The sequence below is a fragment of the Rhinoderma darwinii genome, chromosome 1 (genome assembly GCF_050947455.1).
Source record: "Rhinoderma darwinii isolate aRhiDar2 chromosome 1, aRhiDar2.hap1, whole genome shotgun sequence".
Lineage (NCBI taxonomy): Eukaryota > Metazoa > Chordata > Amphibia > Anura > Rhinodermatidae > Rhinoderma > Rhinoderma darwinii.
Window position 1 is genome coordinate 3,338,944 of NC_134687.1, and position 72,089 is coordinate 3,411,032.

The 72,089-nt window shown below is 43.4% G+C and overlaps 2 protein-coding genes and 1 long non-coding RNA gene across 3 annotated transcripts; 1 reads left to right on the forward strand and 2 right to left on the reverse strand.

Moving 5' to 3' along the window:
* Nucleotides 1-11,172: 11,172 nt before the first annotated feature.
* On the forward strand, nucleotides 11,173-11,983 carry LOC142748326 (putative N-acetyltransferase camello). The gene has a single exon (XM_075855422.1). It carries the CDS (start codon nucleotides 11,198-11,200, stop codon nucleotides 11,849-11,851), a length of 654 nt encoding a protein of 217 aa, XP_075711537.1. The 5' UTR covers nucleotides 11,173-11,197; the 3' UTR covers nucleotides 11,852-11,983.
* A 1,209-nt stretch (nucleotides 11,984-13,192) lies between these two features.
* LOC142665262 (uncharacterized) lies at nucleotides 13,193-27,554 on the reverse strand. The gene is made up of 4 exons (XM_075844902.1): nucleotides 27,380-27,554; nucleotides 17,031-17,318; nucleotides 15,806-16,081; nucleotides 13,193-13,702 (listed from the first exon to the last, which is right to left on the reverse strand). The coding sequence occupies exons 1-4, from the start codon at nucleotides 27,552-27,554 to the stop codon at nucleotides 13,314-13,316; spliced, it is 1,128 nt and encodes a 375-aa protein (XP_075701017.1). The 3' UTR covers nucleotides 13,193-13,313.
* Nucleotides 27,555-43,073: 15,519 nt separating this feature from the next.
* Nucleotides 43,074-57,438, reverse strand: LOC142748339 (uncharacterized). The gene is made up of 3 exons (XR_012882236.1): nucleotides 57,372-57,438; nucleotides 51,675-51,867; nucleotides 43,074-45,699 (listed from the first exon to the last, which is right to left on the reverse strand). It is a non-coding gene; the product is annotated as an uncharacterized LOC142748339 (long non-coding RNA).
* Between the last annotated feature and the right edge of the window lie 14,651 nt (nucleotides 57,439-72,089).

Below are 72,089 nucleotides of genomic sequence, written 5' to 3' on the forward strand. Positions count from 1 at the left end.
ATATATCTATATCCTCCATAGTAATGATGTGTGACGGGGTCGCTGTATATATATATACTGGTCATGTAATGGGGAGATGTCAGGACTGTGGATAATGAGTGACCGGAGACTACACTGTGTATACATATATATCTATATCCTCCATAGTAATGATGTGTGACGGGGTCGCTGTATATATATATACTGGTCATGTAATGGAGAGATGTCAGGACTGTGGATAATGAGTGACCGGAGACTACACTGTGTATACATATATATCTATATCCTCCATAGTAATGATGTGTGACGGGGTCGCTGTATATATATATATACTGGTCATGTAATGGAGAGATGTCAGGACTGTGGATAATGAGTGACCGGAGACTACACTGTGTATACATATATATCTATATCCTCCATAGTAATGATGTGTGACGGGGTCGCTGTATATATATATATACTGGTCATGTAATGGGGAGATGTCAGGACTGTGGATAATGAGTGACCGGAGGCTACACTGTGTATACATATATATCTATATCCTCCATAGTAATGATGTGTGACGGGGTCGCTGTATATATATATACTGGTCATGTAATGGAGAGATGTCAGGACTGTGGATAATGAGGGACCGGAGGCTACACTGTGTATACATATATATCTATATCCTCCATAGTAATGATGTGTGACGGGGTCGCTGTGTATATATATATACTGGTCATGTAATGGAGAGATGTCAGGACTGTGGATAATGAGTGACCGGAGGCTACACTGTGTATACATATATATCTATATCCTCCATAGTAATGATGTGTGACGGGGTCGCTGTATATATATATACTGGTCATGTAATGGGGAGATGTCAGGACTGTGGATAATGAGTGACCGGAGGCTACACTGTGTATACATATATATCTATATCCTCCATAGTAATGATGTGTGACGGGGTCGCTGTATATATATATATACTGGTCATGTAATGGAGAGATGTCAGGACTGTGGATAATGAGTGACCGGAGGCTACACTGTGTATACATATATATCTATATCCTCCATAGTAATGATGTGTGACGGGGTCGCTGTATATATATATACTGGTCATGTAATGGGGAGATGTCAGGACTGTGGATAATGAGTGACCGGAGGCTACACTGTGTATACATATATATCTATATCCTCCATAGTAATGATGTGTGACGGGGTCGCTGTGTATATATATATACTGGTCATGTAATGGAGAGATGTCAGGACTGTGGATAATGAGGGACCGGAGACTACACTGTGTATACATATATATCTATATCCTCCATAGTAATGATGTGTGACGGGGTCGCTGTATATATATATATACTGGTCATGTAATGGAGAGATGTCAGGACTGTGGATAATGAGTGACCGGAGGCTACACTGTGTATACATATATATCTATATCCTCCATAGTAATGATGTGTGACGGGGTCGCTGTATATATATATATATACTGGTCATGTAATGGGGAGATGTCAGGACTGTGGATAATGAGTGACCGGAGACTACACTGTGTATACATATATATCTATATCCTCCATAGTAATGATGTGTGACGGGGTCGCTGTATATATATACTGGTCATGTAATGGAGAGATGTCAGGACTGTGGATAATGAGTGACCGGAGGCTACACTGTGTATACATATATATCTATATCCTCCATAGTAATGATGTGTGACGGGGTCGCTGTATATATATATACTGGTCATGTAATGGAGAGATGTCAGGACTGTGGATAATGAGTGACCGGAGACTACACTGTGTATACATATATATCTATATCCTCCATAGTAATGATGTGTGACGGGGTCGCTGTGTATATATATATACTGGTCATGTAATGGGGAGATGTCAGGACTGTGGATAATGAGTGACCGGAGACTACACTGTGTATACATATATATCTATATCCTCCATAGTAATGATGTGTGACGGGGTCGCTGTATATATATATATACTGGTCATGTAATGGAGAGATGTCAGGACTGTGGATAATGAGTGACCGGAGACTACACTGTGTATACATATATATCTATATCCTCCATAGTAATGATGTGTGACGGGGTCGCTGTATATATATATATACTGGTCATGTAATGGAGAGATGTCAGGACTGTGGATAATGAGTGACCGGAGACTACACTGTGTATACATATATATCTATATCCTCCATAGTAATGATATGTGACGGGGTCGCTGTATATATATATACTGGTCATGTAATGGAGAGATGTCAGGACTGTGGATAATGAGTGACCGGAGGCTACACTGTGTATACATATATATCTATATCCTCCATAGTAATGATATGTGACGGGGTCGCTGTATATATATATACTGGTCATGTAATGGAGAGATGTCAGGACTGTGGATAATGAGTGACCGGAGGCTACACTGTGTATACATATATATCTATATCCTCCATAGTAATGATGTGTGACGGGGTCGCTGTATATATATATACTGGTCATGTAATGGGGAGATGTCAGGACTGTGGATAATGAGTGACCGGAGGCTACACTGTGTATACATATATATCTATATCCTCCATAGTAATGATGTGTGACGGGGTCGCTGTATATATATATACTGGTCATGTAATGGAGAGCTGTCAGGACTGTGGATAATGAGTGACCGGAGACTACACTGTGTATACATATATATCTATATCCTCCATAGTAATGATGTGTGACGGGGTCGCTGTGTATATATATATACTGGTCATGTAATGGGGAGATGTCAGGACTGTGGATAATGAGTGACCGGAGGCTACACTGTGTATACATATATATCTATATCCTCCATAGTAATGATGTGTGACGGGGTCGCTGTATATATATATACTGGTCATGTAATGGAGAGATGTCAGGACTGTGGATAATGAGTGACCGGAGGCTACACTGTGTATACATATATATCTATATCCTCCATAGTAATGATGTGTGACGGGGTCGCTGTATATATATATATACTGGTCATGTAATGGAGAGATGTCAGGACTGTGGATAATGAGTGACCGGAGGCTACACTGTGTATACATATATATCTATATCCTCCATAGTAATGATGTGTGACGGGGTCGCTGTATATATATATACTGGTCATGTAATGGAGAGATGTCAGGACTGTGGATAATGAGTGACCGGAGACTACACTGTGTATACATATATATCTATATCCTCCATAGTAATGATGTGTGACGGGGTCGCTGTATATATATATACTGGTCATGTAATGGAGAGATGTCAGGACTGTGGATAATGAGTGACCGGAGACTACACTGTGTATACATATATATCTATATCCTCCATAGTAATGATGTGTGACGGGGTCGCTGTGTATATATATATACTGGTCATGTAATGGGGAGATGTCAGGACTGTGGATAATGAGTGACCGGAGACTACACTGTGTATACATATATATCTATATCCTCCATAGTAATGATGTGTGACGGGGTCGCTGTATATATATATACTGGTCATGTAATGGAGAGATGTCAGGACTGTGGATAATGAGTGACCGGAGACTACACTGTGTATACATATATATCTATATCCTCCATAGTAATGATGTGTGACGGGGTCGCTGTGTATATATATATACTGGTCATGTAATGGGGAGATGTCAGGACTGTGGATAATGAGTGACCGGAGACTACACTGTGTATACATATATATCTATATCCTCCATAGTAATGATGTGTGACGGGGTCGCTGTATATATATATACTGGTCATGTAATGGGGAGATGTCAGGACTGTGGATAATGAGTGACCGGAGACTACACTGTGTATACATATATATCTATATCCTCCATAGTAATGATGTGTGACGGGGTCGCTGTATATATATACTGGTCATGTAATGGAGAGATGTCAGGACTGTGGATAATGAGTGACCGGAGGCTACACTGTGTATACATATATATCTATATCCTCCATAGTAATGATGTGTGACGGGGTCGCTGTATATATATATACTGGTCATGTAATGGGGAGATGTCAGGACTGTGGATAATGAGTGACCGGAGGCTACACTGTGTATACATATATATCTATATCCTCCATAGTAATGATGTGTGACGGGGTCGCTGTGTATATATATATACTGGTCATGTAATGGAGAGATGTCAGGACTGTGGATAATGAGTGACCGGAGGCTACACTGTGTATACATATATATCTATATCCTCCATAGTAATGATGTGTGACGGGGTCGCTGTGTATATATATATACTGGTCATGTAATGGGGAGATGTCAGGACTGTGGATAATGAGTGACCGGAGGCTACACTGTGTATACATATATATCTATATCCTCCATAGTAATGATGTGTGACGGGGTCGCTGTGTATATATATATACTGGTCATGTAATGGAGAGATGTCAGGACTGTGGATAATGAGTGACCGGAGACTACACTGTGTATACATATATATCTATATCCTCCATAGTAATGATGTGTGACGGGGTCGCTGTGTATATATATACTGGTCATGTAATGGAGAGATGTCAGGACTGTGGATAATGAGTGACCGGAGGCTACACTGTGTATACATATATATCTATATCCTCCATAGTAATGATGTGTGACGGGGTCGCTGTATATATATATATACTGGTCATGTAATGGGGAGATGTCAGGACTGTGGATAATGAGTGACCGGAGGCTACACTGTGTATACATATATATCTATATCCTCCATAGTAATGATGTGTGACGGGGTCGCTGTATATATATATACTGGTCATGTAATGGAGAGATGTCAGGACTGTGGATAATGAGTGACCGGAGACTACACTGTGTATACATATATATCTATATCCTCCATAGTAATGATGTGTGACGGGGTCGCTGTGTATATATATATACTGGTCATGTAATGGGGAAATGTCAGGACTGTGGATAATGAGTGACCGGAGGCTACACTGTGTATACATATATATCTATATCCTCCATAGTAATGATGTGTGACGGGGTCGCTGTGTATATATATATATACTGGTCATGTAATGGGGAGATGTCAGGACTGTGGATAATGAGTGACCGGAGGCTACACTGTGTATACATATATATCTATATCCTCCATAGTAATGATGTGTGACGGGGTCGCTGTATATATATATACTGGTCATGTAATGGAGAGATGTCAGGACTGTGGATAATGAGTGACCGGAGACTACACTGTGTATACATATATATCTATATCCTCCATAGTAATGATGTGTGACGGGGTCGCTGTGTATATATATATACTGGTCATGTAATGGGGAGATGTCAGGACTGTGGATAATGAGTGACCGGAGGCTACACTGTGTATACATATATATCTATATCCTCCATAGTAATGATGTGTGACGGGGTCGCTGTGTATATATATATATACTGGTCATGTAATGGAGAGATGTCAGGACTGTGGATAATGAGTGACCGGAGGCTACACTGTGTATACATATATATCTATATCCTCCATAGTAATGATGTGTGACGGGGTCGCTGTATATATATATACTGGTCATGTAATGGAGAGATGTCAGGACTGTGGATAATGAGTGACCGGAGGCTACACTGTGTATACATATATATCTATATCCTCCATAGTAATGATGTGTGACGGGGTCGCTGTATATATATATACTGGTCATGTAATGGAGAGATGTCAGGACTGTGGATAATGAGTGACCGGAGACTACACTGTGTATACATATATATCTATATCCTCCATAGTAATGATGTGTGACGGGGTCGCTGTGTATATATATACTGGTCATGTAATGGAGAGATGTCAGGACTGTGGATAATGAGTGACAGGAGACTACACTGTGTATACATATATATCTATATCCTCCATAGTAATGATGTGTGACGGGGTCGCTGTATATATATATACTGGTCATGTAATGGAGAGATGTCAGGACTGTGGATAATGAGTGACCGGAGGCTACACTGTGTATACATATATATCTATATCCTCCATAGTAATGATGTGTGACGGGGTCGCTGTATATATATATATACTGGTCATGTAATGGGGAGATGTCAGGACTGTGGATAATGAGTGACCGGAGACTACACTGTGTATACATATATATCTATATCCTCCATAGTAATGATGTGTGACGGGGTCGCTGTGTATATATATATACTGGTCATGTAATGGAGAGATGTCAGGACTGTGGATAATGAGTGACCGGAGACTACACTGTGTATACATATATATCTATATCCTCCATAGTAATGATGTGTGACGGGGTCGCTGTATATATATATACTGGTCATGTAATGGGGAGATGTCAGGACTGTGGATAATGAGTGACCGGAGGCTACACTGTGTATACATATATATCTATATCCTCCATAGTAATGATGTGTGACGGGGTCGCTGTGTATATATATATACTGGTCATGTAATGGAGAGATGTCAGGACTGTGGATAATGAGTGACCGGAGACTACACTGTGTATACATATATATCTATATCCTCCATAGTAATGATGTGTGACGGGGTCGCTGTATATATATATACTGGTCATGTAATGGAGAGATGTCAGGACTGTGGATAATGAGTGACCGGAGGCTACACTGTGTATACATATATATCTATATCCTCCATAGTAATGATGTGTGACGGGGTCGCTGTGTATATATATATACTGGTCATGTAATGGAGAGATGTCAGGACTGTGGATAATGAGTGACCGGAGACTACACTGTGTATACATATATATCTATATCCTCCATAGTAATGATGTGTGACGGGGTCGCTGTGTATATATATACTGGTCATGTAATGGGGAGATGTCAGGACTGTGGATAATGAGTGACCGGAGACTACACTGTGTATACATATATATCTATATCCTCCATAGTAATGATGTGTGACGGGGTCGCTGTGTATATATATACTGGTCATGTAATGGAGAGATGTCAGGACTGTGGATAATGAGTGACCGGAGACTACACTGTGTATACATATATATCTATATCCTCCATAGTAATGATGTGTGACGGGGTCGCTGTGTATATATATACTGGTCATGTAATGGAGAGATGTCAGGACTGTGGATAATGAGTGACCGGAGACTACACTGTGTATACATATATATCTATATCCTCCATAGTAATGATGTGTGACGGGGTCGCTGTATATATATATACTGGTCATGTAATGGGGAGATGTCAGGACTGTGGATAATGAGTGACCGGAGACTACACTGTGTATACATATATATCTATATCCTCCATAGTAATGATATGTGACGGGGTCGCTGTATATATATATACTGGTCATGTAATGGGGAGATGTCAGGACTGTGGATAATGAGTGACCGGAGGCTACACTGTGTATACATATATATCTATATCCTCCATAGTAATGATGTGTGACGGGGTCGCTGTATATATATATACTGGTCATGTAATGGAGAGATGTCAGGACTGTGGATAATGAGTGACCGGAGACTACACTGTGTATACATATATATCTATATCCTCCATAGTAATGATGTGTGACGGGGTCGCTGTGTATATATATATACTGGTCATGTAATGGGGAGATGTCAGGACTGTGGATAATGAGTGACCGGAGACTACACTGTGTATACATATATATCTATATCCTCCATAGTAATGATGTGTGACGGGGTCGCTGTATATATATATACTGGTCATGTAATGGGGAGATGTCAGGACTGTGGATAATGAGTGACCGGAGACTACACTGTGTATACATATATATCTATATCCTCCATAGTAATGATGTGTGACGGGGTCGCTGTATATATATATACTGGTCATGTAATGGAGAGATGTCAGGACTGTGGATAATGAGTGACCGGAGGCTACACTGTGTATACATATATATCTATATCCTCCATAGTAATGATGTGTGACGGGGTCGCTGTGTATATATATACTGGTCATGTAATGGGGAGATGTCAGGACTGTGGATAATGAGTGACCGGAGGCTACACTGTGTATACATATATATCTATATCCTCCATAGTAATGATGTGTGACGGGGTCGCTGTGTATATATATATATACTGGTCATGTAATGGGGAGATGTCAGGACTGTGGATAATGAGTGACCGGAGACTACACTGTGTATACATATATATCTATATCCTCCATAGTAATGATGTGTGACGGGGTCGCTGTGTGTATATATATATACTGGTCATGTAATGGAGAGATGTCAGGACTGTGGATAATGAGTGACCGGAGACTACACTGTGTATACATATATATCTATATCCTCCATAGTAATGATATGTGACGGGGTCGCTGTGTATATATATATACTGGTCATGTAATGGGGAGATGTCAGGACTGTGGATAATGAGTGACCGGAGACTACACTGTGTATACATATATATCTATATCCTCCATAGTAATGATATGTGACGGGGTCGCTGTGTATATATATATACTGGTCATGTAATGGGGAGATGTCAGGACTGTGGATAATGAGTGACCGGAGGCTACACTGTGTATACATATATATCTATATCCTCCATAGTAATGATGTGTGACGGGGTCGCTGTATATATATATATACTGGTCATGTAATGGAGAGATGTCAGGACTGTGGATAATGAGTGACCGGAGACTACACTGTGTATACATATATATCTATATCCTCCATAGTAATGATGTGTGACGGGGTCGCTGTATATATATATACTGGTCATGTAATGGGGAGATGTCAGGACTGTGGATAATGAGTGACCGGAGACTACACTGTGTATACATATATATCTATATCCTCCATAGTAATGATGTGTGACGGGGTCGCTGTATATATATATACTGGTCATGTAATGTAGAGATGTCAGGACTGTGGATAATGAGTGACCGGAGGCTACACTGTGTATACATATATATCTATATCCTCCATAGTAATGATGTGTGACGGGGTCGCTGTATATATATATACTGGTCATGTAATGGAGAGATGTCAGGACTGTGGATAATGAGTGACCGGAGGCTACACTGTGTATACATATATATCTATATCCTCCATAGTAATGATGTGTGACGGGGTCGCTGTGTATATATATATATATACTGGTCATGTAATGGGGAGATGTCAGGACTGTGGATAATGAGTGACCGGAGGCTACACTGTGTATACATATATATCTATATCCTCCATAGTAATGATGTGTGACGGGGTCGCTGTATATATATATATATACTGGTCATGTAATGGGGAGATGTCAGGACTGTGGATAATGAGTGACCGGAGGCTACACTGTGTATACATATATATCTATATCCTGCATAGTAATGATGTGTGACGGGGTCGCTGTATATATATATATACTGGTCATGTAATGGAGAGATGTCAGGACTGTGGATAATGAGTGACCGGAGACTACACTGTGTATACATATATATCTATATCCTCCATAGTAATGATGTGTGACGGGGTCGCTGTATATATATATATACTGGTCATGTAATGGACAGAGGTCAGGACTGTGGATAATGAGTGACCGGAGGCTACACTGTGTATACATATATATCTATATCCTCCATAGTAATGATGTGTGACGGGGTCGCTGTATATATATATACTGGTCATGTAATGGAGAGATGTCAGGACTGTGGATAATGAGTGACCGGAGACTACACTGTGTATACATATATATCTATATCCTCCATAGTAATGATGTGTGACGGGGTCGCTGTATATATATATACTGGTCATGTAATGGAGAGATGTCAGGACTGTGGATAATGAGTGACCGGAGGCTACACTGTGTATACATATATATCTATATCCTGCATAGTAATGATGTGTGACGGGGTCGCTGTATATATATATATACTGGTCATGTAATGGAGAGATGTCAGGACTGTGGATAATGAGTGACCGGAGACTACACTGTGTATACATATATATCTATATCCTCCATAGTAATGATGTGTGACGGGGTCGCTGTATATATATATATACTGGTCATGTAATGGACAGAGGTCAGGACTGTGGATAATGAGTGACCGGAGGCTACACTGTGTATACATATATATCTATATCCTCCATAGTAATGATGTGTGACGGGGTCGCTGTATATATATATACTGGTCATTTTCTGTAATCATTTTCCTCTTCATGTCTGAATATTGTTAAACAAAAACCAGAGGCCATGATGTGTCCTCTTTATCATGTTCATTCTTATACAAATCTAGTTTCATCTGAAGGTTGACGTTGACTTAAGACGTTCTAGACCTAAAGATAATGAGTTCTGTTAAAACACGGAGACGCGCTGCCGACATGATAGAAATTTATGGGTGCGAGTGATCGGAATAATGAGCTCGTCCCGAAACATTGCTCCTCGTGAAAGGAGCAAACGAGCACCGATCAACAAGCGATGTTGGGTCCTTTAAGAGGATGAGCGCCAATCTTTGCGTCAGCTCGGTAATCGGCACTCGTTTTCTCCTGTTACATGATCAGCAATGTGTGGGGACGAGCGTTGTTCCTCCGATCCCTCGTCCCCGTACATTACCATCATGTCGGCAGCGCATCTCGCTGTTTACACAGAGATTTGCTGCCGACAACAAAAATATTTTTGGCTGCATAAATGATACGATCAGCCGATCAATGGGGGTTTGCTCATTCTTCGGCAGAGCATCACCCTGTTAACACAGGGCAATGATCGGAAACAAGCGATCATATGAAAGCTCGTCTGCCCAATAATTGGCCCCGTGTAAATGGTCCTTTAGCTAGGGACAATCTTCCGTGCATTGCCAGTGAACTGCTGGTGGACAGTCTATCCCAGCAGCCTCTCTGTCAGGCCAGAGCTACGTTGACAGCAGAGATGGAGGTCCGCGGCCGGGCACTGGTTACCCCATAGATGTAAGTCCTATTTGCTCCATGTGATGAGTTTTGACAGTTCCAAGGTCAATAATACCTAAATAACCGGTTCTGATTGATGGAGTTTAGATCCAGTGGTCTGAACATTCAGAAGAATTCCTGCCCCACATGTCCAGTCCTGAGACCTTCCAGGATCATTCACATCTGATATCACCAGCTCCACTTTTATAAGTTTTGTATTTTAGGTTTTAATGCTCCTTTAACCCCTTCCTTGTAACTCTTGAATCATCTCGTGTTCCTGTATTAACTGTTCTCTACGTCTTCTATGTTGTTCCAGCTTTAGCATCCCGAGAAGCTGGTCGAGGATGGTGGACTTCTTCATAAGAACTTACGAGAGCCGAGACTACGATGTTGTTCGTGCGTTATTTGTCCAAGGGATGATGGACTATCTTCCCAGCACCGGCCTGTATCTATTGAGGCTTCCTCGAGTGCATATAACAATCCTTGTGTTGTTCATCACCTTCTACTTGGCTTTCAGATCCTTCCTAGCGTCCTTGTTGGGTGTTGTGGTTCTTTTGGCTGGAGGTCATCTGCTCATCAAATTTGTCTTTCAAAAGATTATAGACAAAAAGAAGGACTTACAGAACATAGAAGAGTCCTACATGATGAGGCATAACTCCTGCTTTTGGGTGGCAGAATCCAATGGTAGGGTTGTTGGCATGGTGGGTGTCCAACCTGTCCAAGGTTCCCACCAGGAGGTAGTGCTGAGACGTTTGTCTGTGGCCAAGGACCGGCGGCGCGGGGGGATTGCTAGAAGTCTCTGCATGCAAGTTATTGACTTTGCTCGTCAACGGGGATATAAACATGTGACTTTAGATACGTCGACCATACAACACGCTGCTCATAAACTCTATCTGGACATGGGCTTCAGAAAAACAAAGTCCAAGCCGGCCTCAGGTCCAATAGGAAGACTGGCAAATGTTTCGGTCACCTATTACTCGTATGATATACAGACATAACTTGTCACAGGAAAGTCCTAGGATCATTTATCATCACTGGTGGATCCACAAATGGTATATACTGTATCTCCTGCCCTGCACCATAAAACCACCAGGTTCTGTATGTCCTAATTAAATGTTTATGGAAACTTGTATTGGACCTTGACTGTTCTGTAGACTAGGGATTGCCCCGTAACTATAACTCACACCCTAAGTTCTAAGACTGAGGCTACATTCAGATATCCAAGGTGGACGCGTTATCACGGATCCCTCGTAGGCTACAGTCTATGGGGGGGATGTGTGAAAATGCAAGAAAATAGGATATGTCCTATTTTTCTACGAACCCTTCACACGCTCTGTTGAAAAAACGGCCGTGTGAACGGCCCCATTGAAATACATGAATCCGTGTCCTGGCCGTTGTTTTGACGGCCGTCACACAGATGAGTTACACGCTCATCTAAATGAACCCTTAAAGGTAGAAAGTAATGACTGGTATAGGTAAGTATACCTTCCCGGGCTCCCAACTCGCTGCTTCCCCTATATAGGAGTGAATGGTGGATTCCATGCTCCTGGTCAGGCAGAAGACCTTCCCAATGTAGGATCGGCTTAAATGAAGAGTTTTTAGAAAACACAAATCATTCCAATGCTTCATCCGATAACACGAGACGCGCACATTACAGTATGAGATGAAGTTTATTATGTTACTGCGAATTATAATAGAACATAAATCATGTAATAGAAATCCGGTGAATATAATGTTAATCCGGTGAATATAATAGAAATCCGGTGAATATAATGGAAATCTGGTCAATATAATGTTAATCCGGTGAATATAATATTATTCAGGTGAATATAATAGAAATCCGGTGAATATAATGGAAATCTGGTCAATATCCGGTGAATATAGGATCCATTATAACAGGAGGGATATTATATTCTGAGGATTATTATACAGGGAAGGATTACAGGCAATAAAATATACTTCTCTGGCGCGGTCACTGACCGATCAGTCGGCACCACATCATACTGGACTGGCTGTGAATGTGGATTATCTCTTCCTGACATGTCTGATGTTTGGGGTAATCTCTCCGCAGATTCATATATTCTATTCTATAGTGAAGCAAGAAAAGAGAACTCAACGTACAATGTACAACTGTAACTAAATACTTTCTTTCCGTCAGGAAACCTGACAGAACCCTTATATGAGAAGTCCAGATAGAAAACTGCCCCGAGCATCGTCCCATATTACTTGTCGACACCCTATGGGATCATTCTCTGATTGTGGTCAATGAGCGCCAGGTATCTCTACATACCAATGATCTTTCTTCTTCCTACCTGAGCTCCCTGTGTCGGGACTCTTAGTTTTGACCATCATCTTCCTCCCAGTATATTCCCTATAAGTTCTGTTTTCCTGCCAATATAGACATTATCCAGATACAACATAAGATTAAAATGTGCTAGCTAAGAAACATATATACAAGCGTCATCCATTTGATACTCGACCACAGTCGGAGGCCATTCCATGCACTTTTAGTTCCTTAGTGGATGGTCCTTCTTGTGAACCATGACCTGGGTCTGGACTGTTTGGGATGTCCTCTGTCGTAGACCACCTCTGATCATTACCCAGGGTTGTCTTCTCTCCAGGTTCTTCCATTTCAGTCATAAAAACCGAACAGTTGGACTCTCTTTCTTCTACCTCTTTACGTGGATTTTCACCAAGTTGTAATAACCGCACACCTTCCGATGTCTCCTCTTGTGTTATACCTCCAGACTCCATGCCTCCAGACTCCATGCCTCCAGACTCCATGCCTCCAGACTCCATGTCTCGAGACTCCATGATTCCAGACTCCATGCCTCTGGGCTTCTTTAGACCTGTTAGAAGAAGAAAAGTTTTTTTTTTGTCTTACATGAAGGTCGAAGAGATGACAGATCCAGTTACTGAAGCATAAATAGTAGTTGGTTTTTGTCCATCTCTGGTTTGTGCTGCCGAAATGTGCAATGAGGGTAAGACCAAGTATTTACATGAAACAGAAGCCAAGGAGGCTATCTGGAGATGATTACCTAACACCGAAGGCTACAGTAGGGCTGTCTCCTCTAATCTTCTACTGAGGTATATGAAGGGTTTTTTAGCTGGATTTATCTCCCTATATAACGGAGCCTATATGGCAGAACATGGAAGCCGGAGCCCACAACATACACAACAACCATCTACCCAGGACACTACCCTGTCCTGACCCTGGTACAGAACATGCTAATCCTGACTGCTTTCCTAGTAAATCCAGCCATAAACATGGGATCATTTTATAGGTTTCACCTGATTACCATCCATTATTAGGCCTCATATTATGACCCTTACATCCTTTGAGTTGTGTTACCTATAGAAGTGTATGAGGTCTTACTGCACCTCTGCATGCCTCCAATTTCATAAGTCGGTGTATTGTAAGGGTTAATTTTAGGAGTTCTTACAGTCCATAAACTATCTTGTCAGGACAAAGAGATTCCTGAGAGCCGGAGCTCATGACACAGTCTTTGATACAGGCGGCTAATTGAGACTATTTCTATGGGATTCTGTATTAAAAAAAAAAAAATGGCGGCATGCTCCATCTGATGCCATATTACAAATCTATTCTCCACCATAAGCATGTGAATACCTCCTTTACATGGTGCCATATGGAGGCAGAGCGGCAGGGACCCTGGGTTCCTCCATCCGGACCTCACACAACTTCTAATAGGACGTGGTCATTTGTGCCAATGGCTGGTTACAGAAAATCGGGATGTGCTTTTTACTACAGACTTTTGAGTTGGTTCTGAAGGCCTTGTAGATTGTGGCTCCTTCTTTCCGGGTCGCTAGGTTCATCTGGAACATTTTTGGATTCAGTCCAGTGAATGTGTCTGGAGTACGCCACTAGACTGCGGGCAATGTCCCGGCCCCATGTGGACTGTTCTCTGTCGCCAGGAAAACTAGGAATCTGGGATCACGTGAATTTTTGGGTTCACAGGCGAAAATAATGCCCAGAACTTGACAAGATCACAATTCAATCACTGGCCAAAGAAGACGCAATTATTGTGCACCAGTGAGGAAAGATCTACAATAATCCAGATCTGAGAGTGAGGCGGCCACCACCTCCACCCCAAGCTCATGCCTTCACTAGTGCTAAACCCAAGCTCATGCCTTCACTAGTGCCACCATCAATTATCGGCAACAAGTTCCAACACCAACATGTTCTACAGCTCTTACAGGAAGGCAACAAGAGGTTCTGCCTCCATGACAGATCCATGATGCTGCCACCGCCACCGCTGCTCTTCTTACCTCTTGTTAAAGCTAAACAATAGGGGGAAGGAAGGGTGTGTCGGGAATGGGGCGATGGGTCAAGGTTGCTTTTACTGATTTGAAATATACAACTACCCCACTATTCTGAGTTCCTTTTACCAAGGGACGGACTTTTATAACTTTTTAGGTGTTTTCTTCACGGTAAACCTAAAATGTGGACAGATGTGCGCTAAAGACAATACTTTCCAATTAACCATCTATCAGAAGAGGTCTACTTACAATTCTTGTACGATATGATAGAAAAAACTATGATGATAATGAAGATAGAGATGATGAGGATGATGAGGATGATTCCCCGCTTCTGACGGTGCCATGTTGCATTCGTACAGTTACTGTTGTCTGAAAGACAGAGACCAGACGTCATCGGTGCGGTATTATTATTATCAAATGGTCGCAACGCCCCAAGATATGTCCTAAGGCGATGTGAATTGGTGGATCTATTTCTAGGACTGTTTTGCGAATTCAGTCCTATATGATTATAAGAGTTGGCACCAAGTATATTCACAATTTCCTATTCATTGAAAGGTGCGTTGTTCAGCTACATTCATTTAAACCATAAAATATGGGGATAGAAAATGCACCAAAACCTGCACATGTGAATGGAGCACACGGTTATTGTTTTAATTATGGTATATATGACATACCTGATGTTTGTAATTTCATCTCTGAAGATGTGATGGCGCCTAAAGGGTTACTCAATTTACAGGTATATGTCCCAGGAAAAGCAGGATCCCAGGCGTCGAGAGACAAGCAGCTGGAATGGTCCATCCTGGTGATGTTCTTGGTGATGTCTTCTCCATCTTTCAGAAATGTCACATTCGGTGGATGTGGTCCCAGGACTCTGCACTCCAGGAGGACGAGACATTGACGGCCATGGACTGTCTCATTCACCTTCCGCAGGGTCGGCTTATTCACTGGCTCTGTAAGAAGACAAAGTTGTACGATCAGAAGGTCTACCCTTCCTTAGATGGGGCGACGCATTTCTACATGCATTGTCTTTCCGGTAACTCCTCTACATATCCCTTACACTTATCCTCACTAGCTTGTTATTCGGCTCCCTGTGGTCCAGGGTTTTGCTCCTGCTCCCCGTCAAGAGCTCCTTCTTCTACTATTTTCCAGAGCAGCTCGGTGACCCTACAGCTTCAGCAGCGTTTTGTCACCCTGTCAATTGGCGTTGCCCAATGACCTCACCATTTAATAGCACATTAAACGAGCCGTCACCCTTCAGACCACACTTAAACCCAAGATTAGACTGTTCTTGTCCCGTGCTAGTCTGTGAGTTTTATGTCCTGACCCTGGTACAGAACATGCTAATCCTGACTGCTCTCCTGCCTTGCCCATTTGGATCTACGCCTGGTACTTTGGTTCTCCTCATGTTGACCTCAGCTCTATTTTCTGACTATTGCTCACTCATGAGCACCCCACTTTTTGGCCTGCCATCCCATCACCGACCCTTGGCTATCCAGACCTCCATACACTTTATATCACGTCTATGTTACGTCTCTGCCAAATGTCCAGTGCAGAGTACGTGCCGCCAGTCTGACTACTCCAGTGGGCCGTAACCTAGGGATCCAACCAAAAAAGTCCATACATGGACTGGGTGAAGGGTGGAGGGTTCCTTAAACACCGCTGTGCCCTGGTGTAGCGAATACCAAACTGGTTGCAGTATAAAGGCCCCACTGTCACGGTGATTACCCTAAAATAAATATTTCATAGAATAAACCCAATGCCAGCACCTTCATCTCCATATTAAAATGACATTAGAAGCAAATCACCAACCACATCAATGTTTACACACTGCAGACACACAACTGCTGCACGCTGTACACTAATGTAACTTTAATCTGTGATGTCATCAATAGGACTCACCAATCACGGAGAGACGTATGTAAGCCACGGATTTCATGCTCACCACTTGCTCGTAGGTCCCACTGTCGCCTTTTGTCAGGTTTCTCATAATAATTGTCCCATTGCTCGAGTAGAAGTCGACACGTTGAGTATATGGTGCCCTCACTTTACCATAGACATGATATGAAACTATTATTGTTCCGTAGATTTTGAAATCATATAAAGTGACTCGCGAGATGTTTACTGCTGGGAAGGTCACCGATGACCCAACCGCCTGGTATATCTCATATCTCCTGATATCGGCGTTCCCTAGAGAGCAAAAAAGAAAGAACAAAACATCTGAAAACATAAGTGGAAGCTTTAATGTGCTGCAAGTTTGTTTTAAGGGAACACTATACACAGCAGGCAAGGATAGCCTACTATAGAGAGCCCGGCTATGGTAACCTATGGAAGGAGAACTGCAGATCATGTTAGGCCGATCCACCTATATTATTAGTGATGTCAACTTAAATAAAACTGGCACTCACCAGGCTCTACAATGTTATCAAACAAGTGAGAGACCGATCCAAGGGTAAGACCAGCCTACTATAAGAATGGAAAGTACTAGGCAAAAAATGTCACTGCTGTCCTGTCACTGGATCGAGAACCAATAAGTCACAACCAATGGGTAACAAGAATGGGAGGTACTAGGCAAAAAGTCTCAGGGCTATCCTGTTCATGGATCAACAAGCAGTATGGAAACAACCCAAGGGTAACTCCAGCCTACTACAAGAATGGAAAGTACTAGGCAAAAAAGAGCAGAGCTATCCTGTCCATGGATGGAGACACTGGCGTATAGGGGTCGCAGAATTTGCAATTACGACCGGGCCCCGAAGCCAGGGGGCCCACAGCCCCCCGCACCACATCAATAAAAAGTTACTATAGTAACTCGGGCCGCGGGCCCCTGTTACTATAGTAACAGACTGTACTTACCTTCCTGGTTCCGGATCGCAGCGGAGGTCCTGACGTCAAGCGCTATGCGCCGCTCACAACATCGAGAAGACAGAACTACCGCCGCAGCTGAAGAGGAAGGTAAGATTAGCTCTGACTGGCGGGGTCCGACTCCCGGGACCCGCCAATCAGCTGTTTTGAAGGGGCCGCAGCACTCGTACGAGAGCTGCTCCCCTTCATTCCGGTCACTTCATTCCGGTCACACTGTGAATCGGGGTCGGCAATTCACAGTGTGGGCGAGTAGTGAAATGAAGGGGAAGCAGCTCTCGTACGAGTGCTGCGGCCCCTTCAAAACAGCCGATTTGCGGGTCCCGGGAGACACATCAGCTATTGATAACCTATCCTGAGGACAGGCCATCAATGTTTAGGGACTGCACAATCCCTAAGCCTACGATGTAGCAGGCTGGGAGGGCCCATGAGACAGGATCACAGATTGTGTGATGCTGTCTGCTGGGCCCTGTATCTAAGCCAATCACATGGTATGCTTAGATACATGGCCCATGTGTCATACTGTCTGCTGGGCCCTGTATCTAAGCCAATCACATGGTAGGCTTAGATACATGGCCCATGTGTGATCCTGTCTGTGGGATCCTGTATCTAAGCCTACCACACTGTAGGTTTAGATACAGGGCCCCAGCACACAGTAATCTTATACTGTATAAGATTACTGTCTGCTGGACCCTGTGTCTAAGCCTACCTTGTGGTACGCTTAGATACAGGATCCCACAGACAGTATCACACATGGGCCCTGTATCTAAGCCTAACACATGTGTTACTAATAGTTTTTTTTGTGTGTTTTCTTACAGGTTCGGTCGTTGGACCACGTCGGATTCCAGGACTACTTCAATGACGGCTTTTTTTTATTATCAATAAAATGGTTAATGAGGGCTGTGTGGGTTTTTTTTTTATTTCAATAAAATATTTTTTCTATGTCTTTGTGTTTTTTTTTTAAACTATATTACTACCGCCTTAGTAATGGCCGCTGGCTGATTGACAGCATCCATTGCTAAGGCGGGGCTTAGTGTTAGCCGGTGCAGTGGCGAACACTAACCCCCATTATTACCCCGGTACCCACCACCACCAGGGGTGCCGGGAAGAGCCGGGTACGATACAGTACTCGACCATCTGTAGTGATGGTCGGCCACTGGGGCGGCCGCAGGCTGGTATTATCAGGAGGGGAAAGGCCAGATACAGTGGCCCATCCTACCCTGGTGATGCTAGGCTGCTGCTGCTTTATTGTATCTGGCTGGTTATGAAAAATGGGGGGGACCCCACGTCATTTAAAAAAATAAATAAATAAATAAATAATTGTAAAGATCGACGTCGGGTCCCCCCCAATTTTCATAACCAGCCAGATACAACACAGCAGCAGCAGGCAACATTACCAGGGTGGTAGGGGCCACTGTTTTTGGCCTTCCCCAGCCTAATACTACCAGCCTGCGGCCGCCCTGGTGCCTGACCGTCACTACAGATGGACGGGTACTGGTTCGTACCCGGCTTTCCCAGTACCCCTGGTGGTGGTGGGTACCGGGGTAATAATGGGGGTTAGTGCTGGCCTATGCACCGGCTAACAATAAGCCCCGCCTTAGTAATGGAGGTTGCCCATCGGCCGGCGGCCATTACTAAGGCGGTGATAATAAAGCTGAAAAAGATACAAGCACATAGAAAAAATATTTTACTGAAATAAAAAAACGCAACCCTCATTAACCATTTTGAGAATAACAAAACGCCGTCATTGAAGTCCTCGAATCCGAAGTCCAACAACCGAACCTGTAAAAAAACGCAAACACAAAAATAATCAGTAATACAAAGAAGCAAAATTATTATTATTCTTACCTTTCCTTGGTCCGGCGCTGGAGCCGCAATGTCAGCGAGCTGAGCCCTGTATCTAATCCAATCATGTGTGATACTGTCTGCTGAGTCCTGTATCTAATCCGATCATGTGTGATACTGTCTGCTGGGCCCTATATCTAATCCAATCATGTGTGATACTGTCTGCTGAGCCAATGTATCTAATCCTATCATGTGTGATACTGCCTTCTGAGCCACTGTATCTAATCCTATCATGTGTGATACTGTCTGCTGAGCCCTGTATCTAATCCAATCATGTGTGATACTGTCTGCTGAGCCAATGTATCTAATCCTATCATGTGTGATACTGCCTTCTGAGCCACTGTATCTAATCCTATCAAGTGTGATACTGTCTGCTGAGCCATTGTATCTAATCCTATCATGTGTGATACTGTTTGCTGAGCCAATGTATCTAATCCTATCCATAGTTGATAGGGTCGTAGTGCTATAGATTTGCTGTCTCCTATACACACATTTTTTTTTGGGCAGACACATATGTATTGGGGCTATTTCCCCTGACATTTTAAGCCCTTAGTGACGCCCCGGCTGCTGGTGCTGCATTGTTGGGTCACTTAGGAGACCCAGCGATGCAGCTGAAAGCTGCGGACCGTCGGCCATGAGAAGTTTGCGGGGGGGACGACCAATAAGAACTTCTGCATCGGGGCCCATGAGCCTTTAGCTACGCCCCTGGATGGAGAACCTGTATTGAACCAACCCAAGGGTAACTCCAGCCTACTACAAGAATGGAAGGTACTAGGCAAAACCGTCAGGGCTATCCTGTCCATGGATGGAGAGCCAGTATGGCACAACCAATGGGTAACACCAGCCTACTACAAGAATGGGAGGTGCAAGAAAAAAAACTTCAGGGCTATCCAGTCCATTGATGAAGGAACCAGTATTGATCCAACCCAAGGGTAACTCCAGCTACAAGAATGGAAGGTACTAGGCAAAAAGCTCAGGGCTATCCTTTCCATGGATGGAGAGCCAGTATGGCACAACCAATGGGTAAAACCTGCCTACTACAAGAATGGGAGGTGCTAGGCAAAAAAGAGCAGAGCTATCCTGTCCATGGACGGAGAACCAGTATGGCACAACCCAAGGGTAACACCCGTATACTACAAGAATAGGAGGTAATAGGAAAAAAAAAAGCTCAGGGCTATCCTGTTAGTGGATGAAGAACCAGTATGGCAGCAATCCGTGGGTGATAGCAGCCTTCACAAGATTAAGGACCGGGCTGTTCATGGATGGAGGAATTACTGTAATGGCTTCTGTTGTGTTTCAGGTACGGATTTTGGATCCTTTATACTTTGAACCTGGACTTTTATTATTAGAAACACATTTAAAGGCAGGAAGATGAAGGCTACCAAGTCTCGGGTATCGCAGCAGTCCTGCTTTCACCTATCCTCGGGTCTTACCAGAGTTTTCCAGTCTTACCTAGCTAAAAATAAAAGGTGCTGTCCAGTTGAAAAACAATTTAAAGAAAACCCAGATTTCCTGCTATTGGGCACATGGCTGAGAATCTCTCCTGACCTAGTTCTGCCATACGGCTGATGACCTTGTTACAGTGTATCAGTGTATGTAATGTTGTGTGGACTATGCTCAGCAGCAGATATCTCTTACCTACACTGATACAATGTAACAATCTTTAAGCTGTGTGAGCAGGATAAGTCCATGAGGGATTTTCTGGCTCTGAATGTAAATAGGTCCTTGTAGCTGATTTTATGGTCCCGCTTTCTTCCCGGGGAGTTTACCGTAGATTGTAGCATTCATCTAAGTGCTAATGGATTCCATGAGGCAGCTAAGAAAATTGTGATTGCAACTTCTTATGAAACTTCAGTGTAAGACGTGTAAGTTTAAAATTATGAATGTAGCTCCGGTTGTCACATATATAAGACACAATATAACAGCAGAATTGTGAATGCAGCTTTGGATGTGATTGGAGTATACGACATGATGTAACAACAGAACTGTGACTGCAGCTCTGAAGGTTATAACCGGTTTTATGACGTCTGTGTTTGCTGCTCCACAGACAGAATACAGGGTCTGATGAATGGCCCCTCCACACCAATGATCAGGGGATCGCAGATTGTGAGGCTCTGGTTGGGCAGAGTCCATATTATATTTTCACTTTCACTTTTCTGATTTACAGTGACACAGTTTCTCATTTACACATCGAGGCGAGGCTTCATCTCATATAAGTTTTGTCAGCCTGGAACTTTCCACAGAACAACCAAGAGGAAACAGATTAGAGGACGATTCATCAGACGATCAACAAGCTGAGCTGCTCCTATGACTCGAGGTAAGACACAACTTAGAATTACTACCAGCAACCAGGAGGATTACTTATAGACAGAACCAGAACTCTAACTTCAGAATCAGACACCAAGTGAGATCAAGGCTGAGGATGGCAGAAGCCCTGGAGACAATCTTCTTCTCAGAGGCTCCAATGTCCAACTGGAGATTCCTCAGGAACCTTCTTCTTGGGCTCTTATATAAAGCACCTTATGGGATTGCAAGGACTAAAATGGAAGAAATTTTATGTCTAGGGTCAAATATTAATTCTTGTCCAGTAGGAACTTGTACCATTCAGTTGGTCTGGAAACACTGGCTCGTATCCTCGTAAAGGGGTAACAAGATCCTACAGAATGTCTACAGCTAGGGAGAATTAGGGGTTCATGAATGAGACCAGAAGATCATATCCTCCAATGGACGAAATCCTCAGATGTTTCTGAAATCTGAAGACACAAGGAACCTACAGAAATCCTTCTCTGAGATCAAACGGAAGCCTTGGAATGAGGACGGGTCAGGAGTTTCATACATTATACTGAGAAGCCACCACTGATCCTGGATATGACTTCATCTGGAAATGTATACAGCCCCTCAAGACTACGCCATAATGGATTCAGTTAGTTATTCACAACCGTTTAATATCAGTTTGTTGTATGACCGGATTCAGACAAGATGATAGTCCCACCAGGGACATTCTATGAAGGTAAGTCACTGGGTGGGATGGAGACCTTACAAGTTGTGGGTGAATTAGAGACACTTGGTATAAAGTTAATTGAGTTTAGATATTGTACAAGAAGTGGCGATATATACGGGATGATTGTGAGTGGTCCATGTACAATAAGGGAGTGCAGATATTGATTATGGGATGGTTGTGGGTGGTCTTCATATGACATTAGGTAGAGTGTAGATATTGACTATGGGATGGTTGTGGGTGGTCTTCATATGACAGGCAGAGTGTAGCTATTGACTATGGGATGGTTGTGGGTGGTCTTTATATAACATCAGATGGAGTGTAGATATTGACTATGGGATGGTTGTGGGTGGTCTTTATATAACATCAGATGGAGTGTAGATATTGACTATGGGATGGTTGTGGCGGTCTTCATATGACATTAGGTGGAGTGTAGATATTGACTATGGGATGGTTGTGGGTGGTCTTCATATGACATTAGGCAGAGTGTAGATATTGACTATGGGATGGTTATGATGGTCTTCATATGACATTAGGTAGAGTGTAGATATTAACTATGGGATGGATGTGGGTGGTCTTCATATGACATTAGGCAGAGTGTAGATATTGACTGTGGGATGGTTGTGGGTGGTCTTCATATAACATCAGATGGAGTGTAGATATTGACTATGGGATGGTTGTGGTGGTCTTCATATAACATTAGGCGGAGTGTAGATATTGACTATGGGATCGTTGTGGATGGTCTTCATATGACATTAGGCAGAGTGTAGATATTGACTGTGGGATGGTTATGATGGTCTTCATATGACATTAGGTAGAGTGTAGATATTGACTATGGGATGGTTGTGGGTGGTCTTCATATGACATTAGGCAGAGTGTAGATATTGACTGTGGGATGGTTATGATGGTCTTCATATGACATTAGGTAGAGTGTAGATATTGACTATGGGATGGTTGTGGGTGGTCTTCATATGACAGGCAGAGTGTAGCTATTGACTATGGGATGGTTGTGGGTGGTCTTTATATAACATCAGATGGAGTGTAGATATTGACTATGGGATGGTTGTGGCGGTCTTCATATGACATTAGGTGGAGTGTAGATATTGACTATGGGATGGTTGTGGGTGGTCCTCATATGACATTAGGTGGAGTGTAGATATTCACTATGGGATGATTGTGGGTAGTTTTCACATGACATAAGGCGGAGTGTAGATTTTGTTTATAGGATGGTTGTCGGTGGTCTTCATATGATATTAGGCGGAGTGTAGATATTCATTATGGGATGATTGTGGGTAGTCTTCACATGACATAAGGCGGAGTGTAGATTTTGTTTATAGCATGGTTGTCGGTGGTCTTCATATGATATTAGGCGGAGTGTAGATACTGACTATGGGATGGTTGTGGATGGTCTTCATATGATATTAGGCAGAGTGTAGATATTGACTATGGGATGGTTTGGGGTGGTCTTCTTTTGACATAGGGTACAGTGGGGGCACATTACATGAGCCTTTTTATGACCATGCTCAGACAATATCTATAGAATGCAGAAAACCTATTGTGAGACAACACGACCTTTTGGTATAAAGATTAAAAGTATAAAAAAATAAAATACAGTAGAGCGAACAACCTCCCCAAAAAGAGGGAGAAAGAAAAAAGCACGGTGGGTGAGATGGGTATAGAGACCGTGTCAAGGTCCTTCATAGAGGACATACAGTGATATAACTTGTTAATGCGTCCCAACAGGGACGAGGCCTCGGGGAATCGCGTGTTGGGTGCGCGCGGTGTACGTGAGTCCGGTCCTTCTCTGCTGTCACCTTTTCATTGCATTATGTATGTATTTCCCATTCAGGGCTAACTCTATGTACTTATTTATTGCACTGTGCATTTGTACCTGTGTACCATGGGACTAGGTTACTATCCTGATTGTCTGTACTTACTGTGACTTACCTCTATTGGGACGAATTAACAAATTGTATCACTGTATGTCCTCTATGAAGGACCTTGACACGGTCTCTATATTCATCTCACCCACCACACTTTTTTTCTTCCTCCCTCTTTTTGTGGAGGTTGTTCGCTCTTTTTATACTTTTAATCATGTTCTGTAATGGCATTTATTTTTAATCTTTATGCCAATAGGTCGTGTCGTCTCACATTAGGTTTTCTTGGATTTGTTTCACACGAACCATTTATATATATATGTTTCATCTACTAGGAGAAATATCTATAGAATGACTTTATACTGCAGATCATTTATATTATTATCCTTTATTTATATAGCACCAATATATTATGCAGCGCTGTACATTATCTGTAGAGGGCATGAATACAGCTTCTAATACAATACATACAGATAAAAGGCCAAGAATGTAAAGATAAAGGAAGGAAAAACTGGCTGCCCTGCCCGAGACACTCTAGACTATGACCAGCGTAAGGGCCCTCTCTTTTCAGTTTGCCTTTCCATTGAGGGGTTAACCCGATGTAAACCTCCGACGGTACCCCTCAGCGGAAAGGAACGCTGATGTGAACACAGCCTAAGACTACTGCCGGCATACACTGCTATCATTATCTCAAAATGTATTTGTTAATATTGACTTGAATGAAGACATGGGTAGTTGTGGACCCCATGGCAGTCCCCTGACATATGAGATCTTAGAGACAAAACATTTTCAGGTTTCATGTATTACAGCCATATCCATGGGACCCCACCCGACCCACGTACAGGAGCCATAAACACACAATACTGTGCAGCCCCCATACTATGTGCTATGTCAGGGAAGAATGATACTTGACATCGTATGATCTCAGGCATTTGCAGTATGAATCCTTATGTCATTTCACACATTCTATAAAGAAATGTCATGAAATAGTTAATTAAGATACAAAAACGGAAACTAACATTATTCCCCCGTGGCTCGGTATTCCCATTGGAACCTGAAATCAATGATGCATAAAGTTTTCCCCTCAAGCTCACACTCAGAGTGCATAGTAATCCCCACCCCACACCCACTATATTTACAAGCATGCAGCCCCCCATACATACAGGACTATATATAACGTGGTTCTCACCTGTAACTGCACAGATTATGAGTATAGGCAGGAACATGGGGGTCTTCATGGTGGAAGTAGTGAGGGAGGGATGTAAGGTCAGAGGAAACATATAGTATAATGACACTGAATTAAAACCTCTCTGTAGAATTCCGCTATCACGTGGTTATCAGGCCATACAAATGACGTAAACGTCAATGAATGAGTTTATTAATAACATTCCCATAAATGGGCACAGGCGACACGATCACGCCACTATACCGCACCCTCCTGACGTCAATATATGTACTTTTGGTTTTCTTTCATTTTTTTTAACCCCTTGTGTCACTATCTGAGAATAACTCGCCCATGTTTATCACATCTAAGTAATTCTGACATTGTTTTTTTCGGCACATACTGCACTTTCTTTTAATGAAAAATTTCGATTGATGCGGTTTACATTTATGTATTAAAAACCGGCAAAAGCGTGAAAACTGTAAAAAAAAAATTCTACTTTTAACTCCAACATGGAACATGTACATGCAGAATATTGTATGGATATTATATGTTATGTATTATACGGTATGAATATGTATTAAACTTGTATTACCTTTGTCTACTAGTTTTTGACTAGTTTTTAAACCCTTTTTTTCCTCACTTTTTGGGTATATCACAAAACTTTAGAAAATGATGCCACTTTGGAAGAGGACTGGAGGTGCCGGAATGATGGAAAACCCTAGAAATGACCCCCATTTTGAAAACTACCCCCCGGAAAGAATTTGTCTAGGGATCTTTGCAGATCGTCCCACACGCCACCGTCTTTTGCTCATCCAGGCACTTGAACAGGGGTACCTGTACTCATGTACCAATTATCAAAGTGCAGGGGGTACCCGTGATCAAACAGTGGGTGCAGGAGGTCCCACACAATCCTCCCGATTGTGGTCAGGACAAGGGGACAGTTTAAAGTCTATCACGCCCCTCATAAATTTTAAAAGTGTACTGGTAGCCCGACTCCAACTCAACCAACTTATACATTTTTGTGCCGTACCTGGCACGCTTGTTGAGCAAATTCTGCCTAAATTTCACCCTCCCCTTAAAATGCACCTGGGACTTGTCAATGGCAATTTGTTGTCTAGGGGTAAATGTGGGTCTAATTTTGTAGAGTCAGTCGAAATTGGGGTCATCCTGTGGGGGCGCTGGGAAATATCGTTATAAAAACACATTTTTTAATTGCCTCAAGACAAGCCCTGGGCATTGTAGTGCGGTATAAGGGGCAGTGGTGGAGAACATCTGTGGACCAATAGGCCGTATTCAAGTCTTTTTTAATACGGCCCATATTTAGGATAGATCCCCAGTATTGCAGTATTTCTGCTCTACTAGGAGAGTTCCACCTGTATGGTCGGGCATAAAAATAACTTTGCTTCGTAGCAATAAATTGTTGAGCACATAAATTCGTCTGCGCAAATATAATTTCAACGAGGTTTGTCAGAAAAGAACAGCTGGAAAAATTATATTTCTGACAAACCTGGTGTCTGTACTTGGTCCCCTGCAGCGGTGAAGTGCGGTTCTTCGGGGTGCAGGAGATTGGGGCAACCTAATAGGTTCAGGTGCTGGCATAACCTGAACGCTAACCCTCCTGTGACGGCGAGGAGGTTCCTCAGAATCAGTTGAGGAGGACAAAGCAAAAGCGGATCCTTCATCATTCGCAGTACCTATGTCCGATGCGAGACTCTCATCCGCCTCTCCTGCAGTGCATGTTCTGTGGCCATTTTAATTATATGTATATATTTGTATATACTTTAACGGTGTGTGTGTGTGTGTGTGTGTGTGTGTGTGTGTGTATATATATATATATATATATATATATATATATATCAATTTATTTGGGGAGTATTTCTTTCGCACATACAAACATACAAGTAATTATGACATTGTTTTTGGTGACACATTGTAGCTTCTTCTTGTGTTAAGAGTTGGTTGATATGGTTTACACTTACATGTTGAAAAACACAAAATTTACTGAATTTAAAAACATTATTTTCTTCTAAATTTACTTATATCATATCTCAAATAACTAGACATACAACACAGAGGTAGAACATGCACTGCTATCATTATCTTAAAACAACATTTGTTGATTTTGGCTTGAATTGAGACAGGGGTAGTTGTGGACCCCATGGCAGTCCCCTGGTATAGAATCTTACCCTGACATATAAGGTCTTAGAAAGTTATACAGAAAAAATATTTTGCGCCTTAGACAAGTCACTTATACTGTAGAGAGGTTTCATATATTACACCCATATCCCTGGGACCCCACCCAAGTAACCTACAAGAGCCATAAACACACAATACTGTGCTGCCTCCATATTATGTACTTTGTCAGGGATGAATGATACTTGTTACTCCTAAGATCTCAGGCATTTTCAGTATGAATCCTTATGTCTTACACACATCCTTTAATGAGAGGTCATGAAACAGTTAATTAAGATACAAAAACTAAAACTAACATTGTTCCGCTTTGGCTCCAGTATTTCCATTGAAATAAACAAAACTATGAATATATTATTGCAGCAGAATAAGGAGAACAGGAGGGTTTCCCCAGCGAACTCACATCTAGAGTGCACTGTCACCCCCACTACATACACTACCGTTCAAAAGTTTGGGGCCACCCATACAATTTTGTGTTTTCCATGAAAACTCACACTTATATTTATCAAATAAGTTGCAAAATGACTAGAAAATATAGTCAAGACATTGACAAGGTTAGAAATAATGATTTTTATTTGAAATAATAATTTTCTCCTTCAAACTTTGCTTTGGTCTTGGAATGCTCCATTTGCAGCAATTCCAGCATTGCAGACCTTTGGCATTCTAGCTGTTAATTTGCTGAGATAATGGGGAGCAATTTCACCCCATGCTTCCAGAAGCCCCTCCCACAAGTTGGATTGGCTTGATGGGCACTTCTTGCGTACCATACGGTCAAGCTGCTCCCACAACAGCTCTATGGGGGTGAGATCTGGTGACTGTGCTGGCCACTCCATTACAGATAGAATACCAGCTGCCTGCTTCTTCCCTAAATAGTTCTTGCATAATTTGGAGGTGTGCTTTGGGTCATTGTCCTGTTGTAGGATGAAATTGGCTCCAATCAAGCGCTGTCCACAGGGTATGGCATGGCGTTGCAAAATGGAGTGATAGCCTTCCTTATTCAAAATCCCTTTTACCTTGTACAAATCTCACACTTTACCAGCACCAAAGCAACCCCAGACCATCACATGACCTCCACCATGCTTGACAGATGGCGTCCGGCGCTCTTCCAGCATCTTTTCAGTTGTTCTGCGTCTCACAAATGTTCTTCTGTGTGATCCAAACACCTCAAACTTCCATTCGTCTGTCCATAACACTTTTTACCAATCTTCCTCTGTCCAATGTCTGAGCTTTTGCCAATATTAATCTTTTCCTTTTATTAGCCAGTCTCAGATATGGCTTTTTCTTTGCCACTCTGCCCTGAAGGCCAGCATCCCGGAGTCGCCTCTTCACTGTAGACGTTGACACTGGCGTTTTGCGGGTACTATTTAAAGAGGCTCTGTCACCAGATTTTGCAGCCCCTATCTGCTATTGCCTGTGATCGGTGCTGCAATGTAGATTACAGTAACGTTTTTATTTTTAAAAAACGAGCATTTTTGGCCAAGTTATGACCATTTTCGTATTTATGCAAATGAGGCTTGCAAAAGTACAACTGGGCGTGTTGAAAAGTAAAAGTCCAACTGGGCGTGTATTATGTGCGTACATCGGGGCGTGTTTACTACTTTTACTAGCTGGCCGTTCTGATGAGAAGTATCATCCACTTCTCTTCACAACGCCCAGCTTCTGGCAGTGCAGACACAGCGTGTTCTCCAGAGATCACGCTGTGTCGTCACTCACAGGTCCTGCATCGTGTCAGACGAGCGAGGACACATCGACACCAGAGGCTACAGATGATTCTGCAGCAGCATCGGCGTTTGCAGGTAAGTCGATGTAGCTACTTACCTGCAAATGCTGATGCTGCTGCAGAATCATCTGTAGCCTCTGGTGCCGACACGATGCAGGACCTGTGAGTGACGTCACAGATCTTCACTGCCAGAAGCTGGGCGTTCTGAAGAGAAGTGGATGATACTTCTCATCAGAAAGCCCAGCTAGTAAAAGTAGTAAACACGCCCCGATGTACGCACATAATACACGCCCAGTTGTACTTTTACTTTTCAACACGCCCAGTTGTACTTTTACTTTTCAACACGCCCAGTTGTACTTTTGCAAGCCTCATTTTCATAAATACGAAAATGGTCATAACTTGGCCAAAAATGCTCGTTTTTTAAAAATAAAAACGTTACTGTAATCTACATTGCAGCGCCGATCACAGGCAATAGCAGATAGGGGCTGCACAATCTGGTGACAGAGCCTCTTTAATGAAGCTGCCAGTTGAGGACCTGTGAGGCGTCTATTTCTCAAGCTAGAGACTCTAATGTACTTGTCTTGTTGCTCAGTTGTGCAGCGGGGCCTCCCACATCTCTTTCTACTCTGGTTAGAGCCTGTGTGTGCTGTCCTCTGAAGGGAGTAGTACACACCGTTGTAGGAAATCTTCAGTTTCTTGGCAATTTCTCGCATTGGAATAGCCCTCATTTCTAAGAACAAGAATAGACTGTCGAGTTTCACATGAAAGCTCTCCTTTTCTAGCCATTTTGAGAGTTTAATCGAACCCACAAATGTAATGCTCCAGATTCTCAACTAGCTCAAAGGAAGGTCAGTTTTATAGCTCCTCTAAATAGCAAAACTGTTTACAGCGGTGCTAACATAATTGCACAAGGGTTTTCAAGTGTTTTCTAATCATCCATTAGCCTTCTAACACAGTTAGCAAACACAATGTACCATTAGAACACTGGAGTGATGGTTGCTGGAAATGGGCCTCTATACACCTATGTAGATATTGCATTAAAAACCAGACGTTTGCAGCTAGAATAGTCATTTAGCACATTAACAATGTATAGAGTGGATTTCTGATTCATTTCATGTTATCTTCATTGAAAAAAACTGGGCTCTTCTTTAAAAAATAAGGAAATTTCTAAGTGACCCTAAACTTTTGAACGGTAGTGTATATAAGTGCATGCAGCATCCCATACATTCAGGACTATATATAACATGTGGTTCTCACCTGTAGCTGCACAGATTATGAGTAATATTCTAGTCAGGAACATGGGGGTCTTCATGGTGGAAACAGTCAGTGAGTGGTGTACTTCAATGATACTTCCAGCAGCTAAAAGATTTGACAAGCTGCCTTGATTCTTAAAAGTCATGTGACTACCTATAGGCGACTTCCCGTAGGCTTCAACTCTGTTTGCAAAAAAGTTCAAAAGTTTCAGAAAGTGTCAATGTGTACAAGCAATGTCTCCGTCACCATAGAAATAAAAACACCATACCTTTACTGCACCCTCCTGACTTTAATATTCTGAAACTTCGCAGTTTTTCCTTAGATTTTCTTAATGGGTAAAATGTTTTACTTGTAATTTTTTTTTAATTATTATTATTTTTTACATGATAGGTTCTCCTAATAAATCATGAATAACGGCTGAGGCGACATTAAGGCTTTCTTTTTCTATTTTACTATGTGGTTTTCCTCTGTAACTGGGGCATCTAAAGGAACTTAAGTTATGATATTCTGATATCTTTTACAAAATAGAATTGTGGCAGGCTGCAGACATCACTACGTGCAGATATATTACTGACTTCAATATGAGCTGTATAAACCTGCATGCAGTGAGCTCCCCCTAATGGTGGCTGCAGGCAGCAGAATATTATCATGTAACTCTATGGGAGCTGTATATATGTGTATGTAGTGAGCTCCCCCTAATGGTGGCTGCAGGCAGCAGAATGTTATCATGTAACTCTATGGAATCTGTATATCTGTATATAGTGAGCTCCCCCTAATGGTGGCTGCAGGCAGCAGAATGTTATCATGCAACTCTATGGAATCTGTATATCTGTATATAGTGAGCTCTCCCTAGTGGTGGCTGCAGGCAGCAGAATGTTATCATGTAACTCTATGGAATCTGTATATCTGTATATAGTGAGCTCTCCCTAGTGGTGGCTGCAGGCAGCAGAATGTTATCATGTAACTCTATGGAATCTGTATATCTGTATATAGTGAGCTCCCCCTAATGGTGGCTGCAGGCAGCAGAATGTTATCATGCAACTCTATGGAATCTGTATATCTGTATATAGTGAGCTCTCCCTAGTGGTGGCTGCAGGCAGCAGAATGTTATCATGTAACTCTATGGAATCTGTATATCTGTATATAGTGAGCTCTCCCTAGTGGTGGCTGCAGGCAGCAGAATGTTATCATGTAACTCTATGGAATCTGTATATCTGTATATAGTGAGCTCACCCTAATGGTGGCTGCAGGCATACAGATTCCATAGAGTTACATGATAAAATTCTGCTGCCTGCAGCCACCACTAGGGAGAGCTCACTATATACAGATATACAGATTCCATAGCGTTACATGATAACATTCTGCTGCCTGCAGCCACCACTAGGGAGAGCTCACTATATACAGATATACAGATTCCATAGAGTTACATGATAACATTCTGCTACCTGCAGCCACCACTAGGGAGAGCTCACTACATACAGATATACAGATTCCATAGAGTTACATGATAAAATTCTGCTATCTGTATATAGTGAGCTCCCCCTAATGGTGGCTGCAGGCAGCAGAATGTTATCATGTAACGCTATGGAATCTGTATATCTGTATATAGTGAGCTCTCCCTAGTGGTGGCTGCAGGCAGCAGAATGTTATCATGTAACTCTATGGAATCTGTATATCTGTATATAGTGAGCTCTCCCTAGTGGTGGCTGCAGGCAGCAGAATGTTATCATGTAACGCTATGGAATCTGTATATCTGTATATAGTGAGCTCTCCCTAGTGGTGGCTGCAGGCAGCAGAATGTTATCATGTAACTCTATGGAATCTGTATATCTGTATATAGTGAGCTCTCCCTAGTGGTGGCTGCAGGCAGCAGAATTTTATTATGTAACTCTATGGAATCTGTATATAGTGAGCTCCCCCTCGTGGTGGCTGCAGAGAGAATAGGGGAGAGAATAGACATGGACCGCACATCCACTGTATACTATGATCAATGCGGCTAGGCAAAATATTTAAATATGAACGAGAGGTTCTTTGTAACATTTTGATCAAATTGTATGCAAGCCCACTTGCCACTTCACGGCGACCTCTAAAAGTGGGTCCCTACTCTAGCGGTTGCAGCACCGCATGGAACAGATGGAATGAGCTCACCTTGCCATGCGCCCCCAGTGGCCGACTGAGAGTACAAGCAGGAGCAGGAACACTTATGAGGTCATTCCTAAATTAAAATCAGCTGGGCCAAAAGTGTGGAGTGCTGGTACCAAGTAAAACAAAACAACAGAGGGGATAGACTCTGTATAATATCAAAGGGGAGAGAATAGACATGGCACGGTCTGAAGGCATGGGTGCTTTTGGGCCTCTGGGTTGCTCCCTCTGCAGGAGCGGTGCTGCGGTGGTGGTAGCCGCCATGCGGTGCTGCAACCGCTAGAGTAGGGACCCACTTTTAGAGGTCGCCGTGAAGTGGCAAGTGGGCTTGCATACAATTTGATCAAAATGTTACAAAAAACCTCTCGTTCATATTTAAATATTTTGCCTAGCCGCATTGATCATAGTATACAGTGGATGTGCGGTCCATGTCTTTTCTCTCCCCTTTGAGAATGTTATCATGTAACTCTATGGGAGCTGTATATATCTGTATGTAGTGAGCTCCCCCTAGTGGTGGCTGCAGGCAGCAGAATGTTATCATGTAACTCTATGGGAGCTGTATATATCTGTATGTAGTGAGCTCCCTCTAGTGGTGACTGCAGGCAGCAGAATGTTATCATGTAACTCTATGGGAGCTGTATATATCTGTATGTAGTGAGCTCCCTCTAGTGGTGACTGCAGGCAGCAGAATATTATCATGTAACTCTATGGGAGCTGTATATATCTGTATGTAGTGAGCTCCCTCTAGTGGTGACTGCAGGCAGCAGAATGTTATCATGTAACTCTATGGGAGCTGTATATATCTGTATGTAGTGAGCTCCCCCTAGTGGTGGCTGCAGGCAGCAGAATGTTATCATGTAACTCTATGGGAGCTGTATATATCTGTATGTAGTGAGCTCCCTCTAGTGGTGACTGCAGGCAGCAGAATATTATCATGTAACTCTACATCTATGCAGAAGATTTGGAGCTCTGTATCAGTAGAACGAATCCCCCGCCCTTTTAAGATATATATTGTCATTAATCGGTAAAGAATGTTAAATCCAAAATGTATATAGTGTTCGGAGAAGATGGAGTCACACTTGAAGACGTCATTTCTTTACTGTTTCCCTGCAGTGTGTACGGGGTCTGTATAATGATGCTTTTCTTTCTTACCTGATGTCTCTCTAATAAAACACAATCATGTTACAAAGAATTCTTGTGTTTGGGTTTTTGAAAAATTGATTAACTGAAAAGGTCCACATGGGGGCGCTGTGTGTTGTGTGGCTGCAGGTGGGAGTTTCAGGTGATGTCATCAGCGGTATATAACTGTATGATACGCAATATAACCAGCCAGTAATATTATACACCAGAATATAACCGGATATGCTGCAATAATAGAGAAAAATCTGACATCAACTGAAAATGTAACGTCATAGAGGAAAATGCTGCAAGAGTAGCAATGTGCTGGGTAAGATCTCCTGCAGTCCTATGTAACACCACAGATAACACAGTGATAACTCTCTGAGTACAGATAATGTAGTATATTTTGCCTGCAGTCCTATGTAACACCACAGATAACACAGTGATTACTCTCTGATTACAGATAATGTAGTAGATGTTACCTGCAGTCCTATGTAACACCACAGATAACACAGTGATAACTCTGAGTACAGATAATGTAGTAGTGTTACCTGCAGTCCTATGTAACACCACAGATAACACAGTGATAACTTTCTGAGTACAGATAATGTAGTAGATGTTACCTGCAGTCCTATGTAACACCACAGATAACATAGTGATAACTCTCTGAGTACAGATAATGTAGTAGATGTTACCTGCAGTCCTATGTAACACCACAGATAACACAGTGATAACTCTCTGAGTACAGATAATGTAGTAGTGTTACCTGCAGTCCTATGTAACACCACAGATAACACAGTGATAACTCTCTGATTACAGATAATGTAGTAGATGTTACCTGCAGTCCTATGTAACACCACAGAGAACACAGTGATAACTCTCTGAGTACAGATAATGTAGTAGATGTTACCTGCAGTCCTGTGTAACACCACAGATAACACACTGATAACTCTGAGTACAGATAATGTAGTAGATGTTACCTGCAGTCCTATGTAACACCACAGATAACACAGTGATAACTCTCTGATTACAGATAATGTAGTAGATGTTACCTGCAGTCCTATGTAACACAGCAGATAACACAGTGATAACTCTCTGAGTACAGATAATGTAGTAGTGTTACCTGCAGTCCTATGTAACACCACAGATAACACAGTGATAACTCTCTGAGTACAGATAATGTAGTAGATGTTACCTGCAGTCCTATGTAACACCACAGATGACACAGTGATAACTCTCTGAGTACAGATAATGTAGTAGTGTTACCTGCAGTCCTATGTAACACCACAGATAACACAGTGATAACTCTGTGAGTACAGATAATGTAGTAGATGTTACCTGCAGTCCTATGTAACACCACAGATAACACAGTGATAACTCCCTGAGTACAGATAATGTAGCAGTGTTACCTGCAGTCCTATGTAATATCACAGGATACACATGGTAATAACTCTCTGTACCGTTGTCCCAGGAGTCCCTTCCCCCATATAGACGTAGACTTTTTGGAATACACAATAAATAAGCTCTAGAAAGGACGTGATCATTGTTGCCAGCAGGTGGCAGCATCACACAGGCGGGAGGAGAGCGGTGCTTGGCGCAGGTGAGTGTTCTACTTGGGCAGGTTACTTGGCACACTGGGTTGGGTAGTCTTGAATTAAAGGGGCTATCCTTATATTTTACACCCTCTTAAAAGGGGTAGTTACAACTTAGACATTTGTGGCATATCTACACTGGCTCCACATTCTGTTCAATGACAGTTTTCACATCTGTTTCCGTAATTATCAGAAATTTACGGTATATACTGTGGATATGCTATACATGTCTTATTTGGGAATACCCCTTTTATTACCCTCTTTAGGGTATTTCTCATCCACAGCTCTTGAGTATTAACCAGAGGACATGTGTTGTCTCCCGCTGTTGTGAACTGTATAATCTCCGGGTTATTTGGATGCTACAGTCTTGTGATATTACAATATGACTGCTTCCTCCGAGAGATGATCCCACATCTAAATATTTACACCAGATTGTCTCCATACAATACAGTAACACTCCCATACAATACCCTAATACAATGCCCTGATACAATGCCCTAATATTTCTGCCAATCCATGCCTAAATATTGGCGCCATATAGTGTCCAGATAATACCACCATTTAGGGCCCACATTACACCACGTAAGAGGAATGGGGACTCCTGAATATCACAGCCCAGGTCTAAATCCCATCGAGATGTTGTGGGGCAGAAGTGAAACGCGTTGTGCATGGAAGAAACCCCGTTCTCCATGGTGGAGGCAAAACGTCTCCAGGTCAATGTCTTAGATTTGTGGACAGTTCAGCGGAGGCCGTTACCAGGTATTACAGTCAAGTCTCTGGGTAACTGGGGATCCTTCATGGATAGGTCAATGTATGGTAAAAATAAGGACTGTAGGGACAGGGGACCTTTCCATATTATACAATATAACTCTTATACTGAAATCCTCCACCCATTAATGACACAAAACTCCACTGGTGGTATAAGAGGGGTGACCACGGCTTTATAGTCTAATTATAAGAATCATCCACCTTGTCCTGACCCTTTGGTTGATCGCTTGATCCTTCTTTCCGCCATGGTGATGCCTACCAGCGCTAGAGCAGAGGACGTGTCCATCCAGACCAACTATTTCCATCTTCAGGACAATAACCGGTCCGCCAGTGCCGGGTAAGAGACGGTTTCTGACCTATTAAATTGTCTGCTACAACCCACCCCCTTCTTAGCTTCACCCAATCAATGGGCTTCCTTCTCTTCCTAACGCCCCCTCCCTTCCCCCTGCCTCATTCTTTTCTTATTTCTTCATTGCCTCCTAAATTGGGAGCATCAGCATAGGATGAAAGAACTTATGACAGCAGATCGTTGTTATTTTAGATGGATCTGACCATCATTGGAGGTGGGAGATCTTTCCATGTCTTTAACCCCTTAGTGACCAGGCCTGAAAAAGCATTAATGACAGCTACATTTTTCAGTTTTTGCCTCTCTGCCTTTCAGCAGCCATAGCTTTTTATTTTTTTTCATTTGCATGGCTGTATGAGGCCTTGTTTTATCTGGGAGAAATTGTATTATGTTTTTTTCGCCGTTTACAGCGTGAATATGGTTCTGGTGTTGTATATATGTACTGAGCTTGATTCTGGTGTTGTATTTACATACAGAGCTTTGTTCTGGTGCTGTATATATGTAATGTTCTTGGTTCTGGTGCTGTATTTATGTACTGAGCTTTGTTCTCGAGCTGTATATATGGACTGAGCTTTGGTCTGGTGTTGTATTTATGTATTGAGCTTTGTTCTGGAGCTGTATATATGGACTGAGATTTGGTCTGGAGCTGTATATATGGACTGAGCTTTGTTCTGGGGATGTATATATGTACTGAGCTTTGTTCTGGTGCTGTATTGATGTACTGAGCTTTGTTCTGGGGATGTATATATGTACTGAGCTTGGTTCTGATGCTGTATATATGTACTGAGCTTTGTTCTGGTGTTGTATATATGTACTGAGCTTGATTCTGGTGTTGTATATATGTACTGAGCTTGTATCCAAAAAAGAGAGATAGAAGCAGCACTCAAAAAAACTCTGCTTTATTCATCCAGCATCCACTGCAACGTTTCACCTTCTCTATGAAGGCTTTTTCAAAAGCCTTCATAGAGAAGGTGAAACGTTGCAGTGGATGCTGGATGAATAAACCAGAGTTTTTTTGAGTGCTGCTTCTATCTCTCTTTTTTGGATACACGTTTGTGCAGGGAGAGGTCACTCCCTGTTTGAAAGCTGAGCACCAGCCTTAACAGGCAAGGAGTCACAGTGCTGCTCCTACCCTTGATTTGTCTATGTACTGAGCTTGGTGCTGTATTTATGTACTGAGCTTGGTTCTGGTGCTTTATATATGTACTGAGCTTAGTTCTGGTGCTGTATATATGTATTGAGCTTAGTTCTGGTGCTGTATATATGTTACATAGTTACATAGTTTGTACGGTTGAAAAAAGACACATGTCCATCAAGTTCAACCAAGGGACAGGAAAGGGGAAGTAAAAAATTTCTACACACAGGAGCTAATATTTTTTTCTTCTAGGAAATTATCTTTTTTGCAGTATCTCCTGTCCCTGCTGTGACGGCTCCTGCGGTGACTATTCCATAGATTCACCGTTCTCACAGTAAAGAAGACTTGTCGCCTCTGCAGCTTGAACCCTTCTTTTTCCAAACGGAGGGAGTGCCCCCTTGTTTTTTTGAGGGGGTTTTACATGGAACAGTGGCCAGCACAGTCACCAGATCTCACCCCATAGAGCTGTTGTGGGAGCAGCTTGACCGTATGGTACGCAAGAAGTGCCCATCAAGCCAATCCAACTTGTGGGAGGGGCTTCTGGAAGCATGGGGGGGGAAATGTCTCCCGATTACCTCAGCAAATTAACAGCTCGAATGCCAAAGGTCTGCAATGCTGGAATTGCTGCAAATGCAGCGACCAAAGCAAAGTCTGAAGGAGAAAATTATTATTTGAAATAAAAATCATTATTTCTAACCTTGTCAATGTCTGGACTATATTTTCTAGTCATTTTGCAACTCATTTGATAAATATAAGTGTAAGTTTTCATGGAAAACACAAAATTGTCTGGGTGACCCCAAACTTTTGAACGGTAGTGTATATTTATATAAGTTAATCATGTCCCCCCTTAGTCGTCTTTTCTCAAGGTTAAATAGGTTTAGTTCTTTTAATCTTTCCTCATAACTTAGACTCTCCGCGCCCCTTATTAGCTTCCTTGCTCTTCTTTGTATTTTTCCTCCTTTCTATGAACTGGAGCCCAGAACTGAACTGCATATTCTAGATGAGGCCTCACTAATGCTTTGTAAAGTGGTAATATTACATCCCTGTCCCGCGAGTCCATGCCTCTTTTAATACACGACATGTACTGGGCTTTGTTCTGGTGCTGTATATAAGTACTGAGCTTTGTTCTGGTGCTGTATATATGTACTGAGCTTTGTTCTGATGTTGTATATATGTACTGAGCTTTGTTCTGGTGTTGTATATATGTACTGAGCTTTGTTCTGGTGCTGTATATATGTACTGAGCTTTGTTCTGATGTTTTATATATGTACTGAGCTTTGTTCTGGTGTTGTATATATGTACTGAGCTTTGTTCTGGTGCTGTATATAAGTGCTGAGCTTTGTTCTGGTGCTGTATATATGTACTGAGCTTTGTTCTGATGTTGTATATATGTACTGAGCTTGGTTCTGGTGCTGTATATATGTATTGAGCTTTGTTCTGGTGCTGTATATATGTACTGATCTTGATTCTGGTGTTTGTATATATGTACTGAACTTGGTTCTGGGGCTGTATATATGTATTGAGCTTGGTTCTGGGTCTGTATATTTGTACTGAGCTTGGTTCTGGGGATGTATATATGTAGTGAGCTTGGTACTGGGGATGTGTATATGTACATAGCTTGGATCTGGAGTTGTATTTATGTACTGAGCTTGGTTCTCGTGTTGTATATATGTACTGAGCTTGGTTCTGGTGCTGTATATATGTATGAGGTTGGTTCTGGAGCTGTAATTATATAGGATAACAAAAATGCAAGGCAGATGGAGTAGACCTGACAATATTTCCAAAAATTTCTCTGTATGTTGTTTTCAGATGCAGAAAAATCTATAAAATCCACTTTTAAAATGGCGCAGGCTATATGCTAATTACTCATTAAAGGGTCATGGGGCGGAGCCGCTATCCTGAAGAGTCACACAGCCCTGCCTCCAAACCCAACTTCCCATGCCTGATTGACATCCCCCTGGCTTTTATTCATCACTACCAGAGCACTAAAACTTTCTCGGATGCGCCATTGCCTTGTACTACTTGGGCACACACCATGCAGCGAGGTGTACTCTGCCCGTCTGCCCCGCGCATGACAGTACAAGGCAACGGCGCATCTGCAGGAGTTGGAGGAGGCTGCTAGTGATGTAGAATAGCCAGGGGGATGTCAATAAAAATCTGTGGGGCGCAATTTAAATTTTTGCCTCCGGCAGCAGAAAAGCTGGAATCGTCCCTGGTTTCACACCTAAATCCCTTTCAAATCCACTAACATTCTGCATCCATTATAAGTGATTGGGCTATTTTATTCTCCATTCACATGCAGCGGAAATAAGTCTGCTTGAAATTTTTTTACGCTCCGCAAAAAATAATCCTCTAGAATAATGAGCAAGTTCGTTATTCTCGTGAAAGAGCAGTGGATTTGTTGGAGTTGGAGCGATCAGGACTCTTCCTCTTTTTATTTACACCTGTTTTGATAAATCTCCCCATGTCTTGTAAAGCTGAAAGGTGGTCCCATGTACTCCAGCCCAACACTGGCGGCTGCGTATATGGCCTGCGGTTTGGCCTGTGTTCTTAAAAATGCCAGGGCTGATTTCAAGTCCCAGTCCGGCCCTGGTCTAAGGGGTTAAGCAGCTGGGATCTGAGTAATCTCTGATCCCAGCAGTTAGGGCAGGGTGTTGGCTGTAATATACAGTTGACACCCGCAGCGTATGGAGTGTGCTCTGCCCATGAGCCCGCTTCATACACACTGGCGGATCATCATATGGGCAGTTCGGGCGGCCGCCCAGGGCAAGAGGCTTCCAGGGAGCACATGGCCGGCCGAACCGCACATGATCTTAAAAAACGATGCGAGTGGCTCGGCGCAGGCAGGTGCGATGTTATTTTTCTATTAGGTACGTACATATGGGAGCATTATAAAGTATAGTACAGCTAAGGGGGGCATTATACTGTATGGGGCAGCTAAGGGGGGCATTATACTGTATACTATATGGGAGCATTATAGTGTATGGGCCAGCTATAAGGGGCATTATACTGTATGGGGCAGCTATAGGGGGAATTATACTGTAAGGGGCAGCTATAGGGGTCATTATGCTGGATTAGACAGCTATGGGGGCATTATACTGTATGGGGCATTATAGTGTATGTGGCAGCTATGGGGCATTATAGTATATAGGGGCATTATACTGTATGGGGCAGTTATGGGGGGCATCATACTGTATGGGGCATTATACTGTATGTGGCAGCTATGGGGGCATTATACTGTATGTGGCAGCTATGGGGGCATTATACTGTATGTGGCAGCTATGGGGGCATTATACTGTATGTGGCAGCTATGGGGGCATTATACTGTATGTGGCAGCTATGGCTTTGGCTTTTCTAGGCCCCTGTGGCTCTTCTTCGGGCTCCCGCCTTCAAATCAAACTCTGTGTTAAGCCTCCCCTGAAAACCGCCGCCCGTATTTACCCTGGTTGGTATTTTATGGTAAAAAGTCGGCAATCCTTGGCTGAATATTGTAAACTGCAGGACGTGGTGGATGTTGGAGTGAGGACTGGCCGGGTTCTGCTCCAGATGTTCCTATAATATGGGGGTTACCAATGATCCTGGGGGAATTTATCAGTGGAATGACGTCAGCTTTCTGGTGTAGAAATGACGCAATGTTGGCGCGCGCCCTATATGTGATAAAATCTGCAGCTTTTCTGGTCTCACTACTTTTGAACATTAGACGGGGTTAATTGTAAAGGGCCGGGGCCGCCGTAGGTCTGACAGATTTACTAATTCTCACCACAGAAGATGCTGCAGATTGTAGAGTAAATCTTCACTTTCTGTCCTGACTCTAAGACAGACCAAAATGCCCCAAATTTATTCCGAGACCTGGACCTTCTAGAAATGTGGCCGCGCTTTACTCCGAGACACTTGTGTTTCAGACTGGTCTATGGAACGCTGGTCTACATAAATCTGCCCCCTCCTCTATTATATTACACCCGTGTTATGGAAGAATCCCGCAGAATAACGACACCAGAGACGATGGTTTTTAGCAATAAGCAGAAGTGTCATAAAAAGAATGACTTCCTCTATTTTATTAAATGATGAGAGTTGTGGCTCTTAATTCAGGACCTGGGGAGTGTAAACTCCGGGTGACCGTCAATCTGACCGTCCAGAAATTGTCACAAAGGACAATTCTCATTATAAGGTCCTGAGGTAAGAGCCACAACCCAGTGATCCAGAGGAAGGCGAAGAAAACCCCCGGAGATCTGTCTCTAAGGGGGAAAATAATTCCTTCCTGACCCCATATGTGGCGATCGGAGATCACCCTGGATCAGATCGATCGTCTGCCTACTGCATCTGGACATAAAGCAGAGTCTGCTTATAACATCCAATACAATGTGACACGTCTACATTACAATGTAACTAAAGGAATCCTCTCCGACAGTTCACAATCAATTATTACCAGGATGCCTAACGCTAAAGACAGGATCCCGCCATTTCCTAAGGGTTCCACCAAATGTTAAGCCCTGCTCCTAGGAGCTTACAATCTAAAAGAATGAACTCTCCAAATCTAAAAAGTGTTTTCCCACAAACAAAATAGTGTGATGTCTGATGGCTGGAGGTGCGAGCGCTAGGACCCCAGCGTTTACAGGAACGCAGGTCCCCGAGTCCCCAGTGTGAATGGAGCGATAGTTCACAGGAGTGACCGCTGCTCCATTCACTGCCCAGAAAATGGACGAAGCTAAAACTGTCTCACAAGTCCAGTACGGACATTCCAAATGGAGACATAGCCCTGCTCCCTGTCCTCTCACTGCAGAGTACGCCTTCCAGGCTATACTAATGTTAGGACAGACAATGGAGCAACTCGGAGGTCTCCGTCCGGTAGACAGTGAGTGGAGCGGTGGTCACGCATGTGCACTGACGCTCCATGTACAAGGGGAAACATAGACCTACGTTCTAGTGATCACTGGGGTCCCAGCGCTCGCACTTCCAGCCATCAGATATCTATCACCCGTCCTGTAGGATAAGGGATGAATGTTGATTATGGGAAAACACCTTTATTCTAACCTGATCTCTGTCTAGTGACGACGTCTTAATCTTCCCATGATTTCTTCACTGTGTCTTAGTCTTGAGATTGTGTTTTATTCTTGAGATTGTTTCTTAGTCTTGAGATTGTGTCTTAGTCTTGAGATTGTGTCTTAGTCTTGAGATTGTGTCTTAGTCTTGAGATTGTGTCTTAGTCTTGAGATTGTGTCTTAGTCTTGAGATTGTGTCTTAATCTTGAGATTGTGTCTTAGTCTTGAGATTCTGTCTTAATCTTGAGATTATGTCGTAGTCTTGAGATTGTGTCTTAATCTTCAGATTGTGTCTTAGTCTTGAGATTGAGTCTTATTCTTGAGATTGTGTCTTATTCTTGAGATTGTGTCTTAGTCTTAACATTGTGTCTTATTCTTCAGATTGTGTCTTAGTCTTGAGATTGGGTCTTAATCTTGAGATTGGTTCTTAGTCTTGAGATTGTATCTTAGTCTTGAGATTGTGTCTTAATCTTGAGATTGTGTCTTAGTTTTGAGATTGTGTCTTAATCTTGAGATTGTGTTTTATTTCTGAGATTGTGTCGTAGTCTTGAGATTGTGTCTTAATCTTGATATTGTGTCTTAGTCTTGAGATTGTGTCTTATTCTTGACATTGTGTCTTACTCTTGAGATTGTGTTTTATTCTTGAGATTGTATCGTAGTCTTGAGATTGTCTTAAGATCTTGAGATTCTGTCTTAGTCTTGACATTGTGTCTTAATCTTGAGATTGTGTTGTAGTCTTGAGATTGTGTCTTAGTCTTGAGATTGTGTCTTAATCTTGAGATTCTGTTTTAGTCTTGAGATTTTGTCTTAATCTTGAGATTGTGTCTTAATCTTGAGATTGTGTTTTAAGCCTGAGATTGTGTCGTAGTCTTGAGATTGTGTCTTAATCTTGAGATTGTGTCGTAGTCTTGAGATTGTGTCTTAATCTTGAGATTGTGTCTTAATCTTGAGATTGTATCTTAATCCTGAGATGGTGTGTTAGTTTTGAGATTGTGTCTTAGTCTTCAGATTGAGTCTTAGTCTTGAGATTGCGTTTTATTCTTGAGATTGTTTCTTAGTCTTGAGATTGTGTCTTAGTCTTGAGATTGTGTCTTAATCTTGAGATTGTGTCTTAGTCTTGAGATTCTGTCTTAGTCTTGAGATTGTGTCTTAATCTTGAGATTGTGTCGTAGTCTTGACATTGTGTCTTAATCTTGAGATTGTGACTTCGTCTTGAGATTGTGTCTTATTCTTGAGATTGTGTCTTAATCTTGAGATTGTTTCTTAGTCTTGAGATTGTGTCTTAGTCTTGAGATTGTGTTTTTAAGATTGAGATTGTGTCTTAGTCTTGAGATTGTGTCTTATTCTTGACATTGTGTCTTAATCTTGAGATTGTGTTTTATTCTTGCGATTGTATCGTAGTCTTGAGATTGTGTTTTATTCTTGACATTGTGTCTTAATCTTGAGATTGTGTTTTAGCCTTGAGATTGTGTCTTAATCTTGAGATTCTGTTTTAGTCTTGAGATTGTGTCTTAATCTTGAGATCGTGTCTTAATCTTGAGATTGTGTTTTAAGCCTGAGATTGTGTCTTAGTTTTGAGATTGTGTCTTAGTCTTTAGATTGTGTCTTAGTCTTGAGATTGTCTTAGTCTTCAAATTGTGTCATATAATTGAGATTGTGTTTTCATCTTGAGATTGTGTCTTTATCTTGAGATTGTGTTTTAGTCTTCAGATTGTGTCTTAGTCTTCAGATTGTGTCTTAGTCTTGAGATTGTGTTTTAGTCTTGAGATTGTGTCTTAACCTTGAGATTGTGTCTTAATCTTGAGATTGTGTATTAGTCTTGAGATTGTGTCTTAGTCTTGACATTGTGTCTTAATCTTGAGATTGTGTCGTAGTCTTGAGATTGTGTCTTAATCTTGAGATTGTGTCTTAATCTTGAGATTGTGTTTTAGTCTTGAGATTGTGTCGTAGTCTTGACATTGTGTTGTAGTCTTGACATTGTGTCTTAATCTTGAGATTGTGTCTTCGTTTTGAGATTGTGTCTTAATCTTGAGATTGTGTCTTAGTCTTGATATTGTGTTTTAATCTTGAGATTGTGTCTTACTTGAGATTGTGTCATAGTCTTGAGATTGTGTCTTAATCTTGAGATTGTGTCTTAATCCTGAGATTGTGTTTTAGTTTTGAGATTGTGTCTAAATCTTGAGATTGTGTTTTATTCTTGAGATTGTGTTTTATTCTTGAGATTGTGTTTTATTCTTGAGATTGTGTCTTAGTCTTGATATTGTGTCATAGTCTTGAGATTGTGTCTTAATCTTGAGATTGTGTTTTTATCTTGAGATTGTGTTTTTATCTTGAGATTGTGTATTAGTCTTGAGATTGTCTTAGTCTTGAGATTGTGTCTTAGTCTTGAGATTGTGTCTTAGTCTTGAGATTGTGTCTTAGTCTTGAGATGCTATCTTAATCTTCTGTTGATTTCTTGATTGTGTCTTATTCTTGAGTTGATGTCTTTGTCTTTAACTTTTGATTTGATGAGAATTTCTGTTCTAGAAAAAAAAAAAAAATAACACAATTCAGTTTTATGTTCACTACAATCCCCAAGTATACATATCAACCAGTATACATATCACCCAGTATACATATCACCCAGTATACATATCACCCAGTATACATATCACCCAGAGTACATATCACCCAGTATACATATCAACCAGTGTACATATCATCCAGTATACATATCATCCAGTATACATATCATCAAGTATACATATCATCCAGTATACATATCATCAAGTATACATATCATCCAGTATACATATCAACCAGTATACATATCACCCAGTATACATATCACCCAGTATACATATCAACCAGTGTACATATCATCCAGTATACATATTACCCAGTATGCATATACCCCAGTATACACATCATCCAGTATACATATTACCCAGTGTACATATCAACCAGTATACATATCCCCCAGTATACACATCATTCAGTATACATATCCCCCAGTATACATATCATCCAGTATACATATCATCAAGTATACATATCATCCAGTATACATATCATCCAGTATACACATCATCCAGTGTACATATCCCCCAGTATACATATCATCCAGTATACATATCACCCAGCATACATATCACACAGTATACATATCACCCAGTGTACATATCACCCAGTGTACATATCACCCAGTATACATATCACCCAGTATACATATCAACCAGTGTACATATCATCCAGTATACATATTACCCAGTATACATATACCCCAGTATACACATCATCCAGTATACATATTACCCAGTGTACATATCAACCAGTATACATATCATCCAGTATACATATCAACCAGTATACATATCCCCCAGTATACACATCATCCAGTATACATATCGCCCAGTATACATATCATCCAGTATGCATATCATCCAGTATACACATCATCCAGTGTACACATCATCCAGTGTACATATCCCCCAGTATACATATCATCCAGTATACATATCACCCAGTATACATATCACCCAGTGTACATATCACCCAGTATACATATCCCCCAGTATACATATCATCCAGTATACATATATATACCTCAACCGAATGGTTTGCTGTCTCCCTGGTGCCAGGGTTCGGCATGTGGTGGAACGGGTGGACAAATTGCTGGGAGGGGCTGGTGATGATCCAGCTGTCGTGGTCCATGTCGGTACCAACGACAGAATAAATGGTAGGTGGAGGAGCCTTAAGAATAATTTTAAAGAACTAGGCTACAAGCTGAAGGGAAGGACCTCCAAAGTTGTATTCTCAGGAATACTGCCTGTGCCATGCGCATCACAGGAAAGACAGCGGGAGCTTAGGGAGTTAAATGCATGGCTGAAGTCTTGGTGTAGAGGAGAAGGATTTGGGTTCCTAGAGCACTGGGCTGACTTTTCATTGGGGTACAAACTGTATTCTGCAGATGATTTGCACCTAAATGGAAGGGGGTCCGCTGTGCTGGGGGAGAGAATTCTAGCTGGGGTGGCGGAGTATTTAAACTAGGGCTGAGGAGGGAGGCCAATGTAGAAAATAAAGGGGTAGTTAGGTTAGAGAGGGGTCAGACTATATTGGTGGGGGGAGAAACAGAATGTGGGGAGAGGACTAGACAACAAGATAAGGAGATCCTTTCGTTACAAAACATCAGTGTAAATAAAAAGGCCCGATTAATGTCAAATCACATTTCTGATAATAAAAGTGAAAAACTGACAGGCAAGTTAAAGTGTATGTTCACAAATGCCAGAAGTCTAGCAAGCAAAATGGAGCTGGAGGCCTTGATACTGGAAGAAAATATAGATATAGTTGGTGTTGCTGAAACATGGCTGGACTCTTCACATGACTGGGCTGTAAATCTACAGGGTTTTACACTTTTTCGGAAAGACAGGACAAATAGGAAAGGTGGTGGTGTATGTCTGTATGTGAGAAATGATATGAAGGCGGTGCTGTATGTCTGTATGTGAGAAGCGATATGAAGGTGGTGGTGTATATCTGTATGTGAGAAGCGATATGAAGGTGGTGGTGTATGTCTGTATGTGAGAAGTGATATGAAGGTGGTGATGTATGTCTGATGATATATCTATACATTGGTGGTTATACATCCCTTTCCCTTTTATCCCGTTTTTATATCTATAATCCGTTTATTTATTTATTGTACTGTATCTACATCATTGGATTCCAGAACTGTATATTATTACATTATTGTATTCCATAATTGTATAGTATCTCATCATAACATCAGTTTATAATGGTATCTTATTGTATCGCTATTGTTATCATTTTCCCAGTACAGTTTTTTATGCCCGTTTTTCTATCTACAAATGCGCTGTAATTTTAGCATACTTTTGGATGCTATTATTTTCAGCCTTTGTTTCAGATGTTTCAACATCATTCTGTTATCATCATTCTGTCCTTCCAAAATCATTCATATGTTTTTTAACATCCATTTGGATGCTATCATTTAAACATCCATTTGGATGCCTTCTTTTCTAAGTAATCTTATTGCCGCACATATATATATATAAGTTTTACTGTAGATTTGGATCTTTCTTTTATTCTTTTTCTTTTATAAATGTCATATTTTTTAATCTAACATTATGTGTATTTTAATCATAATTTATCCCATTTGCAATTTTATACCCTATGTACCATTATTGTTTTGTCGGCTATGTGTTTTCCTTCTATGCAGTTGCGTATGTTTGACATTGCTGCTGTCCATGGTCCTGACCGCTGATTATACCATCTATTGCCTCGTGTGAATTGTTACTTTCCTTTTCATTCGTGACGTCATCTGAGAACTTTGACCCCAGTCACATTGGCGGTTTTTTTTAATTGTTCAGTGTGTATTTAAACTGTGCAGATGTTATGTTTCTTTTATGGCCTGATGAAGATGCCGGTGCGGCATTGAAACGCGTAGCCTTGTTTCTAATAAATCACCTATACCTTACACTTCCTTTATGCTCATTGCTTCCCCGTGCAGCAGCGCCTTGGAGACTCTATTTTTTATCTGTATATCAGTATATCCCTTGCGGTTTTCCGTGGAACACCGGCACCGAGTCCTGGCAGCAGCAGCAACCATTCTCTCCACTGTTCGTTGTCCTTTGATCCTAGGTGAGCACCTTACTGGATTTCTGGATTTTGCATCTCTTTACCCTTGGTAATCTACACTATGTGGCGCTGTGTTTTGTGTCTCTTATATGTCTGTATGTGAGAAGTGATATGAAGGTGGTGATGTATGTCTGTATGTGAGCAGTGATATGAAGATGGTGATGTATGTCTGTATGTGAGCAGTGATATGAAGATGGGGGTGTATGTCTGTATGTGAGAAGTGATATGAAGGTGGTGATGTATGTCTGTATGTGAGAAGTGATATGAAGGCGAGTGTGAAAGAGGACAATAGTGGGTGAATACTGTGAGGAGGTTGAAACCTTGTGGGTGGAACTAGAAAGGGAGGTAAACACTGAAAAAATTACTTTTGGTGTAATCTATAGACCCCCCAATATAACTGAGGAGATGGAAGTTCAGCTATATAAACAGATGGAGCGGGCTGCACAGGCGGGTACTGTAGTGATAATGGGAGATTTTAATTTCCGGGATATTAATTGGTGTCATGGTTCAGCTTCAACTGCAAACGGGAGACATTTCCTCAACCTGTTGCAGGAAAACTTTATTGGCCAGTTTGTGGAAGACCCGACTAGAGGTGAAGCTCTGTTGGATCTGGTCATTTCTAATAATCCAGAGCTTGTTGGGAATGTCAATGTTCGTGAAAACCTCGGTAACAGTGATCATAATTTAGTTATATTTTACCTATACTGTAAAAAACAAACGCAGGCTGGGAGGGCAAAAACATTTAATTTTAAGAAAGCCAATTTCCCCAGGATGAGGGCGGCAATTCAGGATATAGACTGGGAAGAACTAATGTCAAATAATGGAACAAATGATAAATGGGAGATTTTCAAATCTACTTTGGGTTATTGTAGTGCAAAATTTATTCCTATAGGTAACAAGTATAAACGACTCAAATGAAACCCCACATGGCTTACACCTTCTGTGAAAGGGGCAATACACGACAAAAAAAGGGCATTTAAAAAATACAAATCTGAGGGTACAGCTGCAGCCTTTGTAAAATATAAAGAGCTTAATAAAATCTGTAAAAATGTAATAAAATCAGCAAAAATACAAAATGAAAGGCAGGTGGCCGAGGATAGTAAAACAAATCCTAAAAAATTCTTCAAGTATATAAATGCTAAAAAGCCAAGGTCTGAACATGTAGGACCCCTAGATAATGGTAATGGGGAGTTGGTCACAGGGGATCAAGAGAAGGCAGAGTTACTAAATGGGTTCTTTAGCTCTGTATATACAACAGAAGAAAGAGCAGCTGATGTAGCCACTGCCGGTGCTGTTAATATATCAGTTGATATACTGAATTGGATGAATGTAGATATGGTCCAAGCTAAATAAAATAAAATAAATGTGCACAAGGCCCCGGGACCAGATGGGTTACACCCTAGAGTCCTTAAGGAGCTTAGTTCAGTTATTTCTGTCCCCCTTTTCATAATATTCAGAGAATCTCTAGTGACTGTTATAGTGCCAAGGGACTGGCGCAGCGCAAATGTGGTGCCAATTTTCAAATAGGGCTCTAGGTCTTCCCCAGGTAATTATAGACCAGTAAGCTTAACATCCATCGTGGGGAAAATGTTTGAGGGGCTATTGAGGGACTATATACAGGATTATGTGACAATAAATAGCATTATAAGTGACAGCCAGCACGGTTTTACTAAGGACAGAAGTTGTCAAACTAACCTAATCTGTTTTTATGAAGAGGTGAGCAGAAGCCTAGACAGAGGGGCCGCTGTGGATTTAGTGTTTTTGGACTTTGCAAAGGCATTTGACACTGTCCCCCATAGACGCCTAATGGGTAAATTAAGGACTATAGGTTTAGAAAATATAGTTTATAATTGGATTGAGAATTGGCTCAAGGACCGTATCCAGAGAGTTGTGGTCAATGATTCCTACTCTGAATGGTCCCCAGTTATAAGTGGTGTACCCCAGGGTTCAGTGCTGGGACCACTATTATTCAACTTATTTATTAATGATATAGAGGATGGGATTAATAGCACTATTTCTATTTTTGCAGATGACACCAAGCTATGTAATATAGTTCAGACTATGGAAGATGTTTGTGAATTGCAGGCAGATTTAAACAAACTAAGTGTTTGGGCGTCCACTTGGCAAATGAAGTTTTATGTAGATAAATGTAAAGTTATGCATCTGGGTACCAACAACCTGCATGCATCATATGTCCTAGGGGGCGCTACACTGGGGGAGTCACTTGTAGAGAAGAATCTGGGTGTAATAATCTGCATGCATCATATGTCCTAGGGGCGCTACACTGGGAGTAATAATCTGCAGGCATCATATGTCCTAGGGGGAGCTACACTGGCGGATTCACTTGTTGAGAAGGATCTGGGTGTACTTGTAAATCATAAACTCAATAACAGCATGCAGTGTCAATCAGCTGCTTCAAAGGCCAGCAGGATATTGTCGTGTATTAAAAGAGGCATGTACTCACGGGACAGGGATGTAATAATGCCACTTTACAAAGCATTAGTGAGGCCTCATCTAGAATATGCAGTTCAGTTCTGGGCTCCAGTTCATAGAAAGGATGCCCTGGAGTTGGAAAAAATACAAAGAAGAGCAACGAAGCTAATTAGGGGCATGGAGAATTTAAGTTATGAGGAAAGATTGAAAGAATTAAACCTATTTAGCCTTGAAAAAAGACGACTAAGGGGGGACATGATTAACTTATATAAATATATGAATGGCGCATACAAAAAATATGGGGAAATCCTGTTCCTTGTAAAACCCCCTCAAAAAACAAGGGGGCACTCCCTCCGTCTGGAGAAAAAAAGGTTCAAGCTGCAGAGGCGACAAGGCTTCTTTACAGTGAGAACTGTGAATCTATGGAATAGCCTACCGCAGGAGCTGGTCACAGCAGGGACAGTAGACACCGCAGGAGCCGTCACAGCAGGGACAGTAGACACCGCAGGAGCCGTCACAGCAGGGACAGTAGACACCGCAGGAGCTGGTCACAGCAGGGACAGTAGACACCGCAGGAGCTGGTCACAGCAGGGACAGTAGATGGCTTTAAAAAAGGCTTAGATAATTTCCTAGAACAAAAAAATATTAGCTGCTATGTGTAGAAATTTTTCCTTCCCTTTTCCCTTCCCTTGGTTGAACTTGATGGACATGTGTCTTTTTTCAGCCGTACTAACTATGTAACTATGTAACTATATCATCCAGTATACATATCCCCCAGTATACACATCATCCAGTGTACATATCCCCCAGTATACATATCATCCAGTATACATATCCCCCAGTATACATATCACCCAGTATACATATCACCCAGTGTACATATCACCCAGTGTACATATCACCCAGTATACATATCACCCAGTATACATATCACCCAGTATACACATCATCCAGTGTACATATCCCCCAGTATACATATCATCCAGTATACATATCCCCCAGTATACATATCACCCAGTATACATATCCCCCAGTATACATATCACCCAGTATACATATCACCCAGTGTACATATCACCCAGTATACATATCACCCAGTATACATATCACCCAGTATACATATCCCCCAGTATACATATCACCCAGAATACATATCCCCCAGTATACATATCATCCAGTATACATATCATCCAGTATACATATCCCCCAGTATACATATCATCCAGTATACATATCATCCAGTATACATATCATCCAGTATACATATCATCCAGTATACATATCCCCCAGTATACACATCATCCAGTGTACATATCATCCAGTATACATATCATCCAGTATACATATCATCCAGTATACATATCCCCCAGTATACACATCATCCAGTGTACATATCCCCCAGTATACATATCATCCAGTATACATATCCCCCAGTATACATATCCCCCAGTATACATATCACCCAGTATACATATCCCCCAGTGTACATATCACCCAGTATACATATCACCCAGTATACATATCACCCAGTATACATATCATCCAGTATACATATCCCCCAGTATACATATCATCCTGTATACATATCATCCAGTATACATATCATCCAGTATACATATCATCCAGTATACATATCCCCCAGTATACATATCATCCAGTGTACATATCACCCAGTATACATATCACCCAGTATACATATCATCCAGTATACATATCACCCAGTATACATATCACCCATTATACATATCACCCATTATACATATCACCCAGTGTACATGTCACCCATTATACATATCACCCAGAATACATATCACCCAGAATACAAATCACCCAGAATACAAATCACCCAGAATACAAATCACCCAGAATACAAATCACCCAGAATACAAATCACCCAGTATACATATCACCCAGTATACATATCACCCAGTATACATATCCCCCAGTATACATATCCCCCAGTATACATATCCCCCAGTATACATATCATCCAGTGTACATATTACCCAGAATACATATCACCCAGTATACATATCACCCAGTGTACATATCCCCCAGAATACATATCATCCAGTATACATATGTAATTACAGATATACACAATAATAGACATGAATATTCCAGTGAGGGAAACTAATCAAATTGTAATGGCAGGGGGGTAGGGAAACAGACAGTGAGCCCTAATCTACCCACCACTCAGTCCCTGCCTACTTGCAACAACCCGCCCTAGGCGACGGGGTACAACTGGGCGACGGTCCCTATGCTCAGTAGGTGCACGACAGACAAACAGACAAGGGGACACAAGCAAAGGGAAATGGGGCAGTTGCCCACGGCAACACCGTGAACAACAAGAGAGGTGAACGAGCCGAGTCAAACCAGGAATGTACGAGGTACCAAACGCAGAGCAGGAGAGTAGTCAGTAAGCCGGGGTCAGTAGGAAGCAAGGTCAAATAGCTAGGAGCTGCAGCAAGGCCAGGAAACCACACGAGAAGAATCACAAGCAAAGGAGGAACAGGAAAGGCAGGTATAAACAGACAGAGGGCGGGAGCTAGCTCCGTCTGGCCAGGCTGTGATAGGCTCTCCCACTCCTAAGCCTGCCAATCCTGAGTGGTGGAAGATGGAGTCAGTCTCAGAGACATAGAACCAGGTGCAGACTGATTACCCATGGGCATATACACAGAAGTTTTGCCTGGCAGATCCTTTACAGTACCCCCCCTTTTATGAGGGGCCACCGAACCCTTTCTAAGTGGACCTGGTTTATTGGGGAAACGAAGGTGGAACTTCCTGACCAATACCCCAGCGTGAACATCCCGGGCGGGTACCCAAGTCCTCTCCTCAGGCCCGTATCCTCTCCAATTGACCAGGTACTGGAGGGAGCCTTGGACCATCTTGCTGTCCACAATCTTGGCCACCTCGAATTCCACCCCCTCAGGGGTGAGAACGGGAACAGGAGGTTTCCTCGAGGGAGCCCAGGACGGGGAGCAGCGTTTAAGGAGGGAGGCATGAAACACGTCGTGTATACGAAAAGATGGGGGCAACTCCAGTCGGAAGGAGACAGGATTGAGGACTTCAATGACCTTTTACGGCCCTATAAACCGGGGAGCAAACTTCTTGGACGGGACCTTAAGGCGCAAGTTCTTAGACGATAACCACACCAGATCCCCGACCATAAACAAGGGTTTAGCAGAACGTCTTCTATCTGCCTGAGTTTTTTGTATGCTCTGGGACGCCTCTAGGTTCTTCTGAACCTGGGCCCAGACTGTGCACAGTTCCCGATGAACGACCTCTACCTCGGGATTGTTGGAACTACCAGGTGAAACGGAGGAGAACCGTGGATTAAACCCAAAATTACAGAAAAAGGGGGAGACCCCTGACGAGTTACTGACCCGGTTATTAAGGGAAAATTCGGCGAGGGGAATGAATGAGACCCAATCATATTGATAGTCAGAGATAAAACACTTAAATATTGCTCTAGAGACTGATTAGTCCTCTCAGTTTGGCCATTAGTTTCAGGATGGAAGGCAGAGGAGAAGGACAGATCAATCTCCAACTTTTTACAGAAGGCTCTCCAAAACAACGAAACAAATTGTACCCCTCTGTCTGAAACAATATTGACAGGAACCCCATGGAGACGCAGGATGTGTTTGACAAACAAGGTAGCTAACGTCTTAGCATTGGGTAGTTTCTTGAGTGGCACAAAGTGGCACATCTTACTGAAGCGGTCTACTACCACCCACACCACCGACTTGCCTTGAGATGGAGGCAAATCGGTGATAAAATCCATGGAGATATGGGTCCAAGGTCTCTGGGGAATGGGCAAAGAATGTAGTAAGCCCGCTGGTCGGGACCTGGGAGTCTTGGACCTGGCACAAACCTCACAAGCGGCGACGTAGGCCTTAACGTCTTTAGGCAACCCAGGCCACCAATAGTTTCTGGCAATGAGGTGTTTGGTACCCAGGATGCCTGGATGACCAGATAGTGCGGAGTCATGATTTTCCCTAAGTACCCTTAGCCGGAATTGCAGGGGAACAAACAGCTTGTTCTCAGGAAGGTTCCCGGGAGCTGAACCTTGATCAGCCGCAATTTCAGAGACTTAATCAGAATCAATAGAAGAAACGACTATACCAGGAGGCAAAATACAAGCAGGATCTTCCTCCGAAGGAGGGCTGGCCATGAAGCTACGCGACAGTGCATCGGCCTTAATATTTTTAGACCCAGCCCTATAGGTAACCAAAAAGTTGAATCTGGTAAAAAATAGCGCCCATCGAGCTTGTCTCGGGTTAAGCCTCCGGGCAGATTCTAGGAAAACCAGATTCTTGTGGTCGGTAAGGACCGTTACCTGGTGCCTAGCCCCCTCCAGGAAGTGGCGCCACTCTTCAAATGCCCGTTTAATGGCTAAGAGTTCACGGTTGCCAATATCATAGTTACTCTCAGTGGGCGAAAACTTCCTGGAGAAGTAGGCACAGGGACGGAGATGGGTGAGGGACCTGGTACCCTGGGACAAGACAGCCCCCACTCCCACCTCGGATGCGTCAACTTCTACGATAAATGGCTCCATTTGCTTGGGCTGGACCAGCACCGGAGCCGAGATAAAGCACTTCTTAAGGACCTCAAAAGCCTGGACAGCCTCAGGAGGCCAGTGGAGGAGATCAGCACCTTTGCGAGTGAGGTTTGTAAGAGGCTTAGCGATGACCGAGAAGTTAGCAATAAATCTCCCGTAATAATTAGCGAACCCCAAGAAACACTGTAACGCCTTCAGGGAGGCAGGTTGGACCCATTCCGCCACAGCCTGGACCTTGGCGGGGTCCATGCGGAACTCATGAGGAGTGAGGATTTGACCCAAAAATGGTATCTCTTGCACCCCAAACACACATTTTTCGGTCTTAGCAAACAGTTTGTTTTCCCGAAGGACCTGGAGCACCTTCCTGACATGCTCAATGTAGGAGGACCAGTCCTTGGAAAACACCAGTATGTCATCAAGGTACACTACAAGAAATACCCCCAGGTAATCCCTTAAAATCTCATTTATGAAATTCTAGAAGACCGCGGGGGCATTACACAACCCAAAGGGCATGACGACGTATTCGAAATGACCTTCCGGCGTGTTAAACGCAGTCTTCCACTCATCCCCCTCTTTGATGCGGATAAGGTTATACGCCCCCCGTAGATCAAACTTAGAGAACCATTGGGCCCCCTGGACTTGATTAAAGAGATCAGGAATCAAAGGAAGGGGATACTGGTTCCTTACAGTGACCTTATTCAAGTTACGGTAGTCAATGCATGGCCTAAGACCAACCCGCCATAGGCGACGAGGTACAACTGGGCGACGGTCCCTACGCTCAGTAGGTGCACGACAGACAAACAGACAAGGGGACACAAGCAAAGGGAAATGGGGCAGTTGCCCACGGCAACACCGTGAGCAACAAGAGAGGTGAACGAGCCGAGTCAATCCAGGAATGTACGAGGTACCAAACGCAGAGCAGGAGAGTAGTCAGTAAGCCGGGGTCAGTATAAAGCAAGGTCAAATAGCTAGGAGCTGCAGCAAGGCCAGGAAACCACACGAGAAGAATCACAAGCAAAGGAGGAACAGGAAAGGCAGGTATAAATAGACAGAGGGCGGGAGCTAGCTCCGTCTGGTCAGGCTGCGATAGGCTCTCCCACTCCTAAGCCTGCCATCCTGAGTGGTGGAAGCTGGAGTCAGTCTCAGAGACATAGAACCAGGTGCAGACTGATTACCCATGGGCGTATACACAGAAGTTGTGCCTGGCAGATCCTTTACACAAATGCTCTATGCCACTTTTATGGCGTATAAGAAGTCACATTATGGTGCACGCCATATTTTCTCCATAGTTGCAGCTTTTCACACATTTCACCACTTTTATAAGTGACAAGAATAGTTAGCGGGGTTTCACAGGGGGAGGGGGCCCTCATGGACCAAAATATTTAGCATCGCTAATGGCAGAAATTGGCACAAAATATGGAGCAAATCTACTCATAGCAGACGTAGATATCAACCAATACTCCGGGACTGGAAGATGAAACGCCGGTCATAGAGAAAGTTCAGATCCTGGAATCTCCTCAGCACGGACATATGTCAGCTCATAAATGTCGGGTGTATAACTTCCCTACATACCTGGAGGACTTCTCTTCCTTTCTTGCTGCTGGTCACGTGGAGAACTCTCCTCAGGTCTTCAGTCTCTTCATGTAAAAATGAGCCGTCCAATAGTCTATGGTCTTCATACACCAAGTACATCATTGTGATGTCATGGAATGTTCACGTGTCATGTGATATTGTGATGTCATGGAATGTTCAGGTGTCATGTGATCTTGGGATGTCATGGAATGTTCAGGTATCATGTGATATCGTGATGTCATGGAATGTTCAGGTATCATGTTGTCTTGTAATGTCTTTTGGTGTCAAGGATGCGATTGTCAAATAACAATAAAGTTTCCAATATTAAAACGAATGTCATCCATTTTGTTGGTGGTATTGGCATTCTGTGTTATGTTATATAAATTGTTAAAGGTCAACTAAACGTCAGACAAACTTCTGACATGTCATAGTAAATTTCAGAAGTTTTGATTGGAGGGGGTCCGAGCACTGAGACCCCCATCAATCGCTAAAACGAAGCAGCAGAAGCGCTCATATAATCACTCAGCTGCTTAGTTTCTGTTCAGGTTTTTTCCGGAATTCAATGTATACAGAGAGGAGGAGACGTTATCTGGCTGGTTCCGGGTTCTGCTGCACCTGATTTCCACTCACTCTATTTTGGACTTTCTGTTACCCTCGGGCTGTCTTGTTACCTGTTCAGGTATTGCCTGCATTGCCCCCCTTATCCAAAACTGAACTCTGTTAGAACAACCTGGGTTCTGTGCAGCATAAACCATCCCGCCTTGCAGTGGGCTCTGGCGATACCTCAGAGTAGCCTTGGACTCTGTCAATCAGCGTTGTGATGGATTTGGGGTTGTGGTTTTATTTGCACGCTTACTCCCTACAGACTCCAGACACCCACCCATAGATAATGCCATAGTGCCCTCACACACACACACACACACACACACACACACACACACACACACACACACACACACACACACACACACACACACACACTCTCCTTGTAGATAGTGCTACACACACGCACACACACACACACACACACACACACACACACTCCCCAGGTGATGGCTCCATTGCGGCTCCCTCTAGGAGTGTTGCCTATGCTTTGGCCGGGGATTTCTCTGCTCGAGGAGCCTCTGACATCACTGTCCATATATGGACAATGATGTCAGGGGCTTGCTCAGAGCCGGAGTCCCGGAGCAAAGCCGCTTCTAGCACATATTAGGATGCAATGGCCCATTTACCACAAACAAGGACAGCAGGCAAAGTGAGAGCCAATCAGGAAAGCAATTCCCATCTCCAGAATTAATCTTCTGCAGCAAAAGCCAAAAGAAAAGGAGGATCAAGTACAAACCCACATCTAGAAAAGCTTAGAAAGGTTTAAAAAAAAACTTCAACCTTTCCTACATAGGGATAAAAAAATGCAGAAAACATTCCCTGACACCCCCCAACCCCACATGGTGGACCCCCAGAAGCCAACCTTAGATAACTAAACATGAGACGTTCCCTAAACAGAATGAAGCATCACCCTGTATACAGAGAAGATATAAACCCTGCAGATACATCTCCCCACCAGCAGGGTAATGATACCGGCATCTGAGAAATAAAGGAGACCTTCAGCTGCAAATCTTCACACCTGGGCCAGCTGATTACAGTTAGGGACAGAAGTATTTGGACAGTGACACAAGTTTTGGCATTTTATCTGTTTACCAGAACATATTGAATATCCAGTTATATCATCTTGGCTTAAAGTGCAGACTCTCAGCTTTAATTTGAGGAAGGGGTTAGGAATTACAGCTCTTTAATATGGAGCTGCCTCTTTTTCAAGGGGCCAAAAGTAATTGGACAATTAACCCCTTCAGGACGCAGCCTGTTTTGGCCTTGTGGCACGGCCCATTTTTTCAAATCTGACGTGTGTCCCTTTATGTAGTAATATCTCCAGAATACTTTTGCCTATCCAAGCGATTCTGAGAATGTTTTCTCATGACATATTGTACTTTATGATAGTGAAAAAATTTGGTCGACAAATGTAATATTTATTTGTGAAAAACACCAAAATTCTGAGAAAATTTGCAAAAAATAGCATTTTTTTAAATGTAAGTGTATCTGCTTGTAAAACAGACAGTAATACCACACAAAACAGTCACTAGTGAACATCCCCCATATGTCTACTTTATGTTTGCATCATTTTTTGAACATACTTTTAATTTTTTAGGACGTTAGAACGATTAGAACTTTAGCAGCAATTTCTCGCATTTTCAAGAAAATTACAAAAGGCTATTTTTTCAGGGACCAGTTCAGTTGTGAAGTAACTTTGAGGGCCTTATATATTAGAAAGTCACCATAAATCACCCCATTTTAAAAACTAGACCCCTCAAAGTATTCAAAACAGCATTCTCAAAGTCTCTTAACCCTTTAGGCGTTTCACAGGAATTAAATCAATGTAGAGGTGAAATTTTAGAATTAAATTTTTTTGGGCTGAAATTCATTTGTAATAAAAAAAATTCTGTACCACAGAAGTTTTTACCAGAGAAACGCAACTCAATATTTATTGCCCAGATTCTGCAGTTTTTAGAAATATCCCACATGTGGCCCAAGTGTCCTAATGGACTGAAACACCGGCCTCAGAAGCAAAGGAGCACCTAGAGGATTTTGGGGCCTCCTTTTTTTTTAATTATATTTTAGGCACCATGTCAGGTTTGAAGAGGTCTTGTGGTGCCAAAGCAGTGGAAACCCCCCAAAAGTGACCCCATTTTGGAAACTACACCCCTCAAGGAATTTTTGCTAGTGGTATAGTTAGCATTTTGACCCCACAGTTTTTTTTGCAGAATTTAGTGGAAATAGACTGTGAAGATGAAAATCTAAATTTTTTCTGAAAAAACATAGAATTTTTAAATTTTTACAAGTAATGACGGAGAAAAAACACCACAACATTTGTACAGCAATTTCTCCCGATTACGGCAATACCCCATATGTGGTCATAAACCGCTGTTTAGACCCTCAGCACGGCTCAGAAACGAAGGAGCGCAATTTGTAGCACAGATTTTGCTGGAATGGTCTTCAGGTGCCATGTTGCGTTTGCAGAGCTCCAGTACAGTGAAGTGACCCCATTTTGGAAACTGCACCCCTCAAAGAATTTATGTAGGGGTGTGATCACTTTTATGACCCCCATAGTTTTTCTGGCTTGCAAAATAAAATGTTACATTTTTTACAAATGCACCATTTTTTTGGGCAGATTTTTCAGACACAACATATAAGTGAAGTAAAGCGCCTCCATATTTATTGGGGTATTTCTTCTGACTTTAGAAATACCCCCAAAGTGGTCTAAATATGTTGTCTGGACACATAGCAGTGCCTGGAAGTGAAGAAGCACCACAAGGATTTTGAGGCCTTATTTTTACTTGGATGATTTTTAGCCACAAGCGTAGGCCTAAACAATTGTGCAGATCATACCCATATGTTATGGTATTAGGTGTTCATCTAGGGCTATAATGAGGGGTTTTAGTTTTGTTACACTTTTTTTTTAGAGTGTCCAATTTTATAAATGGGTAAAAGACCAGAATGATAAAGGGAGGGGTGGGGGGGGGGGGTTTCAAAAGTATAATTTTTTTTCATCCAGGGAGGTGTGGAAGATGCGGCAGAAGTTCTTCATGCAGAGTCCGGGTTTTGATGGACAGGTGTCGCACTGATATATCGTGTCCTTACGGATACCCTTTTTTGCACAGACACGGCACCTTTTTTGTGACCGCCATTTTTTTGGAGTTGCAGGCCCTTCACTTGGAAAGTGCTGCCCAGGAACGATACGGCAAGAACTACTTGAAGCAGCAGATGTTTCCCCCACCTCGTCTCCAAGCAATAACAATTTAATAATTTTTTCTTGGTACTCCAAGTAGGTACCCGGGTGGCCAGCTTTCTGGAAAATTAGAAATGAATTGTACAGTGCCATCTGTACAAGGTACACAGACAATTTTTTGTACCAAATTTTGCTTTTCCGCATGGCCCTGTACGGTTTTAACACCTGGTCATTCAGGTCAACACCCCCATGAATTTATTATATGCCTGAATGCACACAGGCTTCATTGTGGAGGTTGTGAATCCACGTGTGGGGACAGGGGTGCCGCTGGCGTCATGTATAGGTGTCCGCATTGCATACATCTTTTTTATCCCAGTATTTCAAACACAGGATCCCATCCTGCAGCAAAGCCCTGCTTTCTCCAATTTGCCGGGATTGGCCGATGAGGGTCTTGGGAGGTGCCGCTGGTTTTTTCGGACCGTCCCACATGCCACTGTTTTTTTGTCTTTTAGACATTTGAACAGGGGTACACTTGTGCACCAGTTGTCCAAGTACAAGTTGTACCCCTGATCAAGCAGTGGGTGCAGGAGGTCCCACACTTTCTTCCCTGTTGTGGACAGGACGGGGGCACAATTTGGGGGCTGTATTGTCCTGTCCTTCCCCTCATAGATCCGGAAAGCATATGTGTATCCGGTCTCAGACTCACACAGCTTGTAGACCTTGATCCCGTACCTGGCGCGCTTATTGGGCAAATATTGGCAAAACTTCAGCCTGCCCTTAAAGTGCACCAGGGATTCATCAACTGAAATCTCTTTGTCGGGGGAGTAGTTTTCAGGAAACTTTTGGGAAAAAAAAGTTTAGGAGGGGCCTAATTTTAAAAAGTCTGTCGGAATTGGGGTCATCCTGGGGGGGGGGGCATAGGGAGTTGTCACTGAAGTGCAGAAATTTTTGGAGGGCCTCAAAGCGGGGTCTGGTCATTGTATTGCGGGACAATGATATAAAATGTCCGTAGACCAGTAGGATCTCACTTTGGGCTTTTTAGTGAGACCCATGTTTCTGCACAATTAGTTGGTTGCCAACGATTGGGCTGGGCATAAAATGAGTTTGGGTGATCGGCTATAAATTGGTGGGCGTAGATGTTTTTTTGGTCCACCATAAGCTAAGCTCTATCAAATTGTCGGTAAAGAACAATTTGAAATATTCAATTACAGGCAGCCCTTCCGTCTGCACATTAATTCCTGCTGCAGCAGTCAATTCTGGGATTTGGGGGGTGTAATTGGTTGGGGGTGACCAATCACTGCTGACAGTACCAGGGTCAGGCAGAACTTGGGCACTAACCTTCCTGCGACTACGAGGAGGTTCCTCACTGTCACTGGAGGAGGAGGAGGACGAGAGAAAGAACTCTGGTTCCTCCCCACTCGCTGAGTCCGTATGGGATGCGATCATGGCATACGCCTCTTCAGCGGTGTAACGCTTCGCAGCCATTTTATTAATTTGTGTGTGTGTATATATATGTAGTTTATACACACGTAGCTGTAACAACGTTACATTGTATAACAAAGATTTTATTTCTTTTTTTCGTTTTTTCACACTAAACACTAACTAACGCTGAAACACTAGTTTTTTTTTTAGATTTTTTTGTTTTTTTCACAGAAAACACTAAACACAAATAATTTTTTGAGGGTTTTGTTTTTTTTATAACACTTAGTACCACTTACTAACTGACACGAATGCTGACTAACTGACAAGTGACGAGACTGACAGTGACGGATTGACACTAACTGACAAGTGATGCTACAGATTGACGCTAACAAATTGGATGAAAAAATAAAATCTCCCTTATACACTGGGAGGTGTGTGGGGTGACACACTAGGAACAGGGAAGAGGGAAATTAGGGGTTGATTCTTTTTTTCACTTTGTGTGGGGGCGCACAACATGACTACATCACCTACTAACAGATCAGAGCCTGTATCCGTTATTTTTCACCCACCCTGTGATTGGTGGGTGAACAGACTCACCAATCACCTCTTCTATTGGTTTCCTGCTGGTCACATGGGGCATGGGACAGGAGCGGGGGTCACATGGGGCATGGGACAGGGGGGGAGATTCCCATAGTAACTGTTTCCTGACTAATTTCAAGTCCAGAAACAGTTTTGAAAACTTTATGTGCAGAAATGATGTAATCAGTGGATCTGTACAGATCCACCGATTACATCGAACGCCGACATTGGACCGCTTTTACGGGTCCAATGCCGGTAACTAAGGAAGTGCTAGTTATTAGGGGAGGGGGTTTTACCCGCCCCTTCATCCACCCCCGGCTGAGAATTCTCTATGATAGGTGGGTCTGTTCAGACCCACCTATCAATGCAATCGCCGGCAATGGCCACTGCTATTGGTCCATTGCCGGTGACATGAGGCATCGGGTAGGGTGGGTGAGTCTCTATACTAACCGTTTCGGGACTTATTACATGTCCCGAAATGTTTTTTTATACTTTATGTGCAGAAATGATGTAATCGGTGGATCTGTACAGATCCACAGATTACATCGATCGCCGACATTGGACCGCTTTTACGGGTCCAATGCCAGTGACTGGCGAGTGTCAGCTGTTGTGGAAAGCTGTCCCTGCCGTTCCCGGTGCACACTGCCACTGACAGTGTGCACCGGGACCCACTCAGTAACTGTACGTCCTTGTGCGCTAAGACACTGGCAGCAGGGACGTACAGTTGCGTCCTGGTGCGCCTAGGGGTTAACTCACAAGCTATTTAATGGGCTGCATGGGCTATTCCCTCGTTAATCCCCCATCAATTAAGCAGGTAAAAGGTCTGGAGTTGATTCCAGGTGCAGCATTTGCATTTGGAAGCTGTTGCTGTGAACCCACAACGTGAGGTCAAAGGAGCTCCCAATGCAAGTGACACAGACCATCGTTAGGCTGAAAAAAAAAAGAAATCCATCAGAGAGAGAGAAGCACAAATGTCAGGAGCGGCCAAATCAACAGTCTGGTACATTCTGGAAAATAAAGAGCGCAGCACTGGTGATCTAGTGAACTCCAAAAGGCCTGGACGTCCACGGAAAACAACAGTGGTGGATGACCGCAGAATCCTTTCCATGGTGAAGAAGAACCCCTTCACAACATCAACCCAAGTGAAGACGCTCCTGGAAGTAGGTGGATCAGTATCTAAGTCTTAGTGTGATGGCATGGGCATGCATGGCTGCCTTGCACTGGGTCACTAGTGTTTATTGATGATGTGACTGAAGACAGAAGCAGCCGGATGAATTCTGAAGTGTTCAGGGATTTACTTTCTGCTTTCTGCTTTCTGCAGATTCAAATAAATGCAGCAGATTGATTGGACGTCGCTTCACAGGACAGATGGACAATGACCCAAAACATCCTGAAAAGGCAACCCAGGAGTTTGTAAGGCAAAGAAGTGGAATATTCTGCAATGGCCGAGTCATCACCAGATCTCACCCCGATCCAGCATTTCACCTGCTGAAGACAAAAGTTAAGGCAGAAAGAGCCACAAACAAGAACAACTGAAGACGCTGCAGTAAAGGCCGGGCAAAGCATCATAAAGGACAAGACCCAGCGTGTGGTGATGTCCATGGGGTCCAGACTTCAGGCCGCCATTGCTGAACAGGATTCTCTACAAAGTATTAAAAAAAAATCTAGTTTATTTATGGTAATTATAACATCTGTGGCCTGGGGCCGTCGTTCAGACTTATCCTCTGACGGCCCCGTCCATGGACATCCCTCTTCTCGGCATCAGCCCCCTCCAGGGAGACGTCGGCACTCACTTCCGGGTCCTCGGACTGTCTCCCGCAGGGCGCGCGCCCGCGCGTGCACAGCCTTAAAGGCCCTGTACGCGTCCAGCTGTCACTCATAATTAGCCCAAATGGCTGCTGGACTATAAAAATGAGCTCTACCCACTTGTTCATTGCCTGAGCGTTGTTGTATACCTAAGTTTGTCTTGCAAATGGTCTCCCAGTGTTTTCCAGTTCCCAGTGTTACCCGTTCCTGCTGCCTGTACCCTGTATCACGTTCTATCGTATCTACCTGAGAAAGTCAAGTTGTGTCTTCCGCTGCATCCACGGTGTCACCAGCTGTGAAAGTCAAGTCGTGCTTCCGCTACTGTCTACATTGCCTCAGGTACCCGTTCTGGACTTTAGACATTGTTTTGTACCTTTTTAGCCAGCTGCTACCCCGCTACGCAGTACGGCCCAGTGGGTTCACACCCCGCCCCGTGACAGTACGCTCAGGCCATGGACCAAGTCAAGGGCCTGTCATCCTCCCAAGCCATGCAGGCGGACCTGCAGGATCTGCAAGCATGACAGGATCAACTCCTTGTGGTAGTAGACTCCATGGCACAGCAGCTAGGGGCGCTAGCTACTTCCTTCACTGCTCCTATTCAAGCTCCTCCGATCGACCCTCCTGCTACACCTCCTGGCAGCCCCCGTTTGGACCCTCGGTTCTCGTTGCCATTGCCACCTCGGCTCCATGGAGACGCAAGTTTATGCAGGGGATTTCTGAACCAATGCCATATCCACTTCACTCTCTGCACGCCCGAGTATTCCCTTCGGACGGAGCCAGGATCGCCTTCATTATATCTCTACTTGCTGTCAAGGCCCTGGTGTGAGCGAATCCAATCTGGGAACGACAGGGACCCGAGACTTCCAGGGGTTCGTGCGGTTGTTCCGTTCCATATTTGAGTAGTCTGGACGAGTCTCGTCGGCAGCCACTGCTATCTTTAACCTGCTCCATGAGGACGCCTCCGTGGGCAAATACACCATCCAGTTCTGGACTCTGGCAGGAGAATTGTCCTGGAACAATGAGGCCTTGGTAGCATCCTTCTGGCATGGCCTATTGCCTGAGATCAAGGACAAACTTGCTGCTCGAGATCTACCAGCTGCCTTGGATGACCTGATTCTACTGGCTACTCGAGTGGACATAAGGTTCAGGGAGAGATCTCAAGAGATTCTACAGGAGAGACGGCTTCCTAGACTGGCGCCAAACTTCCAGCAACCCCTCTTGCCTTGTTCTTCTGCTGCGCCCGAGGTTCTGATGCAGGTGGATCAACTTAAACTGTCCGTTCTGGAGAATTAAGCGCACCTCTGGACTCTGTCTGTATTGCGGCCTCGCTGGCCATGTTGTGCGTCTGTGTTCCCAGAGGACAAAGAAACTGCAACGCCTGGGATTGGTTGAAGAGAAAACTCTGGGTGGTACTGCACTTAAAAGAGAACTCTCCTCCAAACTGTTCATTCCTGTGAACATTGTCGCTTGCGGGAGACCCCATCCAGTCTCTGCCTACCTGGACTCTGGCCAATTTCATCTTCCAAGACCTTGTGGATCTTCTTCAATTGCCTACTATTTTGCTGGAGAGACTGTTGATCGTTGCCTCGCTAGATGGTCTGCCTTTGCCTGATCCAGTGTTGTCTGTGACTAAGCCATTAAGACTTCAAGTGGGAGCTCTTCATTCTGAGCTCATCTCCCTGTATGTCCTGTCCAAGGCAGCCAACCCCGTCCTGCTGGGTTTGCCTTGGCTCCGTCTACACTCCCCAGTCCTGGATTGGAACTCCGGAGAGGTTCTCCAGTGGGGTCCCAAGTGTCTCGACTGCTGTCTGGTGCATGTCCATCTGTCCCAGCCTTCTCCGCATCAGTCATTGGCAGGGTTGTCTCCTTGTTACTCTCTGTTCGCTGATGTCTTCAATAAGAAGGAAAACACACCACATCGAGCATATTATTGTCCTATCGACTTGGTTCCTGATTCGTCCCCTCCTCACGGTAGAGTCATAGACCCAGTCTATGTCTGCCTATATTAAGGAGAATCTGGAGAGGGGCTTAATACAAAAGTCTTCATTCCCGGCCGGAGCCGGGTTCTTCTTTGTCAAAAAGAAGGATGGATCCCTCCGACCCTGCATTGACTACCGAGGCCTCAACCAGATCACGGTGAAGAACAGGTACCCATTGCCTTTGATTTCGGAACTCTTTGATCGCATACGGGAGGCGAACAATTTTTCCAAGCTAGACCTGTGGGGGGCTTACAATCTAATCCGGATCCGTCAGGGTGACGAGTGGAAGACTGCATTTAACACATGTAATTGACACTACGAATATTTGGTCATGCCCTTCGGCCTGTGTAATTCCCCCGCGGTGTTTCAAGAATTTGTTTAATTATATTTTTCGTGATCTCCTCTATGTCTGTGTTGTGGTGTATCTCAATGATATTTTGATTCTTTTCCCCAGATCTTATGACTCATCAGGGTCATGTCCGCCAGGTGCTGCTTCGATTACGTGAGAACCATCTTTACGCCAAGTTGGAGAACTCCTGAAGGCTTAAGGGCCATACAACACTTCCTGGGATTCTCCAACTTCTACAGACTGTTCATTCCCAACTTCTCTTCTCTGACAGCCCCCATCTCTACACTCACTAAAAATGGCATGAATGCCAAGGTGTGGACTCCAGAGGCGGAAGTTACATTTATAACCTTAAAAAAAGCTTTCACGTCAGCCTCTATTCTTCATCATTCTGATGCATCCCTACAGTTTTCGTTAGAGGTGGACGCCTCATCTGTTGGTGCTGTTGCACGTTTGTTCCAGAGAGGTTTAAAAGGCAAGACTGTGTTATGTGGTTACTACTCCAAGCTGTTTTCTCCCGTAGACCGCAACTACTCGATTGGGGATCGGGAGTTACTGGCCATCAAGCTGGCCCTGCAGGAGTGAAGACACCTACTAGAAGGCGCAGCTCATCCTATCCTGGTCTTCACGGACCACAAGAACCTGACCTAACTACAGACTGCTCAACGGCTGAACCCTTGTCAAGCCAGGTGGTCGTTTTTTTTTTGCACGGTTCCGGTTTGAACTCCACTACGGACCTGCCGACAAGAATGTGAGGGACGATGCCTTGTCTGGGTCATTTGAAACAGAAGACACTGTGGAGTCCCCACAGAATATTATCGATCCTTCCTGCATCTATTCTGTTAACCCTCTGCAAGTTAGAGACATTCCTCCGTGAAGGACTTTTGTACGTCTGGCTGACAGAGGTAGAATCCTTCGCTGGGGTCACATTTCCATGCTGGCAGGACTCGCGGGTGCCCGTAAGACCCGAGACCTAGTTGCCCGTCCGTTCTGGTGGCCGACGCTGCTCAAAGACGTCATGGACTTTGTCTCTTCCTGTACGGTGTGTGCAGCAAACAAAGTTGCTTACTTCAGACCAGCTGGACTGCTCCAACTACTGCCTGTGCCCGATGCCCCCTGGCGGCATGTTTCTATGAACTTTGTCACAGATCTGCCTCTCTCTGTGGGATGCAATGTGATCTGGGTGGTGGTGGATCGTTTTTCCAAAATGGCTCATTTTGTTCCCCTGACTGGCCTGCCTTCTGGTGCTTGGCTGGCCGACCTGTTCTTTCCACACATCTTCCGTCTGCACGGCTTGCCTCTGCATATTGTCTCGGATCGAGGGGTCCAGTTCACCTCATGTTCTGGAGAGCACTCTGCGGCCTAGGTGTAAAGTTGGACTTCTCCTCAGCTTACCACCCTCAGTCCAATGGACAAGTTAAGAGGATTAACCAAATTATGGAGAACTACCTGCAGCACTTTGTCTCCAGATGGCATGATGACTGGATGCAGCTGCTCCCGTGGGCTGAGTTCTCTTATAATAACCACACTAGTGAGTCCACCACCTCCAGTCTGTTCTTCATAGTCTACGGCCAACAGCCTCGAATACCTCTTCCTGTCTCTACTATGTCCCAGGTGCCTGCAGCCGACTCTACCTTCAGGGACTTTCTGCAGATATGACAGCAAACACGATCTTCTATTCTGCTAGAGGTGGACCGCATAAAGAGAAAGGCAGACACTAGAAGACGAGAACCTTACCAGTTTCTTCCAGCTACAGAGGTCTGGCTGTCTTCTAGGAACATCCGGCTGAGGGTGCCATCTTGCAAATTTGCTCCCAGTTTCCTTGGACCCTTCGAGATTCTGCTGCAGATCAATCCTGTATCATACAAGCTTCGACTGCCTCCTACCCTCAAGATCCCTAACTCCTTCCATGTCTCCTTGCTAAAACCCGTGGTTCTGAACCGCTACTCCAGGACTCCAATTTCCGCAGTGGCTTCTGGCGGTTCATCTGGAACTTTCGAAGTGAGGGAGATCCTGGCCACCAAGAAAGTGGGAGGAAGGACGTTTTATTTGGTGGATTGGAGGGGATTTGTTTCAGAGGAGAGTTCTTGGGAGCCAGAGGAGAACATCGATGCCCCTGTCCTCGTGAAGAAGTTTCTCTCCCACTCTGGCCCCAAGAAGAGGGGGCGTAAGAGGGGGGATACTGTAACGTCTATGGCCGGGGGCCATCGTTCAGACTTATCCTCTGATGGCCCCAGCCATGGACATGTTTTCTTGGCGTTAGCTCCCTCCAGGGAGAGGCCGGCACTCACTTCCGGGTCCTCAGACTGTTTCCCGCAGGGCGCGCGCACCCGTGCATGCACCACCTTAAAGGGCCAGTACGCGTCCAGTTGTCATCACTCATAATTAGCCCAAATGGCTGCTGGACTATAATAAGGGGCTCTGCCCACTTGTTCCTTACCTGAGCGTGGTTGTATACCTAAGTTTGTCTTGCAAATGATCTCCCAGTGTTTTCAAGTTCCAGTGTTACCTGTTCCTGCTGCCTGTACCCTGTATTCTGTGCTATCGTATCTACTGTCTACATTGCCTCAGGTACCCGTTCTGGACTTTAGACATTGTTTTGTAACTTATTGACAAGCTCCTACCCCGCTACGCGGTATGGCCCATTGGGTCCACACCCGGCGCCGTGACAGTAATGTTAGTTTGTTTAATTACTTTTGAGCCCCTGAAATGAGGAGCCGCTGTAAAAAAAATTGCGGCAATTCCTTTTTGTTCAACCCCTTGTATTAAACCTGAAAGTCTAAACTTCAATTGTTTCTCAGATGTTTGATGTCAAATCCAACGTGGTGGCAGCAGAGCCCGAATCATGAAGATTGTGTCACTGTCCAAATAATTCTGGACCTAACTGCATGTGTGCAAAATGCCCACAGGAAAACCTCCGGAAAAAGGACAACCCCTGAGTAAGACCCTACAGAGATTCACATAAACAGCAGAGCTGATGTCCCTGTGACCACTTATACCTGCCACAGGGCCACAATACAAATGACCTCAGGGTGACTGGACTCATGGGAGCGATGGAAGTGGGAATATATCGCCATACCCAATTTCAGAACTCAAGAAGAAGGACTGAACAGGAGGAGGATCGGCTGCTGACTATATATTGCAGGTCTCACCACACAGGACAGGGGGATCTTCTGGCTCCCTCAGACTCCAAGATCCAGGTACAACTACAACTTCTATAGTTATGCCCTAGGTATGAAGGGCATCAAAACCGCTTATCTCCATCCATGTGGCGATCCCTTAATATCTGGTCCACTCGGCACACTGTTTTGTAACCTTTCTGAATGTGTGTTCCCATAGAACGCATTTGCTACATTGTCTCAGACACTATTAGGCTCTTCTCATACCTGTAGTGACATTGTACAGAGCTGCACCCCAACCTCATCCGCAGCAGATGAAATAGTAACTACAGGTTGTGGTGCAGTTTTACAGCCGTCCTGTAAAGGATCTGCCAGGCACAGCTTCGGGGTCAACGCCCATAGATAATCAGTCTGCACCTGCTTCTATGTCTGTGAGACTGACTCCATCTTCCACCACTCAGGATGGCAGGCTTAGGATTGGGAGAGCCTATCACAGCCTGGCCAGACGGAGCTAGCTCCCGCCCTCTGTCTATTTATACCTGCCTTTCTTGTTCCTCCTTGCTTGTGATTCTTCTCGTTTGGTTTCCTGGCCCTGCTGCAGCTTCTTGTACTATTTGTCCATGCTTCATATTGACCCTGGCTTGCTGACTACTCTCCTGATCTGCGTTTGGTACCTCGTACACTCCTGGTTTGACTCAGCTTGTTCACTACTCTCCTGCTCTGCGTTTGGCACCTCGTTCTCTCCTGGTTTGACTCGGCTTGTTCACTTCTCTTGTTGCTCACGGTGTTGCCGTGGGCAACTGCCCCTTTCTCCCCCTAGCTCTGTGTACCCTTGTCTGTTTGTCTGTCGTGCACTTATTGAGCATAGGGACCGTCGCCAAGTTGTACCCCGTCGCCTAGGGCGGGTCGTTGCAAGTAGGCAGGGACTGAGTGGCGGGTAGATTAGGGCTCACTTGTCTGTCTCCCCACCCCCGTCATTACATAATCACAAGCCCATACCTAGTCTACCCTGGTCCCTGACACCACTATGGACTCCCTTGAGGCCCTGGCTCAGCAAATGCAGGGTCTCTCTCTACAGGTCCAGGCCCTGGCTCAGAGGGTCAACCAGCCTGATGCTACCATGGTAGTGCCCCTCACCTCACCTCTTGAACCCCACCTCAAGTTGCCCGACCGGCTCTCAGGGGACCGGAAGACTTTTCTCTCCTTTCGGGAGAGTTGTAGGCTCTATTTTCGTTTAAAGCCCCACTCCTCAGGTTCTGAGAGCCAGCCGGTGGGTATAATTATGTCCCGGCTCCAGGAAGGGCCCCAAGAATGGGCCTTTTCCTTGGCTCCTGACGCCCCTGAACTTTCCTCCGTTGATCTTTTCTTTTCTGCTCTCGGACTCATCTATGACGAGACTGACAAGACTGCTTTTGCCGAGAGTCAGCTGGTGACCTTACGTCAGGGTAAGAGACCTGTTGAGGAGTATTGCTCTGACTTTAGGAAGTGGTGCGTAGCTTCTCGGTGGAATGACCCTGCCTTTAGGTGCCAGTTTAGGTTGGGTCTGTCGAACGCCCTGAAAGACCTGCTAGTTAGTTATCCCTCTTCTGACTCTATAGACCAGGTTATGGCTTTAGCGCTATGACTTGACCGACGTCTCAGGGAACGAAGACTTGAACGTCTTGATGTTTTCTCCTCTTACTCCCC

Bases quoted from the DNA above. Each gene is read 5' to 3' on its own strand.
- LOC142748326 (XM_075855422.1), top strand. From the start codon at position 11,198: ATGGTGGACTTCTTCATAAGAACTTACGAGAGCCGAGACTACGATGTT.
- LOC142665262 (XM_075844902.1), bottom strand. From the start codon at position 27,554: ATGAAGGATCCGCTTTTGCTTTGTCCTCCTCAACTGATTCTGAGGAAC. The intron at 17,319-27,379 runs GTTTGTCAGAAA...TTTGCTCTCTAG, and splicing joins GGACCAAGTACAGACACCAG to GGAACGCCGATATCAGGAGA. The intron at 16,082-17,030 runs GTGAGTCCTATT...GTCTTCTTACAG, and splicing joins CATACGTCTCTCCGTGATTG to AGCCAGTGAATAAGCCGACC.